The sequence below is a fragment of the Camellia sinensis genome, chromosome 9 (assembly GCF_055761805.1).
Source record: "Camellia sinensis isolate YWXY chromosome 9, ASM5576180v1, whole genome shotgun sequence".
NCBI classification, from domain to species: domain Eukaryota; kingdom Viridiplantae; phylum Streptophyta; class Magnoliopsida; order Ericales; family Theaceae; genus Camellia; species Camellia sinensis.
In genome coordinates, this window is record NC_138969.1 from 78,310,523 (window position 1) to 78,382,611 (window position 72,089).

General features: G+C 33.4%; 3 protein-coding genes across 6 annotated transcripts; 1 reads left to right on the forward strand and 2 right to left on the reverse strand.

Moving 5' to 3' along the window:
• Positions 1-10,153: 10,153 nt before the first annotated feature.
• Positions 10,154-34,799, reverse strand: LOC114323183 (transcription initiation factor IIF subunit alpha-like). 2 transcript variants are annotated; one of them, XM_082887153.1, is made up of 10 exons: positions 34,570-34,799; positions 34,258-34,440; positions 32,821-32,979; positions 22,427-22,572; positions 20,806-21,179; positions 19,941-20,056; positions 13,550-13,687; positions 12,774-12,992; positions 12,482-12,697; positions 10,154-10,521 (listed from the first exon to the last, which is right to left on the reverse strand). In XM_082887153.1, the coding sequence occupies exons 2-10, from the start codon at positions 34,426-34,428 to the stop codon at positions 10,429-10,431; spliced, it is 1,632 nt and encodes a 543-aa protein (XP_082743279.1). In that variant the 5' UTR covers positions 34,429-34,440; positions 34,570-34,799; the 3' UTR covers positions 10,154-10,428. The 2 variants fall into 2 exon arrangements, with proteins under 2 accessions (XP_082743279.1, XP_082743280.1); XM_082887154.1 differs by having other exon boundaries at positions 34,258-34,439; positions 34,583-34,697.
• A 9,760-nt stretch (positions 34,800-44,559) lies between these two features.
• Positions 44,560-50,103, reverse strand: LOC114323186 (serine/threonine-protein phosphatase 5-like). 3 transcript variants are annotated; one of them, XM_082888672.1, is made up of 6 exons: positions 49,877-50,103; positions 48,839-48,932; positions 48,666-48,690; positions 48,314-48,424; positions 48,049-48,119; positions 44,560-45,715 (listed from the first exon to the last, which is right to left on the reverse strand). In XM_082888672.1, the coding sequence occupies exons 2-5, from the start codon at positions 48,921-48,923 to the stop codon at positions 48,104-48,106; spliced, it is 237 nt and encodes a 78-aa protein (XP_082744798.1). In that variant the 5' UTR covers positions 48,924-48,932; positions 49,877-50,103; the 3' UTR covers positions 44,560-45,715; positions 48,049-48,103. The 3 variants fall into 3 exon arrangements, with proteins under 3 accessions (XP_082744798.1, XP_082744800.1, XP_082744799.1); XM_082888674.1 differs by having other exon boundaries at positions 48,049-48,166; XM_082888673.1 differs by having other exon boundaries at positions 48,839-49,418.
• Positions 50,104-57,929: 7,826 nt separating this feature from the next.
• BAG5 (BCL-2-associated athanogene 5) lies at positions 57,930-58,950 on the forward strand. The gene has a single exon (XM_028270721.2). The coding sequence runs from the start codon at positions 58,118-58,120 to the stop codon at positions 58,751-58,753; it is 636 nt and encodes a 211-aa protein (XP_028126522.2). The 5' UTR covers positions 57,930-58,117; the 3' UTR covers positions 58,754-58,950.
• Positions 58,951-72,089: the final 13,139 nt, after the last annotated feature.

Sequence of the window (72,089 nt, forward strand, 5' to 3'; positions counted from 1 at the left end):
ATAGAATTGGTAGTACAAGTTAGCCATATCATCTCAACTAATACTAAAAATATTCATTTCTCTCATATGTCATATTATATCTTATCTTGTTAAATATAGTATAATTATTCTCATTTTTCCCTTGGTGACTTATATTTTACTTTTCTCATTTTGCCCTTCTGTTTTGCATTATTTACTAATGATAGATTAATGTATTTTATAGTTCGCATCATGCCTTTCTTTTTTGTAATATTTATCAATATTAGTGGTAATACTTTAGTTGAAGAATTTTTTGTAATTATGAAAAGATTTTTGTTAGTTATGAAACATGATTCTTTTATTTTTGAAAAATTAAAAATACACCACGAAATTTGTTTAAAATATAAATTGTCCCTATAATATTGGAAATTATAACTCCCTTTGTTTGAATTTTAAATTTAACAAAATAATCAAGAAAAATAATTCCAACTACTCTCATATTCAACAATAAAATTATCACAATTATTCATTGAAAGATAGTTCTCATATCATTTAAACTGCTAATTGACTTAATGATTTATTTAATAACATGAATAATCATTTTGTTATGGATTCATGATTTATTTAAGAACAAAAAAAATAACTAAAATATGAAAAAGATCATTAAAAATAAATAAAAATTCGAACAAAATGCACACAGATTTTTATTCAGATTTTAGTTTTTTTTTTTTTTTTGGAATTTAACCACCTATTTGGCCTGTCATCTTACTCTTTTGTAATAAAAAAGAAAACCGCCGCATACGGTATAATAATCTATTAAATATTAATGAATTTGTAGAAAAAATTATTAAATATTCTTCAAAAATATTATATGACACTATTTCTATGGTACTCTCGATTAATAAGAATTGTAAAACACACTAATTGAGTCATCTTCATATCTTAATTACCTAATAAAAGTGAGTTTAGTGTATCTCACCCATAAAAAATTTGGTTACATAATTAGTTTGGAACACCATGTAATTTGTCACGTTATGATTGTAAATGTGTGCAAAATATATTAAATACGGTATAAAATGATCATGCATATTTGGCAAATGACTAAAATAACTAAAAATTAAAAACACAAAACACCTTAAAAATCAAAAAAGTATGACAGAATTTTGAAAAAAAAAATAACAATAAAGATAAAATTTTGGGAAAAAGGTGATATTTTTAGCCAATTAATTAATTTTCCAACACCCATTCAATTTTGGGGAATTTTTTTTAACTTTCCTCATATTAAGATTTTATATCATAAAGGACATGAAATATTTTCATAATAGTTGGGCTCCCTCAAATTTTTACAGAGAAATTTTGAAATAGAGAAATTTCAATATAGAGAAATTTCAAAACGCAGAGAAATTTCTCTGTGTTTTGAAAAAAATTTGGTTTGAAATTTCTCTGTGTTTTCAAATTTTCTTTGTATTTTTAAATTTCTCTAGTTTGTTTACAAATTTCTTTGTATTTTGACCAATTTTGTCTAATTTACTCATAATTTTCTCTATGTTTTGAACAAATCAGAGAGAATTAAGCTACTCATAAATCAATTTTTCTATAATTTTTATAAGAAAACACCATGCTAAATTCATCAAAGAAATTAAAATATAAAATCTAATTACAGTTTAAAAAATAACAAATACTACACATCCCAAAAGATCAAAAATAAAATCAATCAAGGTAGAGAAAATTCAAATGCCAGAGAAAATCAATCAAGGCACTAATGGCAAAGAAATTGTAGAGAAATCCATCTCAACCAAACTACTAGCTTCAACAAGATCAAGCAAGAACATAAAGTAAAGTGAATTCAATGTGTTCAGAGAAAATTGTAATGCTAAAGAAAATTTGTCTCAAGGGGAAAATTACACACAAGGAGATAACTAACCACTAAAAATCAAACAAGCAACATAATTTAATAGGTTAGGAAAAATTCAGATGCTAGAGAAAATTAATCAAGGCGCATAAGTTAATGTGATTATAATTGTGGTCAGAGAAAATTCGGATTCCAAAGAAAATTCATCACATGAAGAAAACTAAATAGTGAAAATCAAACAAGCAATATAAATTGAAATGCTAGAGAAAAATCATCTCAACCAAACTACTAGCTTCAACAAGATCAAGTAAGCACATAAAGTAAAGTCAATCTAATGTCATCAGAGAAAATTCAGATGCAAGAGAAAATTAATCTGGATAACAAAATCAAAATCACAGACAAATTATTCAGATGCAAGACAAAATCACAGTCAAAATCACATAACAAGTTTCAAGAAGATACAAAATGCAATCAAAACCCTAATTAATCTGGATATGATTACGAAATAGAAACCCTAATTAATTGAAGAATATTATAAAATGCAATGAATTGTTTACAAAGAAAAACTAGTTCTGGAATAGAAACACGCACCAGAGTGATATGGTGATGATGAAACCCTAATTATGAATGGAGACGAACCGAGATGAAGATGAATAGACTCAATGATGAAAGTAAAATGCGTCAGAGAAATTTCCAAGAAGAAATCTCAAAGATTTTCGCGGAGATAAAACCCTAGCTTTGCTAAACATGATTGACAGAGCTACCATGGCTTTGAAGATGAAGGGACCCAAGTGGAAAGCTTGAAGAAAGAGAAGAAGGGATGTGAGATTTGAATAAGCAAATTGAATTCAGAGAGGAAAATCCTAAGATTGAAGAAGCCATTGTTGTTTGCTTTAATTTTGTTATCGTTCTCAATTTAGAGAGAGTCACGGTGGCGGAAAAGGCGGCAGCGGCGTGGAAGGCAGAGGAGGAGGCTACAACGAGAAAGAGAGAGAGAGAGTAGGTGTGAGATCTTAGGCTACAAAAAAAAAAATATTGTGGATTCCATTACTAAAAGTAGGAGAAAGATTTTAGACCAATTTTTCTCTTAATTTATAGTATTTATATAATCTTTTCATTTTATTATTCAACCCCGCCTTGCACGGCCCTTTTCTACCTAATATATATATATATATATATATATATATATATATTCATATTTCTATTATGTCTGATTAATTTCAATATTAATTCCATAGTAATCTTAAACCATGTCAAAAAAATTAAAAAAAAAAATTCTAATTTGAATATGGCGAATGATCAACGACTTCATCTAATTTATTAATAAAATATAATTTAAGTGGATGTTTGGGATTGAATTTTTTAATCACTTTTTCGTTTTATTTTTTTTCTTTTTATTGAATCTTTTTTTTTTATTATTTTTAAAAATGCTTTAAACTTTTAGAATATACTCAATTAAACAAATTAGAAAAGTAAAAAAAAAAATTATTAAATGAGATAAATTTTTGGAGAAATAACAGCACAGTGTTAACAGGAAAAAAAATTACAAATCAATAATAAAATTTATACATTTTATTAAAATGTTATACTTTTTTATTATATATATATATATATATATATATTTTTTTTTTTTCCTGTTATCACTTTTGTTGTTTCTCCCAAATTTTTGTTACTTAATGCCAAACGAACAAGTTGGGTGGCGAATGACCTCACAAGTAACTGTAACCCCCCAAAGTTGAAAGTCTTGTGAGAAAAGCTAAGCCGAAAGGTACCCCAGTTCTATTTATTATTAAATGATATATAAATGGATCACACACCTTGCGTTTCTTCGAAAGCGAAATTCACTAAAAAAAAATTCACAAATCTTACCACCTCTTTATGTTCGGTGATTTGTCTCTTTCAAAATCATCACTATCAAGGACGGACACAAGATTCTAACTTAGGGGCGAAGATTCTAACTTAAGGGCGAAGGTAGACATATATTTAATAAAAAATCCTTATGAGTTTTTTATTGATAAATCCAATTTAGAGTTGTTCTATCCCAATAAGTTCACAAAGGAAAGTGATAACCTAGTTAGTCCCATGTTTTTATACTTTTGTTCCATAAGGTCCTCTTTTCCTGATTTATAATTTTTGTTAGACTATTATACCCTTATATCTATTATTGATATATATTATATACAACAATGATATATATATTTTCCTCTATTTTTTGTTGTGGTAGGGTTTTGTTCCTATAGAAGAGAAGACGACGACACAGAGTTTGCGGTAAAGTTCCATTCCTATAGGAGAGAAGATAATGATTCAGAGTTTGTGCTCTGTTTTTTTTTTTTTTTCCTGTCATAGTTACGATTTCAGCCGAAAATCAAAGGAAAAGAGGAGGATTTGAATCGAAGAAACAGATGAGATGGCTTACAAATTTGTTCAATCGATTAATTGAAACTCACATTCGACTGGATTAAATCAAAGGAAAAGAGGAGATAGAGGAGTTTGTGCTACGTTTCTAATTTTTCTGTCAATTAGTCTGATTGCTCACATTTCATATTGTTCTTCTTTCGAATGATGTTCTTCTTTTTCACAATTGTTAAAATTGTCGCCCACCAAGTGTTTGATTATATGTTCAGATGAGAAATTCAGCAGAAAAAGTTGTTTCCATTGGAAACTTTGTGGCTAATAGTTGCTATTCCCTTGTTTGTGTAATGATTTTGGGTTTCTTTCCAAGTATTACAAAGGAAATTTGTTCATACTTATATTTTTTGTTTTTTTTCCATCCTTGTGCTCAGTATGTGTTTGGCAAAATATTCAAACGAAATTGGAACATGCTCATGTCTTGTCTTGGACCAAGAACACAGCAGATATAGTGAAGTATAGGATAGCTCCATTGACTTTAGTCTATTTTTGATTGAGTGAAAAATATTTTTACATGGAATAAGATATTACAAAGAATAGATCATCACAATTAGTGTGAATGTTCACATTTCATATTGTTTAGAAGTTTGAGAAATGGGTGTTAGAATTGTGAAGAGTGACGTCTCTGACACAATAATGGGGATTTCTTTGTAAAGAGATGAGGTGGGTTTGGTTTGATTTGGATTGCTATAATGGTGGAATTGTAGGAGGTGTTAATAATAGTGATAATAATGAAGATGAAGACGAAAATTATGAAGACACAGAGGAGGATGTGTGTGATGGTTTTTTTATTTTTTGAGATATTGAGATTTTTGAATTTATGATTCTATTATTGTCATTGATTTTGATTCTTTGTTATTGGATTTCAATGTAACAATGATTTTTAAGATTGGTAATGTGTCTGATATAAAAATGATGTAAATGTTTATATTATTAATCAGTGTTAATATTTACATTAATTTGAATTGAAAATTTGTCGTTGTGTTGTTAATTGGTGTTAATATTAGCCACACATCCATATAATATTAAATGGTGAATATGTTTTCACTCTGTTCATTACTACTGTGACAAGGTGATATTAAGGTTCACATCAGTATTGTATCAAATTACACAATCACAAGCCTCAACTCTCATTTTGAATACAAACATGATGTGAATATTCACACTAAAACATGCAAATGTGAAGGTTCACATGAATTATGAAATATAGATAAAGGCACTATGGTTTCAAAGTATTAATTACTAATATGGAATGATGATATTAAAGTTCATATCAAAATTGCATTGCCCACATATCACTTAAGCCAATGATTATGCATACACAATTGTAAAGCAACTGACAACAATGTGAAGGTTCACATCGATTTTTTAATCTCTAAAAATAATATAATTCACTAACCCAAGCAAATATCATTGCATATTGACGCTATGCAAGCCAACTTGATTTTAACATAATGGTCTTGTCTTGCTGTAATTGTGGCTCAATTAGAGTTTTTTGAAGTTATGACATTATTCACAGTATGACTCATGTAAATATTAGTATGAACATTCACATTATACTTATTGCTAAAATAATAGTCACGTGGGTTTGGTCAATGTGGTTATGTTAATATTGATACTGAGATAATATGCAAATATTTCCTTTATGTTGTGAAATTTTGTTCCTGTCAATATGAGAAATCAACATATGTTGGTACTATCTCCGTGGCCTATGTGAATATTCACACCTTGATTAATTCCACTATTACTTTTGTTTTCATATCCACATTCATTTGAATATTCACATCTCCAGTGATATTTGCTTGGGTTAGTGAATATGATTTTGTTATTGTCATTGATTTTGATTCTTTGTTATTGGGTTTCAATGTAGTAATATTTTTTGAGATTGGTAATGTGTCTGATATGAAAATGATGTAAATGTTCATATTATTAATCAGTGTTAATATTCACATTAATTTGAATTGAAAATTTGTCGTTGTGTTGTTAATTGGTGGTAATATTAGTCACACATCCATATAATATTGAATGGTGAATATGCTTTCACTATGTTCATTACCACTATGACGAGGTGATGTTAAGGTTCACATCGGTATTGCATCAAATTACACAACCACAAGCCTCAACTCTCATTTTAAATACAAACATGATGTGAATATTCACACTAAAACATGCAAATGTGAAGGTTCACATGAATTATGGTATATAGATAAATGCACTATGATTTCAAAGTGTTAATTACTAATACGAAATGATGATATTAAATTTCATATCAAAATTGCATTGCTCACATATCACATTAAGCTATTGATTATGTGTACACAACTGTAAAGCAGCTGACAACAATGTAAAGGTTCACATCGATTTTTTAATCTCTAAAAATATGACTACATCAACATTGCATTAACCACAAACCATCATTTATGTGTGTACATAAACATGAAGTATTGTACATTTATGCACAATTAGATTATTGATGTGAATGTTAATATCACGAATAAAACATCAAATAAATTAATTTAGTTGCATTAAGCCAATGGTTATGTGTACATAATTATAAGACAACATAAACTAATATGAATATTAACATTGACTTTCTAGTAGCAAATATTATGACAACATATCATTGTATCTTATTAAGCACAATCAAAATAACTAGTTATGATTCTTTTGTCCAATGTATTCTAATATTTACAAAATCGCAAATGATGTAAAATTCATATTCATATTTTTCTCGCCGATATAAAATGTGTCTTTTGATGCCTTGTACGTCTCTAGCACCCATACGATGATATCGTTGAACTTCATGCATTTGTTTAGGTCAACTTTACCGATCCTCAACACATCAAACAACTGCCAAAATGGCATTTCCTTCAAATAATCCAACTGAGGATCCAAGAACTTGGTGCTCGTCATCAGTTTCACTAATCCAATGATGTTAGATCAGTAGTTGACCTTTTTCATGTTCACTTTCAGGGGGCTAGCTATTTGTTCAAGTTTGTTTTTGACGTGGAACTGTTCTCTTTTTATTTTGCCATGAAATCTATGAGCAACATCTGTTTGTTCAATTAGAAACAAATTTATTGTTAACGGTCACAAATGGAAAATCAAAACAAGTGCAAACTATATGTGCTATGAATAGTTAAATGATGTGACCATAGTTGCATTGAGCAAAATCATGATATCAATATTAGTTCAACATAGGATAAAACAATAAAAATCAAATAACTGATGTGAACATTCACATGGATCATATATCATGAAATTAGTTCATGTGTCTGAAAAATAAACAAAATTTTGAGAGTTCAAATCATTTGATCATAATCAACAACACTAACAAGGATAACGGCCAAAAAATAGCTGGAAAATAACAGATGAAATATGGAATAATAAAATATTATAACTATTAAACTAACACGATGTATACATGATGCTAATCTTCACATCATTACATTATATATTTGACTGTGAATGTTCACAACCAAATATATGGTGTGAATATTCACATTGACCGTATTTTATGCCACTTTTCATTTTTTATGAAAAAAAAAAAATAGGAATTCAAATTATTTGATCACCATCTACAATCAACAACATCAATAAGGCTAACATTCACAAAATGGGAAAAAATAACTACAATATTATGAAATAATAGCACATTACAACCAATCAACAAGAATAATGGCCATATGATGTAAATGTTCACATCAGTTCATTACAATCAAACATAAAGAGGAAACACAACAACGATAATATCAAAGAGATGTTTTGGAATTCACATTGAACCAAAAAGAGGGGGGAAGGATAGTGTGAATATTCACATGGACCATATTTCATGTCACTTTCATGGAAAATAATCAAAAATTGGAGGTTCAAATTATTGGATCACCATTAACAATCAACTACACCAACAAGGCAAACATTTACAAAAGAGGAAAAAATAACTACATTATTGCAAAATAATGTCATATTACAACCAATTAACAAGAATGATGACCACATGATGTAAATGTTCACATCAGTTCATTATAATCAAACGTAAAAAGGGGAACACAACAATGATATTTACCAAATAGCTGTTTGGAATTCAAATTGAACCAAAAAGCAAGAGGAATGATGGGTGCTTACGTTTGTTCCTCATTTTGGTCGATTGTATACATTGACCGATGTGAACTTTCGTAGAGCTGTCTTCAAATCATTGACAATGAATGAACAACGGTTAGATGATGAGACGTTGGTGAGATCGAATCAATGTAAACTTTTGTAGCAGTGAATCATCACTTTGCCTATGTTTCCAGTTGTTGACAATGACTCAGCTACAATGGAATGACGGTAGGATGGTGGACGGCACGATGTAAAACTTAGGGTTTGGAAAAAAAATGACCAACCTTAGGGTTTGGGAAGGAGAGATTTTCTGCGTGAAATATGGAATGATGAAGGTGGAGTGTTTTGATGGGGTTTGATATCAAGAATGGAAATATGTATATGAGAGCTTGGGACTATTTGGTCTTATAATATCGAATAGGACCTAATGGAATACTGAAAAAAAAATTAGGTTAGATGGAATAAAACTCTTAGAAAATAGATTTACTAAAAAAGCTCCCATAGTGTTTTGATGGGGTTTGATTTCAAGAATGAAAATATGTATATGAGGGCTTGGGACTATTTGGTCATATTATATCGAATAGGACCTAATGGAATACTGAAAAAAAATTTGGATTAGATGGAATAGAACTCTTAGAAAATGGATTTATATATATATATATATATTTGTGCAGTTTAACCTTAATAATTTTCATTGTTGAAAATGTACATTTTATTGTCATCTTAATTTGAGCTTGCTTGTTTTCATTTTTCAAAAAATTCTACTTTCTTATTTTCCGTGTTTTTTTGTTTTTACTTAATTTTTTTAAGGAAAATTTACCCACAAGTCCTAGTTTCTGAAAAGTTTTCTTATGCTCCATTTAGTCCCATTTGCGCAGCAATCTTATGTTCGAAACATTAATCTGATGTTCGAAATCTAATGTTCGAAACATTAATCTGATGTTTGAAACATTGTAATGGGACCTTTCAATCTATAAGAAAACTTTTAGGACTAAACAGTGTATAAGTTATTAATTTGGGATTTATTGGTGCATTTCCCTTTTTTTAATATTTTAAGTAAGTTTTTTACTTTTTAAACACACCTAACATAAATATACCTAAAAAATAAAAAAATTGTAAAAAAAACCTTTTAAAAATTCAATAAATACCAAAAATAAAAAAAAATAAAAAAATACAAGAATTCAATATATTTTTTATATTTTTATTATTTATTAATTTTTTAAAATATTTTTTCACAAATTTTTTATTTTTTAGATACATCTAAGTAAAGTGCATCTAAAAAAGTAAAAAAATGTTTAAAATTTTAAAAATATTCACTAAAAACAAAAAAACACAAAAACCAAAAAATTCAATTTTTAAAAAACTTAATCCAGAAAACTCAAACCAAACACACTAAATAATTTTCATCGTTGAAAATGTACATTTTATTGTCACTGTTTATATATATATATATATATATATATATTTGTGCAGTTTAATCTCAATAATTTTCATCGTTGAAAATGTACATTTTATTGTCACTATAAAAGAAGTAAAGACAAAACAAGATAAATTAATTTATCAATAAGAGGATAAATTATCAACTTTCTTATCTCCACAAATACTTGACACAACCAAAAACAATTATTAACTTTTGAAAGAATGCTTAGGATGTCAATCTCATAGTTTTCCAACTAAAATTTCAAATGCAAATCTAATTTATTTGCAAGCTTTGTAAATATCTTCAATTTTTAAAAACCTATAACTATCCCTAAGATCCAAAGCATAGCTTGTAAGATTTCAATAGAAATCTAAACTCAAAGAAATGAACATGGTGCTGCACAACACAAGGACTAATCAAAAGATCAACATGACACAACTAATGAAAAACAAAAGTTATACAACAGTATCCTCATTCACTATATAGTATGAAACAATACAGCAAATTCGCAAAGTTCAAACAGTTAATGTGTAGGCCTCAAAATATTTTCTTTATTTCCTCTTTCTATTTATTTTTAATCTTCTTGCTCTGTTTCCCTTGGAGGGAGGTTCTGTTTATGCCATTGTTGAGAAAACAGAAAGTTGGGTCAGTTTCCAAATGTGCAGCAGAGGAGCAGAGCAGATAGAATTCATTTCTCTCTCAACACAACATAGTTACTAGGTCCATTGGTTTTTTGTATTTTGGAAATTCTCCTCAGTATAGCTGCGAAAGCATCCTTATCCTGCATTAAAAGATCAAATGAACTCCATCAGTTTCCAATCTTTCTCTACCAAAAACAAAAATGACCCATACCAAAATCATTTCTTGCCATAATTCTGTTTACCATATGATGTGACACATACACAACCATTAACACCTTTCAAATATTATTATTTGTGATGTTAAATTTAAATATAAAAAATAAGAAGATAGATTACATAAACCCCAATATTTGACCCTTGTAACAAATTAAACCTCAGAGTTTTTACAACAGCGCTACCGACCCCCAGTGAGCTGTCCAGCTCTCATTCGCTGAAAACATTAAAAAAAAAAAAAAAAAAAAAAAAACTGTTTTTTTCGCCCAATCACAGGGCGCCACCTCACTGGGGGTCGACCCCCAGTGGGTGTATGAGGCATTTCTGCAGTTTTTATTTATTTATTTTTTCTATTTAATCCTTGAATTTTTAAAATATATATTTAGTTACACTCATCCAACTATCTCCGTTAAAAAGATTATAACAGAATAGAAACAATTTTTTCCATTCCCTCTCTCTTCACCTTCATCCTAAACATATACACATCTACAAACAATACATATAATACATATACGAACTCCATAACTGCCTTCTCCACTGCCTCACCCCAACCCTTACCAGGAAAAAAGAATAGTTCCTTGTGCTGTCTGAGGGAACTGTGAATGTCTCAAATTAAATTCTCCCATCAGAAAAACCACGAACTCTTTTAAAAAGTCCCAGCCCATTGTTTCTTGAAGCCCTCTCTCTCTCTCTCTCTCTCTCTCTATATATATATATATATATTTATGTATAGCCACTAGAACCAGTTGTGAAAATGGGCAATCATTGATCTTCATAAAATCATATTAAATCTGAATTTATATTTGACAAATCCAAATATTGGCAAAATCTAACATCAATCAAATAGTTTACATCCTATCCACTACAATCTGACAATTGAAATAAACAAATTATGATTCATAGTGCACTCTTTAAATAAACACTCTATATATGTATATGGATGTATATAGACCCATATAAAACGCTCCTCTGCTTTTGTATTTCAGCATTTGAAGAAACTAAAAAAAGAGGGATGGGTGACAGAGAGGGTGGAGGGAAAGGAAAAAAATGGGTGGTGAAGGGGGAAGGGAGGGGAAGGAAAAGGGACTAATGGCGGTTGGGGAGGTGAGGGATCAGTGGCGGTGAAGGAGATAGAAGCAAAGGGAAGGTGAGGGATGGGTGGCCCAGCGACGGGGGAGGGGAAGGCGAGGAGGATCTGTCGCGGTCAGTGTGAAAGGGGAGGAGGAGAAGCAGTGGTAGGTCTGGAGATGGGGATGAAAGAAAGTGGTCCAGAGGGATACAATAGGTTTGATCCCAAGTGACGAAGATGATGATAGTCTGTATGATGAGTGGCTCAGATATGGTTGATGATCAATAAAGGATCTAATGATAAAGTTAAATGTGGTGATCTGGTATGGTAAAGTTTAAAGTTAAATTAACATCAACTTTAAAGATCTAATGACTTATTGTCACATATGCTACAAAGGTTTTGCTCTTTTAGTCAAAGTAATGGAAGTGAATGGAGGGTTAGAATTATATCTAATTAAATGATTGGGATTAAATTTGAAAAAATTAAGAGCTTACGATTTAATTAGCTACAATGATCAAACTTATTTTATTTTTTTAGGGTAATTTCCTCTCTCCCCCCCCCCCCCCCCAAAACAAAAAAAATAAAAATAAAAATAAAAATAAATAAAGTGATGCTAATTTTTTCAATTATAGAAAATTAAATTCCAGGAAGAATTTGACAACAATCAACAAGCTGTGAAGACAGATAGGAGGTATTTAATTATCTCTACCCAAAATGACCATGATTGTCCAGGCTATTATTGTTCTCATAAAAATAGACAGAATTTGTAACATAAGCATGGATGAAGACCCAGATAAAACATGAAAGAAAGTGCATACCTCTTTGCATTTTAATCTGGATTTAAACTTAGCAACAAGATCTTGTGTGGTCACAGGAGTCTTTTGCATTAAAACAGCTCGGATTTCTTCTTCCGTGACAGGTCCAGCAGAAGCGGTTGATGTCGATGCTGCTTTTGAAGAAGATGGAGGTGGACCTTTTGTGGGTACACTACTTTTTGAACTAGTCACAATTTCCTCTTTCACAGATTTCACCTCCTGCTCCAAAACAATTACAAGTCAGAAAAAATTTCATCTAGAGTGAGCTCAGGAAGATCAAAGATACTATATGTACATTTTCTGTCTTCACTTTTTTTGGAGGTGCACCGTTACTAGCTTTTGCATCATCACCATTTATTTTTCTCTTTGCCTTTGTTGACTTGGAAGTGGTTGGGGTTCCCCGAGCAGATCCCGAGGAAGCTGGTTTTAGAGGACTGTTATCAACAGGTTCTTCTTTTGGAGCATCCTTCTGCTTGGGAGCCAGCACAGGTGATGAGCCAATATCATCCTCTATCTGGAGGACAAACCCAAAAAACGTGCCTCTGGTTAATTGGCAAGGAAAAAAATGGATAAACACAAGAAATCTTGGGAAGGTCCCAAAATCTGCGAAAAAGCATATCACATATTCTTCCCAACTAGCAGTGGGTTAAAGCGCGATGCATTTGAAATTTTAAATTTAAATTTTTCGCTGATCAAAAAAAAAATGATGATGGAGGAAAACTGATTAGCAGTTTTGAAAAGTTGATGAAGGAGAAATTATTCTAACAATCATTGAATGTGACAGTTTCTACTTTCTAGGTAGGAAGGGGCGACAGTTACTGCTGGGAAGCAAGGGCATCTTCGGAAAAGTGAAAAAATGTGACAGCATCCACACCAACTCAGGTATATGCTTTATACAATAGAATAAATATGCAGTAATTATTATGAGGAAAAGAACACAGCAGTGAACGTCTCTTGTTTTTTATTCCTATTTTCACTTGCACGAGCATTTCATAAAAGCAGATCAAATAAAATTCTTTGTTAATAGAGCATTCAAAAATAGTTAGGCATCAGAGATTCACAGAAACTTACATCATCATCGTCGTCATCATCCTCCACATCTGAATCATTCAAACCACCAGTTCGCCCCAGCAGCTTCTTCAACTCTTTTCCCGATTTGCTCAGACCTCCCTCCTCTTCTTCATTAGTTTCATCCTCATCCTCTTCATCCTGCAAGCAAGTGTTCGGGACATCACATCACCATTATATCAAATTGCAGTATTCAAGTTGAAGGAAAGAAATCACAACTATAGTAATCCACGCAGTATACAAGCAAGAGAAATCATGAAATCTCATTTGTACTTGGTGTGGCTTGGCAAAAGCTAGCTAGTGTCTCCTTCCTGCTACAAGCATTAGAAAAGACTAGGAGGCAACAAGGGCCTCCCATCAAACCACATACTGCAGTAGAGTTTATCTTCTATTTGGATTTCACCAGCAGGTTTACATCACAGGAGTTAAAACAGATTTCAGCAAGTCACAGACATCTTCGAAAGGTGCCTATTGAGAGAGAGAGAGAGAGAGCGAGATCTTCTGAAATTTCACATTTTCTGAGCTAAAGCCCAACCATCTTGCATCATTTATATTTAGAAAAAAACAACCATTGACTATACACATGCTTAACAACCAATAAAGATAGAGACTGCAGGGTTCACGTAGACACAGCAAAACAAGTAACATGACCCATATGCAAAGCTCAAGAGCTTACTAATTGGAAACTCTTAAAATGCAAATTCGCTATTCACTGATTTAAAAACCCTAAACCCCAAACCCAAAATGCTATTATGTTATTTGGGTTGGGGAACACATTCAATATCAAGAGTATCATATACAATTATATATACATATATGTGTGTTATTATAGCATCCTTACAGCTGATGGGGCCAGCACAGCATCTATGTGCCAAAGATTGAAAACTTCAATACTCCCTTCGTCCCAAAATATTAGTCTCTTATTGTTAGAATTTACTATCACCTACCACCACTACCACCTCACCTACTCCACTAAACCTAACCCACTACACCACTACCACCTCACCTACTCCACTAAACCTAACCCACTACACCACTACCACCTCCACTTCACCTACTCCTTACCTACTACACACTCACCCTCTTCTATATATAGGAATCATGAATCATTGTAATAGAAATCAATAACATTATATCAATCAACAATACAATTCTCTATTTCTCTTTATACATTAAATTTCTACATGGTATCAGAGCCATAAGATTTAGGCCCGTATTTTGTTTTCTCACCGGCGGGCAGCCGGCCGGCAACCTTGCCTTCGCTGCCCGCTGGAATTTTGTACACATACCTTCACTTTCCTGCATCTTCCAACTTTCTTACAACTGTTGTCCCATAGATGGGCTTCATATCTACCAGTCCATCTATGCCTTGTGACACCTCTATACTGTGAAGTCCTCTGTCCAAATGTATCAATGGACTTCCTATGGCCAACCTGCTTCTGATCAAGCTTCTCAGCCCTCTTTTCTTCCCCTCCTTGAATGGTGTTTGGTACACCTCATGGCCTCTAAATGCATAGTAATCTGAGTATTGCTGGGCTTGAATCTGCTGTTGTTGACTATTGTTGGTCTCATGATCTGGGTTGTGGTGGTAGTACATGCTCTCTTCTTACATGAGAAGGCGCGTCACTGTCGGAATACAGGCTGCCGCCTCTGGCCCCTTAAGCTTCCGCTGCTTCCGCCCTACTCTTGCTGGCGGCGCCGCACCTGCGCTGAAGGTTGCCCAATTTAGGCGGAAAGTTTGCTCGGTATTTGGCATTGTAGTACCATTGGTTGTCGATGGCATCATCTTCACAGCCTCAATCTCTCTCCTCGAAATCACAGTGAATTGAAATTCGGCAACAAATGGTATACAGAGTGGTAGTAGTACTGTTTTTGTGCGAAGGGACAGAAATCATCACATTTCTCACCTTTTTTCTTTTATTTTGTCCTCCACTTTACACCTCACATGCCTTCTCTCTGTCTAAACAATAATTTTCCACCACCCAACTTTCTTTTTATTTTATTTTCTTTTCTTTTATCACCAACTCACTTCTTATGATGAAAACACATGCCTTAATTTATTTTAATAACATGAGTGGCCTCCCTTTTCCACCATCTCCCTCTTTTTCTACACAATATTTTTTGTACCACCGCCCACTCCATGATACCCATATTAATATTATTATTATTTTCACAAAAAAAAAAAAATAAATAAATAAATAAATAAATTCATTCCAGTTGATTTTTCTGCATTACCACACCTACCATTCGAGTTTGCCAAACACACTTATTTTATTCATGTCAGGATCAACCCCGATCACAAAAAAAAAAAAAAAAAAAAACAAACAAACAAACAAACAAACCACCACAACACACCCAACACCCACAGTGGGATTTTTCTTCTCTACTCTGCTGCAGGTCTCTTCTTCTTGCCTCCGTCCTGGACGGCCCTTGCCGGTGTTGCCTCCGTGTTTCCCACACCACCGAGCACATTCACTCCACCCTGCTCCTCCACTACAGCATATGGCGGCCCTCCAAATCGGAACATAAAACTGGCCTTCCGCTTCAGCTCCTTGTTTTCCGCCTTTAGCACACTTATCTCTGCTCGCGCATCCTTATACATGCGTTGGAGCAGAGCCAGTTGGGCGTTTAACTGCTGCACCTCATTTGTCCTACTCTGCAGCCGGTGCGACAAATTTGTGACCGCCGTCATGGACTCCACACATGCCTTCAAAGTATACTGATTAGCCTCCACATCCGTTTGCACTGCCATTTTTTGCTCCACCGACCGCATCGGAAAGTTCAACGGAGCAAACTCCGGGGCGCTTGGTTGAGGTTCCAGTGCCACCGCACCAGTTATTTCTCTTGTGGGCTCGTTCAGTTCTGGAAAGAGCGTGAGCAGGTTCTGGGTAGCTGGACGGGAAGAAGAGGCCATGTTTTTGGGTTGCTAAGTGTTTCGGAAGGGTTGGTGACAGAATGGCAACAAAGTGTTCCACAGTTTCTCTCTCCGCAGAGGCAGAGTTTTTTTCAGCGAAGGGTTGGTTTCAGAGGTTTCAGAATGGTATGCCTCAGCCTCAGCCTTCGTCTTGGATAAATAGCCGAGGCAGCCACGCGTATCGCGCGCCTCTTGCCGCCCGACAAACTGGCACGCCTTTTCATGGCACATCTTTTGACAAAGTGGACACGCCTTTTGATGGCACGCCTTTTGATGGCACGCCTTTTGATGAATTGGGCACGCCTTTTGATGGCACGCCTTTTGACAAAATTGGGCACACCTTTTGAGGGTGCCACTTTTACAAGGGTCCGACAAGACTCTATAAACTGTCCCGACATTTGATACCGGTTAGCTTTTTCAAGGGTCCGACAAGACTCTGTAAACTGTCCCGACATTGATTCCGGTTAGCTCCTTTATGGGTCCGACAAGACTCTGTAAACTGTCCCGACATTGATTCCGGTTAGCTCCTTTATGGGTCCGACAAGACTCTGTAAACTGTCCCGACATAGATTCCGGTTAGCTCCTTTATGGGTCCGACAAGACTCTGTAAACTGTCCCGACATTAATTTCGGTTAGCTCCTTTATGGGTCCGACAAGACTCTGTAAACTGTCCCGACATTGATTCCGGTTAGTTTCTACAAGGGTCCAGCAAGACTCCGTAAACTGTCACAACATTGTCTTCTACAACGGTCCGACATGACCCCATAAACTGTCTTCTACAACGGTCCGACATGACCCCATAAACTGTCTTCTCCAAACGGTCCGACATGACCCCGTAAACTGTCCTGCTACATCGGTCCGACATGACCCCATAAACTGTCTTCACCAACGGTCCGACATGACCCCATAAACTGTCTTCTACATCGGTCTGACACCACCATACAGTGTCCTCTACCACGTTATGACACCCCCATACAGTGTCATCTTCACCGTTATGACACCACCATACAGTGTCCTCTACAACGTTATGACACCACCATACAGTGTCTTCACCAACGGTCTGACACGACCATACAGTGTCTCCTCTCCTTTTTATGTATTTTCTTGTTTTGTTCCTCTCTTCAAACTCAAGTTGGTTAGATTCTATCCTCCTTGAGTTTGCGGGGGGCTGTTAGAATTTACTATCACCTACCACCACTACCACCTCACCTACTCCACTAAACCTAACCCACTACACCACTACCACCTCACCTACTCCACTAAACCTAACCCACTACACCACTACCACCTCCACTTCACCTACTCCTTACCTACTACACACTCACCCTCTTCTATATATAGGAATCATGAATCATTGTAATAGAAATCAATAACATTATATCAATCAACAATACAATTCTCTATTTCTCTTTATACATTAAATTTCTACACTTATTCCATTTTTCATTGTCCCAAAATATTAGTCCCTTTTAAAAAATCAAGGACTAAAATAATATTAATTTCCTATTTTGCCCTTCTTTTAAATTCATTAACACCACAAAAAGTACAATTATGACAATTGATATTCCTCAAAAAATGTACTATCAAAGGGTAACTTTGAAAAATCAATTTTTTTAAAGTGCAATAATTATACTATCAAAAAAAGTTCGATTTCCCAAAATGTACTATTATTTTGGGACGGAGGGAGTACATAACATATGAGGCCAAAAAATGATTTTTTGAATGATAGTTGGAACCTCACATAATAGATATAGGACTGGTGTTCAACAAGATTGGGGGGAAAATGTATACAAGATAAGAAAAAATCATATTTCCATACACACGTGAATGAATATGTAGACATCTATTAAAAGTATCCATCTAATTGTTGAGTCCACAGAGAGATGCCCATAGAGCAAAAAGATTGATTACCACTACGCAAAACATATGAGGTATAGTAACCATTGATTGACCTCTAAGAAGCACGGACACGGACAGGGATAGGGACATGTGTCACAACACTGACACACATGGACACAAAAATTGTCAAAAAATGTAAGACACGACACGCAGGGCATGTGTAAAACATATAATTTTATATATTTATTATATGTCATTAACAAGGACAAATAATTATATGTCATATATATGAATATTTTAGTCAAATATAATAATTTTTAACATATGAAGGAGGAGAGTAGATATAAATTTGCATTGTTTTTGTTTTATCATTAGATTCCAAGTTATTTTATTCAATCTTATAATGTATTTCATGTGTGTCCAAGTGTTGAGAAGTGTTCGGCGATTGTTGTGTCGTGTTGTGTTGGTGTCAGACACAATACATTACATTCTTAGAAGTGTTTGTGCTTCTTAGATTGGCCTTTAAAAAGTAGTGAAGGCCTCACAAAGGTTAAAGGTTTGGTGGCTATAAAAATTTAGCAGTCTACACATGATTTTTAACGTATGAAGGAGAGAATAGATATAAGTTTGCATTGTTTTTGTTTTATCATTAGATTCCAAGTTATTTTATTCAATCTTATAATGTATTTCATGTGTGTCTAAAGTGTTGAGAAGTGTTCGGCGATTGTTGTGTTGTGTTGTATTGGTGTCAGACACAATACATTACATTCTTAGAAGTGTTTGTACTTCTTACATTGACCTTTAAAAAGTAGTGCAGGCCTCACAAAGGTTAAAGGTTTGGTGGCTATAAAAATTTAGCAGTCTCTCTTGCGAGAGATCAAATAAAGCATAACAAGATCAATAAATTCGCCGAAGTATTTCTTAACAAAAAATAATTGCTCTAGAATAAAAGGAGCACATCATTATAGATGATATGCCTCACTAGTGGTTTATTTATGGTCTTTTCCTTCACTGTTATCTTTAATTATTCCTTAAAAGGGTTTTCATTCTCTAACCCTCTCACCTATAGATTGTACTCTTGGTCTTCACAAAAATTACACTGAACAAAAAATCATATAGCCAATCTAAAAAAAATTAGTCAAGTATACAGCCACCATTAAGATAAGGAAGTATATCAAAACATGTCCACAAACTTCCACAACATTTACCACTGATATCTAAGCAGCATGGACAAGGCTATACAACATGACATTGATGTGTTGACACGATAATTTTCAAAAAATGTAGATTACAACAAGTGGAGAACACGCACAAAATACATAGTTTTATATATTTATTATATGTCATATATACAAATATATCATTAAAAGACAATTAAAAAATGCAACATAGAACTAATTTCTATAATAATAATATGACACGTTTGGACGAGTGTCCGACATGCATCGGGAAGTGCCTGACGAGTGCTTGACATGTGTCGCGAAGTGTCTAACAGTGTTGGTGTCCAACACAGACACAACACCTTCTCAAAAGTGTTTAAGCTTTAAGTTTGGCAAAGCAATTGCAAGTGAGAACAGATTATGATGTAATGCGCTAGTACAACTATCTACGAGCGAGTTACAAAATGCAAAAATATTACACCTGTTTAATTTCTGGAGGTGCCGGAATTTCAGGGGCTAAATCTTCTCGTTCCTCAGGATCATTACCCACAGCTTCATCATCATCAGTGAAGATTTCTTCATGCTCCCAATCATCACCTAGCAAAAACCAACAGCAAACCATCTCAACCGTCCAGCTCAATCAGAAATGAAAAGGTCCCTACATTAATAAAGCAGTGCAAAGGAGAAATTTCAATGAATGCTGCAAATTCATGATATAGAAAAAGCATGATGGAAATAGCCACATCAAATTAGCCAGTGAAAAAATGCAAAACAACTATGCTACTTGTATCTAAAAATCTCTTCTCTTTTTCATTCTTGCATTCCAATTTACTTTTTATTATCAAATGCCAGGAATTTGAAAACAAAGATTCACATCAGAAGAGAGCATATTGTAAATCATAAAGCAATTTCTATCCATCTACTATCTTTAAAAACATATATTTATTTATTGTTCTAAGTATATCGGGAAACATAACATCAATATTATCTTCTATTAGTCTAAACAAGAACTTAATCCACTAAGAAGCACGGGCAATTCTAATAAGGTGCCGTGTCCATGTCAGAGATTCCCCAACAACATTTATCTAATTTTTTTTTTTTTTTGTAACAAGACAAGCTTCATACACTTGGGGGACACATGTGACCATGGCTTAAACACATGTGAAATACATTGGAAGTTTGAAGAAAACATTCATTGACCAAATAAAAATAATGCAAGTAAAAAATATATATTAATTTATTGCCATGTTCAGTGTCCATAACTACGTTTCTTAGTTAAATTAAAACAATATTGAGGAATCTTCTCTATTGGATACGCATTACAAGTTAGAAACAATAATGCTCACCCTTCTCAATATCATCATCATCCAAATCAAGGTCACCTCCTCTTGGACCTTCTTCGTCGTCGTCGTCACCGCCTCTTTTGTTGAGTCCAAGTCTATTTTTCCTTGCACCCTCTTCGTCTTCATCTTCCTCTCCCTTGTCTGAAACATTAGCTTCGTCATCATCACCGCTAGTTTTTCTACGTCCCTTTCCACCACCAGCTCCACTTTCCTTATCGTCAAACTTTTCAACTTCACCAAATGCAGCAGGTCCATTGTTTGCTGCTTTCATCATCCATCTTTGGTACCCATCTGCAGTTTTCCTTCTATTCTTCATTTTCTCTTCTGCTTCCTCCAATGTAAGTTGCTTATATTGTGCAACCTTGTTAAAGTTGTACCTAAAAATAGAAGGAATAAAAAAAAGTTCTAAATCAAGAATAAGATAGCATTGAGCTTGATATGTAATCAATATCTATTCCACATAAAGTTGTACCTAAAAATAGAAGGAATAAAAAAAAGTTCTAAATCAAGAATAAGATAGCATTGAGCTTGATATGTAATCAATATCTATTCCACATACTTGCAACATATGTTATCAGAACTTACGATTCATGATTTGATTCGCAAATCATACATAGATCGATATGAATCTATGGGTGAATCTATTTCAAGATAGAACTATGGTAAAAATCACACGATTACACAATCCATTCATGATTCTCTATGTGAAAATGACATAATACAACTTCTAAGAGTTTTTAGAACAAAAATACTGAATATCTATGCATGATTTGTTGTTATTTTGATGATCCGAAGGTATTTAATAGGATCCAATCAGACCCAACATGCTCTTATTTTTTTCTTAAAAAAATTCATAATACATCTACCAAGGATGCTTAAGGTTGAAGTAACTTGCACCCATAAATTATCTACAGCTATTTTAGGGAAATAAATATAGTTCCATATTACATGGGTTAAGCCAGTTAAACACAATAGTTCCACAACTATTTTTTTAGAACTTTTTTAAGCATACCTTTAAAAGTGTTTGAGGTTATAAAATAAAATATTCTACTTAATTCTTTCTTATTATTATACTCTATATAGGACTCCTAGATTCATTTTTTGGATGTCAAGAGAGATTATATTATGATTTATAAATAAATTTACGGTTGGTTGGATTTGGATCCACATCTCTTGCTATGAAGGCCATTTCCAATTACATGGTGTAATCATATCCTTATATAAGAAATATTTTATAACATGGCCGAAAATCAATATTTCATTTTTCTATATATACGGTTGTTCAACGCTTTTTATAATTTGTATTGAATCTTAACAATTCTCGATTTGATTCGGTGCATGATTCACTAAATTAGGAATTCACAACATGATTCTCCATTCGACAACCATGCTTGCAACACAAGATTAACATCTAGCCAATTAGGACCCTCCAAAAAATTATATATATTTTTTCTTCTTCCTTCCTTTCTTTCTTTCTTTCGCACAAAAGGAGCAAACCTAGTTAGTTTGACAATTCACCCAAAAAAAAATGCTTATATTGCTCCCTTGCAGACAAGATGGCTATTGACCGGAGAGATGGTGACAATGTGATGTATCAGTACGTTACACAAACATATAGGCATACCAAGAACCTGCAGGAATAGCAACAAACTCCTTCCCCTGCAGCATTAATAGGTAGTATGTTGCTGATTGTGCACCCTCAAGCTGACCCTGGTACTGAAATTGGCCCGTTTCATCCTCCAAAAGCCAAGGCTTATTCTTGTACTTTTCCTATAAAATGGAATTACACAATGATGGAGCTAGTAAATAGGGGAATCAATAATCGAATTAGAAAGGAATGCAAAATAGCAAATTAACAAAATTCAAAATAAATCAATTTTATACTAAACCATAAACCAATGAAAGACTAGGAGAATCAAAACCTGTGAGCCAACCAATGAATGTTTTGCATATGCCCACTAAAACTAAAGTACAGCTAGCAATTAAATACACGGGTCAATATTAAACATTTCCTCAAAAATAAGTTCATTTGAAGAAACAATGTGATACAGAATTGAAAACATATCGGATCAACAGCCAAAAACTGTGATTTGTCTTACATGGTGAATAAAAATATGCTTGAGAAAATAAAAAAAGGAACACTTTAATTGAGGTAAGTTGAAGAAAATTGCTTGGTTAGGTTTTTCAAAAAACATTTTTCAAAAAATTCTACTTTCTTGTTTTCCGTGTTTTTTGTTTTTACTGAATTTTTTTAATATTTTAAGCAATTTTTTTTACTTTTTAGACATAGCTAACATAAATATACCTAAAAAGTAAAAAATGTGTGAAAAAAACCTTTTAAAAATTCACTAAATACCAAAAATACAAAAAAAATATGAGAATTTAGTACATTTTTTGTATTTTTATGTATTTTTTAATTTTTTAAAATATTTTTCACAAAATTTTTACTTTTTAGATACATCTAAGTAAAGTGCATCTAAAAAAGTAAAAAAAATGTATAAAATTTTAAAACTATTCACTAAAAACAAAATAACACGAAAACCAAAAAACTCAGTTTTCGAAAAACTTAATCCAAAAAACTCAAACCAAACACACTGTAAAACTGTGAAATTACTAAACCCCTATGGAATTGTGCTTATGGGGAAAGCATATGCCAACTTTTACAAATTAATGCCAAATCGCCAATTATGAAATTATCCAAGTGACTAATTGATATCATGCCAATTCAAAACACAATTAATTAACCAATCTATTAATTTTCAATTAATCAATCTAATCTATCAATCTCATCAAATTACGAGCAAGCAACAACGAGACAATAGATTTAACATACAAACCCCTTAGAAACCCCCTTCAATACTGAGAAAATCATGATCCCGACACAGTGACACCCACAATCAATCAACTATTGAATCAAATAGTTACAAAGACACAATTGAAGGAATTCCAACTTCCTACCCAAGATTATCTACAATCTAAGAAGTATGGACACTTCTAAGAATATGACGTATCCATGTCGTGTCCGTATCGGACACCGACACTCTCAGGACACATGTCCAACACTCTTCAAAACGTGTCCTATTTTTTCAATTTTTTTAAATACCCAAACACTCTTTGGACACTTAGAGGACATACGTGTCAATTGTTTAAACACACGTGTCTATCAATTAAACACGTGTAAAATTAATTATAAGTTTGAACAAAACAACTTAAGATAGAATAATAAAACAAAAACCATATAAATTTACAAGAATTATTGTCATATTACATTTTTTATTATCTCTGAATGATATATCATATATATATAACATATAATAAATATATAAAATTATATATTTCATGCTTGTTCCCCACGTGTCGTGTCCTCCATTTTTTGAAAATTAACGTGTTGGCGTATCCGTGTCCATGTCCGTGTCCATGCTTCTTAATCTATAATTGAATCCAACTGTCAAGTGGGAACCAAGAACTATGAAAAACTTTATAAAATTTTACCTGAAACTCAAATAAGCAAAGTCCTATAAAATAGGCTAGTCCCTAGATGTAAGTGAAATACAAAACTGTGACGTACAAAGGTCCAAATGGGTCATATTATATGCATGTTAGCAACGGAACCGATGACGGCATCACTTGCCAACTATTTTTTATTTACTTCTTGTTAATTTTTTAGGTAAACTCAATCTCACTAAATCAGCTACTACCAACCCAAAGCCCCAAAATTACGAACACAGATTTTGATCATCAAAAATAACAAACCTAACTAAATGTATCCTTACAAACTGATTTGTCGTTAAAGATGATGGTCAATATCATTGCTCTTAAAAATGCATTTGGTTTTCACTAGAATGAAATCTCATTTTGAGAAAATAGATTTGAAAACTTTTCATACCAGACACAATTGATGGGAAACATTTTGTACTTCAAACTCCTCAACGATGAGGAAGAATACAAGAATAATCTTATAAGTTAGTGTGGGTACTTGTATCAAGCCTAATACGTGGCAAGCCCTACAAATGCCACATCACCAAAACCCCACCCACGTGACAGACCAATAAGGCACCACGCAGGCATGTCGTATGTTTGATACATGGCAAGCCCTATGGGTGCCATGTGCCAAGGCACTACGTAAAACCAAGACTATATGCTTAGCCTAAGAGGGAGCATACATATAAGCCCAAATATATCCAAATATGAAGAGCCCTGCAACAGGCCTTCATACCTCGCTCCAAGACCAAAACAACAATACAATCAGCCCCCGGTTCACTTGGACTTGGATTGATAAACACTGGTTCTCCTAAATATTAAAATAGGCCTGCAGCCCATTCTCCTACTTGGTCGCTTAGAAGCGAACCCCTCTCCTAAACATTGAGATATGCCCGCGGCCCATTCTCCTACTTGATCGCTTGGAAGCGAGCCCCTGGCTCTCCTAAACATTAAGGTGGGCCCTAGCCCATTCACCTACTTGGATGCTTGGGTTGGGAGCAAGACCCAGGCACTACTGCTCGGGATCATCAGAGGATACTGGACTGGCGGCTGCGGTCATGGGATCGTCGAGATGGTTGTCTTCTTGCTAAGACAACTCCATCTCGACCAAGCTTGGAGAAGAGGCAACAATGACCTTACATTTATGTCATCCGATGCATATACGAAACGTTACTTTCCACCTGCCATGAAACGTTGCTCTTTGCCTGCCGTCAAGCCAAAGACGGCAGAAGAGCTTATATCACTTCTGGCAGAGTTGAGGAGAACGAACCGCTTGTTCAACAGTTTGCTTGGGCTCCAATACTCATGTTGCCTATATAACGTATCCTATATGCAGTGAGACACAACAACAATACAACTAAGTCTCATGCTTAAACACCCCTCTCATACTCTATATCAGTGTTCAAGATCCATCACTGCCAACCTCTCCCTCTCCAAGCTTGCCTTGACCTCCTCCTCTCTACCTCTGGTGATCTCAGGCCATTGAAGTGCCCGCCATCTTCCCGAACTACCTCTAATCACACCTCACACCCACATTATACTCTACTGGGGAATAGTGGTGCTCACTTCACATGGCACCCAAAAAGAACAACAGAACTGGAGCGGCGACATCCCAAGGTGGCGGTAGGAAAACCCTGGCAGAGACCTCGAAACACAACTCCGGCAGCTCTCCAGAAGAACAATCCTCTCAACCAGCCATATCGGATCAGCTATGTGTATTAACTGAGAGCGTCACCTCTCTTCAACAGAACCAGCAACTCTTAATGGATGCCTTACTAGCCTTACAAAGGGCACCTACACTTCCATCATCATCTAACCTTCTTTCATCATCACAAAATGGCACTTCGCCATTAGCCCAGAATGGCTCAGAAGCCAACCCCGCTCCACAAAACAACTTGCAAACCCAAGTGGGAGGACAAACAGTCACCTCGCTCCCCCTATTAGTTCCCAGCCAAATACCTCCACCACAAGTTGGATCCATTAGCGGAGCTCCCACCGCAGTGGCTTCGACTGGCTCTCCAGCTCTTCCGCCAGATCAAACCCCTTCTCAGCCATTAACACTGGATGTAGTAAAAGAGCACATACACAGCCTACTCCAGACGAACAAAGGTCAATCCCTGCCTCTCCAGAAAATTCCCCTCCCTCGCCTTCCAAGTATATTTTTATCCCTCGCTAATTTTCTAACCCTTTCCACCGAAGTACCCAAAAAAAAAAAAAAAAAAAAAGGCCTCTTCCATTGCTAAGGCACTATTTTGAGTTAGGCCTCTTTCCCTCGCATAAAGTACAAACCAAAAAAAAAAAAACCAGAATAAAAAAAAAGCCCTCTTCTCTCGCTAAGGCACTATTTTGAGTTTGGCCTCTCTCCCTCGCATGAAGTACCCCTTCCCTCTCAATTCCCCTCTCCCTCGCCTTCCAGGTATGTTTCTATCCCTCGCTAATTTTCTAACCCTTTTCACCGAAATAGAAAATCCACCGAAGTACAAAAAAAAAAAAAAAAAAAAGCCCTCTTTCCCTCGCAAAGGCCCTATTTTGAGTTAGGCCTCTTTCCCTCGCATGAAGTACACCTCCCCTCGCAATTCCCCTCTCCCTCGCCTTCCAGGTATGTTTCTATCCCTTGCTAATTTTCTAATCCTTTCCACTGAAGTAAAAAAAAAAAAAAAAAAAAAACCCTCTTCCCCTTGCTAAGGCACTATTTTGAGCTAGGCCTCTTTCCCTCACAATTCCCCCTCTCCCTCGCCTTCTAGGTATGTTTCTATTCCTCACCAATTTTCTAACCCTTTCCACCGAAGTCCCAAAAAAAAAAAAAAGGCACTATTTTGAGTTAGGCCTCTTTCCCTCGCATGAAGTAAACCCATCCCTTGCAACTCCCTCACCCCTTGCACTAATCTTCACTTCCCTCGCAACTCCTCACCCCTCGCACTAATCTTCACTTCCCTTGCAACTTCCCCTCAACCCTCCCCTCGCACCAATCCTCACTTTCAAAAAAAAAAAAAAACATTGGTTCTGGCCCCTCACCCCAAATTTTTTTACGTACTTCATGAAATCCTTTTGTGGGCTTCCCTCGCTTCAACTTTTTTGTTATATAACCTACAAAATTTTTCTTGAGCCTCCCTCGCCTCATTTTTTTTAATATAATTTATGAAATTCTTTTTTAGGCTTCCCTCGCTTCAATTTTTCTTTTTTTTTTGGTAACCTACAAAAAAGTTTTATTGAACCTCCCTTGCCTCATTTTTTTTATTCACGAACATTTTTTGGTCCCACTTCAACGTTAAGTACAGGTCTCCAACTCCACAGCTCTCTAACACTTTATTCTAACAATTTATCATTATTTTCTAACCTTACACCTCTCCAATATTTGTTATTAATTTCACAACTTTCTAACCTTTTGACTCTTTACCAAAATAACATTTTATTATAGACCTCTCCAATTCTCCGAAACACAGCCCTCTATTATCGTATTACCTCATCAATTTTACCAAAAAAAAAAAAAAAAAAACTGTGGCTCATTTATTTTTAGACTCTCCAACAGTTTTTTTTTTTTGTTTTTTTTTTAATTTTTATCGCAAACCCATACCTTATCTATATATATATATATATATATATATCAATATATAAAAATATATACAAATCAACTGAGAAGAACACATACCTTTACAACCTACGGCAGCCCCAACCGCGACGAGCTCCGAGAGTATCCGCACCTCTTCTTTCTTTCCCTTCCTAGTTCGTTACTCCTCACAAGCTTCACCCATGGCCATAGCGCTTAGAAACCCAACTTCACTGAGTCAACAAGATCGAAACCCTAGCCCCACTCTGATGATGGCTCACACACCGATTCTTCAATCACGACCCTAGCGATCGATAATAACCCAAATCCAGCAACCTAGAATCAAACCTCCAAGCAACTATTTCGCAGCGACTCCGCAGCACCCCTCTTCTCCCTTCGTGACTTTAGAGCTCGATTGTCGTGGCTCTTTCGCACCACACAGCACCCTTCTTCTCCCTTCATGATTTTGGAGCTTGACTGCTGTGGCTCCTTTGCACCACACTGCCCCTTGACGGCAACTTTTTCTTTCTAATCTAAGAAACCCAGCTACAGGTAACCACGTCAATAAAACACCCTTCTGTACAATGGGTAAATGAAGCAGACAAAACAACCAACCAAAAAATACAGAGCTCTTATCTGATCAAAAAAAATATATATATATATATATATATTTATAAATAAATAAAACAAGTTCAAACTATACCCAGAATCTACACAAGTTCTTTTAAAATTCATATGGAGTATAGGTTCTTTGTGCCTGTTTGGTGCAGCTTAAAAGCTGCTTATTTCAGCTTTCAGCTTAATTTAAGCTATTTTGATGTGTTTGGTTTAACTTATAGCTTATAGCTTTTTGGAAGTCAGAAATCAGCTTATGTTCATAATTATAAGTTATAAGCTGTTTAGGCATAAGCTATAAGCACTTTCCCACAGCTCTACCAAACAGGGCCTTTGTGGCAAAAATGCAATGTTCAAGCAGAAGAGGAGTTCCAAAAAAAATAAATAATAATTATTATCATTATCATATATTTATAAATATATATACATACTGAGATTGTACCTTCCCCAGGAAAAATCCTTAAACCAATCAAAAATTCTCTTTGCTTATTACAAACACTAAAAACAGACTGCAATAACCTTATTGCACGCTACCATGGCAACTCCAAATCAGCAGCTATTAATGGTCTGCTCTAAACCTATAACTCCAATTGATGAGTTGTCCTCTCCATAGATCGCTCTTTCCCAACAAAAAGCTGCAAAAGTCAATAAACTCACCCCCTTTTCCCGATGCAACCCCGTCTTTATAAGAGAGCAAATATAGGACAACAACACAAAAAAACGCAAGCAAATTCATATCCACTCGCTAACACTCTCCTCTCAACTTCAACAACCCATTCTCTCTAAATAGCTTCCGGAGGAGAGGGGCATTGAGATAACACTGTTTGGCGGCCGGTGAACAAGGCTCCAAACCAAAGAGGTTCAAAATATAGAGCTTCAAGCTCCTCTCCCACTCACCGCCGCCGCCGCCGCCCGATGTGAGTTCTTTCGAAAGATGCTCTCCATGCCTCCATGGCAATTCCAAGATCTGCTATTCGAATCCCTTGGATCCAACACCCAATATCCACTTATACAGTCGTAGAGGTGCCGGAAGAATTCTAGGGTAAAATAAGAGGATGGTACAAGGCACTAACCATTCCAGAACTCTACACAATACCACCGTCCCACACGTGGTTTTTGCTAAACCAAGAAATCAACCTCACTCTCTAAGGATCCACCTGCCAGGCAAATCAAATATTAATCCCACATTTCGAGAGGATCCGCATCAACATCCTCTCGCAAAGACCGACAGAGAGAGATCTAGACCACCACATCTCCATCATGTCAACATCGTTGGAAAACCCAAATGAAGATTTGGGACTTGGGTAAGACATAGAGAACTTTGCAGATCTCAACATGGGAGGACAACGCTTCCCGCAACGCTCAGCCAAGCATCCCCCACAACATTCCGCTCAACATCCTCTTCTTCAACACTGAGGGCGTCACTTGCCCTAACTTCCTCCAACACTACATGCACCTACATTCTAGCAGACGCTTCCACCTCCTCATCATCACAAACACGAAAAAAAGGAGAAGCGAGGCCTAATTCATGAGCCAAATCATAGGCTATCCTAACACCAAGACCATAGCCCCCCCTCCTAGCAGCATGAAAAGGGTGATAGGCGGAATTTGGTGTCTATGGAACGAAGCTGAAATCTCCTGTGAAGTGGTGGAGATTCCATGGAATCAAGTCATCGCCAACAAGCCCATATCTTCATCCGGCCAGCTTGCACCAGATGAAACTTAAAATGTAAACTGTCCATGAGCAATCCAAATCCCCCCATTGTATCAAAAGCCTAATTTTAGACGACTCTATCTGAATACTTGTCTACATGAGCTAATATTTTCAAAACTTTTTAACACAGTCATGTACAAATACTCTCATTAGCTATAAGAGCATCTGTATAGGAAGGCATTATTGTGGGTACTTGTATCAAGCCCAATACGTGGCAAGCTCTACAGGTGCTACGTCACCAAAACCCCACCCACGTGGCAGACCAATAAGGCACCACGCGGGCATGTCGTATGTTTGATACATGGTGAGCCCTACGGGCGCCATGTGCCAAGGCACTACGTAAAACTAAAACTATATGCTTAGCTTAAGCAGAAGCATACATATAAGCCCAAATATATCCAAATATGAAGAACCCCGCAACAGGCAGCACCATGGCCCCGCAGGGCCCATGGTCCTTCATACCCAGCTCCAAGACCAAAACAACAATACAATCAGTCCCCAGTTCACTTGGACTTGGATTGATAAACACTGGCTCTCCTAAATATTGAGATAGGCCTACGGCCAAGGTTTTAAAAAGCAGCCGCAACCGTTACGTAACGCCATTACATAACTGTTGTGGTAGGTACCGCGACCCGTTACGGCCGCTTTTGCAGTGTAATTGAGATTCACAGGCGTATCAGCCGTAGTTGCTGCTATAGCGGTCATAACGGTGTCGTAACGGCTGTAACGACCTGTTACGCACCGTTACGTAACGGTTCCGAATTGCTTCTTTCGAAAAAACACAAAAAAAAAAAAAAAAAAAGTTGAAAATGGGAGAAGAGAGATAGAGAGAGAAGAGGGAAGATGGAGGAACAAGAGATAGAGAAAGAGAATAGGGAAGATGATGAACATGTTATTAATTTGTTGAAGTTGTAAAACCTATGCTATTCTATTTAGCTGCTATCACTCAACCATTTTGTTTGTATGTGTCTATCTATATATTATTTGAAAATAATAATAATAATAATAATAAGTGTGGTCATTATCTATTTGGCTTGATTAATATATATACATATATATTTAGGCTTTTATTTATTCTCTTACTTTTGTCATTATTTATCTTATGTATAATAGTTAGTGATTGATTTTTTGTATAATATAAAGTCATTAATTATTAAAATAAAATGTAAAAAACTCAGTTTATAGTGATTTAAAAATATGAAATATATTGAATCAAACTTAAAAATTTATAAAAATTGATCAATATTTATTTTAAAACCCAATAAATATGATCATGGAAAAAAAAATATGCGTATCGGTAAGTTTTATTCAAATTGTGCGAAAAATAAAAATATTCATGGTTCCAGTTACCGCAACCATTACGCTACGGCCTTTACATTCCACAACCGCAACCGCGTCACCACCATCGTTACGGCGACCACAACCACTTTTCAGAACCTTGCCTGCGGCCCATTCTCCTACTTGGTCGCTTAGAAGCGAGCCCCTCTCCTAAACATTGAGATATGCCCGCCCATTCTCCTACTTGATCGCTTGGAAGCGAGCCCCTGGCTCTCCTAAACATTAAGGTGGGCCCTAGCCCATTCACCTACTTGGATGCTTAGGTTGGGAGCAAGACCCAAGCACTACTGCTCGGGATCATCAGAGGATACTGGACTGGCGGCTGAGGTCATGGGATCGTTGAGATGGTTGTCTTCTTGCTAAGACAACTCCATCTCGACCAGGCTCACAGAAGAGGCAACAATGACCTTACGTTCGTGTCATCCGATGCATATACGAAACGTTACTTTCTGCCTGCAATGAAATGTTGCTCTTCATCTGCCGTCAAGCCACAGACGGCAGAAGAGCTTATATCACTTCTGGCAGAGTTGAGAAGGACGAACCGCCTGTTCAACAGTTTGCTTGGACTCCAACACAACACTCCTATGGCCTATATAACGTATCGTATATGCAGCAAGACACAACAACAATACAACTAAGTCTCACGCTTAAACACCCCTCTCATACTCTATATCAGTGTTCAAGATCCATCACTGCCAACCTCTCTCTCTCCATGCTTGCCTTGACCTCCTCCTCTCTACCTCCAGTGATCTCAGGTCATTGAAGTGCCGCCATCTTCCCGGACTACCTCTAACCACACCTCTCACCCACAGTTAGAAAACCACCTCAATGATGAATGACCTGTTGCAGTTAACAAGGCAGCACAGAGGTTGCCCAGTAAATGGATACACAACATGCTAAGTACGGAAATACATCAATGTTGTATTCCATAACACAGACTGCTTGTGATGAAAAAACTGAAAATAAAATATTTACCAGGGGGCATATGAATGGAGCGGAGGGAGGAACTCTTCAACAGTACATCAAAAGTCAGAAAGAAAGAAAGAACGAACGTAATGATTTTGATAATTGAACACGAATCTTCTTTTTTTACAAGCCTCAAGTAATTGTAGCATTATCTGCAAACCATCAGCACATGTATACGGATAGACAGAATCATTTTTTCCTTTTCCTTATATTTTACGACTCACCATTGGTTTTCACTTGTAGTCAAGTTAAAGCACTAGAAAATTCATCCAGTATTTCAGCAGCTATTAAAAATATTTAAAAAATTGAAGCAACAAGCAAACTGATAAACTGTAAAAATAAGTTACAAAATCACTACCCGCAAAGCGTCAGTTGGTTGGCGACCTTGTAATGCTTCTTTCTGGAGAGACCATTTATTCTCAGCATTTTGCTTCCTTGAAAAACTTGGTAAACCTGTCACAAACCTACCAATGAAGTAGTTCTTGTCGCTGCTAGAACATGGCCGGACATTATATTCCTGAGTTTGGCAGAAACAGAATGTACAATAGCACTTCAGCCTTCAGCATTTCACTAAGCACTTAGAATACTCGACACCCAGCATTTTATAACAGCGAACAACATGCATATGTTAATACCCCCAAATTCGAAAAGCTGAAAAATCAAATTAGTCTGACAAATAAATGACGGACAACAGCATGCATCGCTCTGCAGTTAGAGCACCAAATCCCCGACCCCGAAGATATAATTAACATAAAATTCAACACAATTCTCAGATAGGAACTTGGCAGATTTCTTCTTCTAAAAAAAACCTTTAAAAAAATCTTGTAAGATGTAGTTGCATTTGATTAGAATTAGCAAGGGTTTTTTCTATGGGGAAAAAATACGTGTTAGAAGTTTTTTTTTTTTTTTTTTTTTTGGATAAAAAAAATTGTTAAAAGGGGTATCAATGGGGTGCAAAACCCGTGTAACAAGAGCAAAACTACAACATTGAAGTTTCAATTTCTCACTTCAGTATCTGAGCTCATATTCCTCAACCTCCAATCAATTCAGCTCATACTCCAACTGCCTTATGTAAAATTCTGGAAGCTTGCAAATGAAGCTTGCAAATGTATGTAAAATTCTGGAAGCTTGCAAATGAAGCTTTTTGTTTATTCCAAATTTTACAACTATAACACCCCAGGCAATAAAAACGACCACACAATGCAAGGAGGAAATGAAGCATTTAAAATTATAAAACAGAGAAACAGACATGCGCACACAGCCCCACATAACATGGCGCACACACACACACACAAACAATATGGTACCACAAAATTCATTTCATTTTCTCCTTCCCAGTTTTTCTCATCAACCAAACAGTGCATTCATTTCCTGCTATACATTTAACAGGAGTAACTATAGAATTTTCTCAGATAATGATGTTTTTTTAAAAAAATTAAACCACCTTGTACTATAAAAAATAATAACTTGTTGGTTTCTTTTCTCTCCCAATCTCTTCCCTTTTGGAGAGTTTCAAAATGAAGATCATAGGAGAAATGGGTTACTCTCCACTTGTTCCCATTTCTCTCCTCTTTGCTAATCAAAACAGGTGATATGAATCAAGGTTTCTTTTATTTCTTCCCAAATCACCTAATCCAAAAACAGGCTGTTAATTTTGGAAGATGAATATAATTAAATCATAAAACTATAGCAGCAGCTCCACAAAGGGTATGTGAATCCCAATTTCAAACAGTAATAACTACTCAAAACAAAGTGATTATATACACAGAAAGTGAGAGGATGAAAGAAAACGAACCCGAATCAAGCGAGTGATGGGGGTGCCACACTCGTAGCATTTATTATGCTTCTCGGCCATGGATTTTCCACAGGACAAACAGAGAGTCAAGTGCTTGCAATTGCTTCCATAAAGATCCTTGGAAGTTCCACAGCCGCTACACGACGCCTTCAATATCAAATCAAAAGACATTTCTCTTCGTCTCTACAACACATATCACACACATAAGCAAGAATAAAAACACCACAAATTATTAAGGCAGATACAGATAGCAAAATTTAGGGTTTGAATGATAAAATTCCCCAATGACCTTCAATTGGGGAAATTCAGCACCTTTTTTATCTTATCAGATTCAGACTTTGATCGATTCAAAGGTGTGCTTTTTTTTAAAAGGATCGATTCGGAGTTTGAGCAGTGCTTTGATTGATCGATTGTTTGGTTTCTAGAGTTTCAATCTGTTTGGGGAAACAAAAAGCAGAGCCAAGAGACTCTGGGCAATGGCCATGGAGTGCGAAGGTTAGCGTAGGGTTATTTTGAGAAATGAAAATAAATAAATAAATAATAAAAAAAATTCACTATTTTCTGAATTTAATTTTTTTTTAGAATCGAATGTTTTTTTTAAATGTATCTTCCTTATTTAAAAAGTAAATTATATATAAAAATATATTTTAAAAAATTAATATAAGAATATAAAAAAATATTAAATTCTCGTATTTTTATATTTTGTTATTTAGTGAATTTTTTTATAAAAAAAAATCACAACTATTATACTTTTTAAGTATATTTATATTAAGTGTATTTAAAAAATTAAAAAAATTACTTAAAATATTAAAAAGGTTCAATGAAAACAAAAAAACACAAAAAATAAAAAAAAATTCAATTTTGTGAGAAGTGAATCCTGAGACCAAACAAGCTAATTGACTTTTTTACTTATTACAGAAGACTCGCTAAAAACTCCAACCATTCTACTTTAGACCCCTGCTTCTTTGGTCCCCACCACCAAAATTGCTTCCTTCTTTATTTCTCTTTAGACCTCTACCATAATCCCAAATATACATTTTGAATCCCATCCCTACACATTCCACATACAACTCCTCATTTCCTTCCATAGTAGTCTCCATCCCACTCCGACAACCCTGCTCCTCCGTTCCTCTCTTGCCAACGACCCCCTACTCCTCTTTTCGATCTCCACCCTCACACTTTTGGGACCTCTCTCACATTCTGGTAGGCACCTCAATCCCAATTTTTGCCTTGCGACCACTCTCGCCACCATTCAAAAAACCAATTCCAAACAAAAGTCTGATGGTCAGTAGAATATAGCCAAACAAAAGGCATATGTTCAATTGTGAAGCACTGAACATATTCAACATGTTTGGTTGTGTGTAACCAAATGAAAAGAAATTGGCCAAACTTCAAAGTAGAGAGAAAAATCGATGGAGGGAGAAAAAAAAAGTCGTGCATGAAAGATTACAAAAAGAGTCAATCTGCAATGGGAGATTGTCGATTTGGTTTCGTTAATATGGGTTACTCATCAATCTGGTTTTGTATCTGGATTGTAGTGAGAATAAAGATTGTGATGGTCTGGGTCATAAGGGGTGGGCATCATGATGGTGGAAAGTGGAAGTGGTGGTTCCGGAGGTTGTTGGCAGGAGTGGATGTGGTGGTGGTTGGTCGTTGGAGGGTGGGTTGGTCATCAAAGAGTGTCAGCAGGAACGGAAGTGGTGGTGGGATTAGGATTAAGGTTAGACTTAAGAGAATAGGGATGGAGATAAATTTGGAATTTAGTATTAGGACAAATTGTAATAAGAAAAAATAAAAAATATGGGGTCCTAAGTAAAAAAGTAGGGACATTTAGCAACCCTCTTACGAAAAGATATGCAAAAAGTAGAGCAATGATATGATCTAAATAAGCTAAAATATCAATAAACTAACTATTTTTATGCTTTCCAAAAGAGACCTTAGTTACGTGAACCAAATCAAATCAATCGACATAGCTTGAAAATTAAGGTTGAAGATTCTTTTTGACCCTAGAATACTGCTTATCAAGCTTAGAGAAAAAAAAATTTAATACCAAAAAGGATGTTCCGTGAGGCATCATAATATTCATGGGCCTTGCTCCCAGGGTAATTACTTGCCGGCTAAATTTAACCCAATCCAAAGGAATGACCTACTACAGGGGCATATAACAGACCTCATCCACTCGCCATAGCAAAAGGCTGGGCATTGATCGGAGTACAGTGCACAAATTTGAAGATAAATTGCGCCCCCAAAAGTCAACCCCTGCACGCCCCTATGGAAAGCACATGCATAATGCACTGGGCCACCACCCCGATGGTTTAAGTTCAAACAAATTGGATTTGGCAAAACTTGAAAGGCCTAGGCTTCATTTGGCATAAGCTATTTTGGTTAAATTAGTCAATAAAGACAAAATAGTCTAATGTAGCTAATAAGACAAAATGCCATATCTAAATCATTATCATTTCATTTTTTCTCTCACAATTATCCAATTAATTCAAAAAAAAATCAAAATTTATCTCAAACATAACTTTTTTAGTTAGGCTAAATTAGCTCATCCCAAATGAGGGTTATGTATATGTTTGGTTTGAACTATTTATTTTAGAATAAATTACAAACAGGTCTTAATAGTTTGATTTAATTCTTATTAAGGCGATTCCTGGGATGATGGTTTTGGACTAAAATAGCCAATAAAGACCAAAAAAAAAAAAATACTTAAAAAGCTAATAAGACAAAATCTTACATTCTACACATCAATCAATTACTTTTTCTCTCACAACCGTCTATTCCTATAAATAAATAATCACAAATTATCCTAAACACAACTTTTTTTTTCATCTCATAAAATAGCCAAAAATTTTAAAAAACAACTAAAATAGTCAAGTTCCCAAATGAGGCATAAATCCTATTAATTCGTCGCTAAAACTAATAATTAGTGACTTTTTTTATGACGTTTTTCTAAATCTGTCACTAAAAATAAACAATTAGCGATATTGTTCAATGATGAATTTTTCAAAATGTTGCTAAACGTTAACAATTAAGGTTGGTTTGGGGTGTACTAAAAAAGTGCACTTTTTGTCTTTTTACGAAAAGATGTGCAGAAAAGTAGAGAGGTGATGTGATGGAAAAAAGATAAAAAGATAAAAAGATGGATTATATAGTAGATGACAAACAAGGCCTTAGTCACACTTTCTTATAAAAACACCGTTGGGCAATAAATCCACCTATTAAGATCTGCAAGTCCCTCTTTATATTTATTGTGTTTGATTTTAAAATTAAGTCAATTAGATAATTATAGGCTTTTCATTTTTTTGTGTTTGAGAGACCTGTTAAGTCCACTGATCTATTCCGATGATTTGAAATTTTATTTTATTGTGTTTGATTTTGAAATTAAGTTCAATTTGATAATCATAGGCTTTTCATTTGATTGTGTTTATGAGACTTGTGGACAACATTATGGACATGTTTCGATGATTTAAACTGTTTATGTTATTGTGTTTGATTACACACTTCCATATGCCCTAGTTATGATTTTTTGCGATTGGTTATGACCTATTTGTTAGGTACACCTCCTCAGTAAAGTATGTGATCCAATTAATTTATTAAAATATTTAATTTGGTTTGGTGTTAGTTTTAATATATTTTTTATTATTATATATCTAACTTTTGGAGGCCCCGCCCAATGGGTATTTTAAAATATGTTTGATGATGGTTAGGATTTTGTGAAGCCCGTGAAATTCACTACAGCAAAAAAGGTTTTTGGTAACAAACTCATTCTATCTCTAAACATCAAATTTTCGTCACCAAAGTGATCTACAACGAAATAATTTTGTCACCATATTCGTTGCTTATACGTTGTCACTGAAAGTAGATGGTGACAAAAAATCATTTCGTCACCTATTTTTCATTTTTGGCAACGAAATTTTTCATCTCTAAATGTTGCATTTTTCGTCCTCTGTAACATTAATTTCGTCGCTAGAATTAGATAATATTTTATTTTAATTGTTTTGGCCACAAAATATTTCGTCACCAAATATGAAGATAGAGGTTTTAGTGATGAAATTTATTCTCACCAATGAGCACAAAACAATTCGTCACTAAAATGAGCACAAAACAAAATTCTTTAGCGATAAAAAAAAATTTTGTCGCCAAATATTTCAATTTAGCAACGAAATATTCAACAAATGTGACAAAATTATTTGTTTGGAACTATATTATCATTAGTGACAAAATTATTCGTCACGTTGTTTGAAAACTAATAGTGATGATTTTTTATTTCGTCGCTAATAATAATTAATTTTTTTAAAAATGAGGACAATATTTTTAATTTTGAATTATTCTTTTCACTAAAAATTCCCTATGCATTTTAATGACCTGTTCAATAAAATATCTATTACAGATCAATACAAAAATCTGTTCATTTTCATAAACACCACAGTTGAAATGTCTCATAATATCCACAAAAATACAATATCAATTGCGGATTACCAAACACGTCTCCTAATATCCACAAAAAACATGTCTCCTAATATCCACAAAAATATAATATCAAGTGTTGATTACTAAACACGTCCCCTAATACCCACAAAAATATAAAATTTACAACGCAACCAAAATACATGTAAGGTAATATTAACAAAAACACAAAATGAGCAAGCTTCTACTCTCCAAATTACCAAACACGTTCATTTCGAATCTCCAATCTGCAACAAAACAAAACAAAAAGAAAAAAAAAAAAAAAGGAAGACAATTATTATCTTATCAATCAAATATACAATTTAACATTTTTCAAGTCTAAGTGTTAGAAAAGTATATTTTTTGACTTAATTTTCAAACTGGGAGTCCCTTGCTAATTTTGTAAATTTTCAAAACTTACATTGATTCCTCCCGAGGTATTCGGGGTGTTTCCCGAGCCTTCTCGTGGCTGTATCACGATATTGGCCCCCGATGGCTTATTTTCAAGCCTAAGTGTTGAAAAAGTGCATTTTTCAAACCGAGAGTCCCGTGCTAGTTCCGTTAGTTTCCACAACTTACATTGGTCCCTCCCGAGGTGTTCAGGGTGTTCCCCGGGCCTTTTCGTGACTGTTACATGATTTTGGCTCCTGATAGCCTATTTTTAAGCCTAAGTGTTGGAAAAGAGCATTTTTTGACTTAGTTTTCAAACCAAGAGTCCCGTGCTAATTTTGTAAGCTTTTACAAGTTACAATGGTCCCTTTTGAGGTGTTAGGGATGTTCCCTAGGCCTTCTGTCACGCCCTCAAAATAAACCCATTATATATATATCATTGACATGCAATATTAAAAGAAAACAATTCATTATCTCATTCATCAGAATACTACTAAATGAAAACATTACATGTAACATCAAATTAAATGCCCTATGGGCTTACATCTTTCCAAGCCAACACTTGGACACAAAAATATGAGTTCTAACTCAAATATAAATAAAGCCTAGGCTTGAATGTTTATCAAATAAAAACAAATAACTAAAGATAGTCTTCAAAATCCAAATCCTTCCAAGCTAAGTCCTTGGAGGTAGCTTATCACCTGGACCTGAAAATGATGTTCTCATAAAGGGTGAGCCACAGCCCAGTAGAAAAATACTAAACCAAATATAAGTATTGAATAAAGCTATAGCATTCGATAGATGGTTAACCAAGATAATCAATTACATCATTATACAGTTTCATGACACTAATGTCTATGACACGTTTCACTTTTCTTTATTATCAATATGGCTCAGAACCTGGCCAAACTTACAACAGTGAACTATATATGTTATATTCACATTACTTCCAATATCAAACAAACAAATGAGACTCAGGCTCATATCAAAACACTTCATACTTCCCGTTTGATACACATTTTAGTGCTGTATCAATGACATGTAAAAACACTTCAATATAATAAGCACACATAATAGTGATGCTAATGGAGTCCATCCCCTATCTCCTCCCAAACAAAATCCGGTTTAGAGGTCCATCCCCTATCTTCCCCTAAACCGTGGAGTACATCCCCTATCTCCTCCCAAACAATATGCATATGCAATGCTCAATCAATACATGTATTTTCTGTATTAAGTCAATAGTCTAAATTTATAACTTAAACAAATTGATTAGTTTCAATTTTTCCCAATCCACATGCAATGTCTACAACAAACACGACTATCCTCCACCGATAGCCCAAAACAGTTATTTCTAGACTGGAAATAAATATATCAACAATTCAATAGGCGAGTGATTTAAATTATCCAACTACACCATTTAATCAGTGAATTTCTCAATTTCATGAATTTAACTAAATTCCCCAATTTCCTTAAATTAATTATACAAATTAATTTATTAATACAACTAGGGTTTTTCCCAAAATTACCAAAGTAACCCCAACATATCAATATACCAAAACTTAGAACAAAACTTATAAAATGGAGTAGGAAATCCCTACCTCGAAGAAAATAACCCGAATGGAGAAGACGGAGATGAAGACCCAAATTCCAAAGTGCTCCAAACCACCAAACGTTCAGATTAAATGGAAGCCCTCGACTCACTCTATCTTTTTAATAAAGCAACTAGGGTAGAAACACCCTAAAAGGTGATGAAACCTAAGGGAGAAGGTGAGTAGAGGGAGAGAGAACTCGGAACTAGGGTTTTAGGATCAAAATGATGTAAAAAAAACGTTTTAAAAACCGCTGCTGCGTATATAAACCCGACAGGCTCGCTCGAGCGAACACTTGGTCGCTCGAGCGATCAGACACACGAAAACCTCGCTCGAGCGAAGAAAATCTTGCTCGAGCCAAGAATGCAATGCTTCAGGTCTGCAACCCAGGAGCACGCTCGAGCGACAAAATTCTCGCTCGAGCGAGGAACTCGAAAAACAAACACCTCGCTCACTCGAGCGAAGAAAATCTCGCTTAAGCGAAGAAACACTACCCTCAGGTCTATACTAGACGAAATCGCTCGCTCGAGCGAAGAAAAGCTGGATCGAGCCACCAAACACAAAATACAACCCTCGCTCGAGCGACCAAGCCCTCGCTCGAGCGACCAACCCAAAAACTGGACAGCAACACTTGGTTTACGAACCCAACCAACCTGAAACAAACCTGCCCAACACATCCTATAACTCCAAATGAGAAAATAAAGGACGACAACAACAATTATACAATGACAGAATATACGGAACCTAAGTCCGGATACAATAATCAAATGGGAAAAGACCGGGGTCGCTATACCTTCTCTCATGATTTTAGCCATCGATGGCCTATTTTCAAGCCTAAGTGTTGAAAAAATACATTTTTCGACTTAATTTTCAAACCGGGAGTCTCATGCTAGTTCTATAAGTTTTCAAAACTTACATTGGCCCCTTCCAAGGTGTTCGGAGTGTTCCCCGGGCCTTCTCATTGTTGTATCACGATTTTGGCCCCGATGGCCTATTTTTAAGCCAAAGTGTTGGAAAAGTGCATTTTTTAAACCGGGAGTCTCATGCTAGTTTCATAACTTTCCACAACTTACATTGGTCACTCCTGAGGTGTTCAGGATGTTTCCCGGGCCTTCTCGTGGCTTTTACATGATTTTGGCCCCCGATAGCCTATTTTCAAGTCTAAGTGTTGAAAAAGTACATTTTTTGACTTAGTTTTCAAACCGGGAGTCCCGTGCTAGTTTTGTAAGTTTTCACAAGTTACAATGGTCTCTTCCAAGGTGTTAAGGGTGTTCCTTAGGCCTTCTTGTAGTTGTTTCACGATTTTGGCTTTCGATGGCCTATTTTCAAGCCTAAGTGTTGGAAAAATGCATTTTTCAATTTCGTTTTCAAAATGAGAGCCCCATGCTAGCTCCATAAGTTTCCAAAACTTACATTGGTCCCTCCCAAGGTGTTGAAGATGTTTCCCATGCCTTCTCAAGGTTGTTTCACAATTTTAGCCCCTGGTGGCCTATTTTCAAACCTAAGTATTGGAAAAGTACATTTTTAAACTTAGTTTTTAAATCAGGAGTTCCGTGTTAGTTCTGTAAGTTTTCACAATTTACATTGGTCCCTTCCGAGGTGTTTGGAGTGTTCCTCGAGCCTTCTTGTGGCTATTTCATAATTTTGGTCCCTGGTGGCCTATTTTCAAACGTAAGTGTTGAAAAAGTGCATTTTTCAAGCCCAGAGTCCCGTGCTAGTTTCATAAGTTTCCACATCTTACATTGGTCTCTCCTGAGGTGTTCGAAGTATTCCCCAGACCTTCTTGTGACTGTTACACGATTTTGGCCCTCGATGGCTAATTTTCAAACTTAAATGTTAGAAAAGTGTATTTTTTGACTTAGTTTTCAAACCGGGAGTTCCGTGCTAGTTCCGTAAGTTTTCATAACTTACATTGGTCTATCCTGAGGTGTTAGTGGTGTTCCCAGGCCTTCTCATGGCTTTTTCGTGATTTTAGCCCCCAATGGCCTATTTTCAAGCCTAAGTATTGGAAAAGTGCATTTTTAGACTTAATTTGAAAAAGTATGGTAACGTTTGGTAGAATTTTAAATATGATTTAAGAATAAAGTTGTATTGTGAGTTTGTGAGTCTTAGAATTATGATTTGAGTATAGAGAATTTGTTTGGTTAGGAATTTTGAAAAGAGTTTTGAATTGAGTTTTGAATTGGGTGTTAAATTGAGTTTTGAATGTTTGATGTGACATGTGAAATAAGAAAGTTTATTTGATTATGAGTTTGGAAAAGAATTTTTAAAATTTAATTCAAAAAGTTATAACTCATAACCACATACACAATTCAAAACTTTATTAAAAATTCTGTTCAAAATTCATAACCAAACTTTTTTAAAATTCAATTCAAAAAAATAATTATTAAAAAAAATAACATAAAATTGTTTAAATTGAAAATATTACAAACAAAATAAATTTTTTTTTTCAAAATAAATATTCAATTACTACTTTAAAATAACTTTGGGTTGTATATTTGGTGAAAATTATTTTTTTAAAAATATTTTTGATTATAAATTGCAATTACCTTTTTTTTTTTTAAATTTTGATTTAATCTTCTCTATTATAACTTGTGATTTCGATTCTTCTCTCACTTTTAGCTTCTAGCATAAGCTTCGCGTAAGAGAATTCAATTGGGTGTTTGTGTAATTTGGTATCGGACGATGATGATCAATTGAAGTTGTTCATTGCTAGAGAATGTGGAATTGAGAGCCTGAAGAATTTCTAGGACTCTGCTCCGACTCCTCAGAGTCTTGAAGTCGCTGTAGAACTATTGAGAAACTTAGTCTCATGTCCATTGATCTCCGAAGTTCTTGTTTCAAATGGCTTTATAAACCGAATCGTACCGGTCCTGAATTGTGGGGTTTGGGGAGTGAGAATTCCAGCTACTAATGCTATTTGCAAGCTTAGTTTCAACACGAAAACCCGAAAAGAATTAGGCAAAAATTGCAAAAATAAAAATAAAAATAAAAATACACACTGCTCTTTGATCAATCGACCGGGCGTCCAAAAGGATGACCAAGTTGACCCAAGTCGCGCTTTTTAAAATTCAAAATCCAAAATTCAAAAAAACAAACTCGTTTCTCCAAACAAAAGCTTAAATGAGTTTTGAAATGTTGTATTGGAATTAATTTTTAAAATTTTAACCAAACAATAACATTGAAAACAGCTCTAGAATCATGTTTCCAGAGCTGCTCCAAACATAGCCTGTATTTTTCTACATAGTTTTCAAACCGAGAGTCCTATCCTATATCTTGAAAGTTTGTGGAAAAATAATTTATTTTGAAAAACAATTTTTCAAAGAAATACCACCTGATTACACAATCTAAAATACCTCAATCCAAGCGTTTGATAATACCTCACAAAGTGATCCAAGTGTCTCGCCTCCAAAGTAATTCACCTTGCACTCTCTTGCTTTTATTTTTGTGTATTTTTTTACAGACCTTAAAAATTCTAATGGCCAATTTTTGTATCAAATACATCACATATATATACACAACACATGATAGAGTTTGCGTGTAGATGGAATCCTTAGGGATCTCTATCTTTTACTTGTAGGGATAAAAAAAAAGATGTATCTTTTATCTTAAATATACAAGATACAACTTATCCAATTTCTTATTAATTATCTTTTAAATAGATAATATAGAACTTCCACTAATTGCAATAATGTCCATCAACGCATTACAATTAAACTCCTAAAAGTAGAGAATTACAAGTGAAACCCTTTCTCACAATTAGTCACAAACTTCCTTCCACCAAAATATATTTCACATGAGCTACTAGGTATGAACAAATTTATCATCATAAAAAACCCTAACTCATGTAACCGAATTTTAAATTTTTCCTTCTGCTAATTGGACCCCAAAAGCATTTTTAAAAATAGTATTTTTGTAATTATATATGTATAAAAATATTTTTATGAAAAAGTAACCGGCTGGTTTTCTTTTGGTCCAACGTTAACAGGAAAAATTGCTTAAATATACTTTCTTACTTTGAGAATAATGGATTCCATGTTAAGCACCCATATAAATCAATTACCACTCATATAACCCAACATGTCCGTGTATAGCCTTTAGTTCGGCGTCACCGATTAACAATATCAAAGTTAAATGAATAGTTAATTAATTTATACAAGCCCCTCAGGTCAAAGGAAAATAAGTGTATTGTAATGAAACTACTTTTTAAACTGACAGTGATCATTCCATAGGTGTTCTCAAAACCGATCATGTTCAATGCATGTACTTATTGCATAACACCTACCTATTTGCCTAAGGTCACTACCTCAATGATGGAGTTAATCATTCTATCATATAGCAGCAAAACAGGTGTAGGCCATAGTAATGCGACGCCCAAATCAACACCCATAGCCTAGAACATTAATTGGGTCTACAAGACACCGAAAAATCATAACTCCCAACTTTTGGTTCATTAACCATTAGCATGTTTTTCTACAATGTTATCCAAGGGACCTTATGTTCACATCATATGTAACATTAAATATAACATTACGAATAACGACATACAAAATGTAAAATAAAATACCAAGTAATTTATATAATCAATTAATAAAGTCAATAAATTGGTTTTTAAGGGCAAATACTAACATATCCATGCATATATTATTAGATATTTAATTGGTTATGTTTCTTTTTCTTTTTTCTTGATGTTGCATTTCCATTTAACATAGATGGGTTTTCAATAACGCTACAATAAATAAAACAATATACATGGGTTTTCAGTAGGTTCACCCGCAACCTCCACCAACAACCCATACAACAAATATAACATATCTAAGTTTTCCAATAGGTTCACTCTCAATCTTTTAAGACCATTATGGGTTTTCAGTAGGCTCACCCTTAACCTTATTCACATGTGTGATTGTGTACATGTGTGTATCTATCTATATATATATATATATATATGTCAATGTGTAGAAGATACCTGCTCGTCAATTCCTTGAGAAAAGTCACCTTAAGATCAAATTCGATTACAAGATACACAAAACCTGAGGCCAAAACACTCAAAGAAAAACACAGTATAACTAATAAATGTTCAAAGAAAAGCATTCACCTAAATTTAATTATATTTAACATGAAGATTATACAAAAGTTATAGCTGTAACAGATCATACTCAAGCAATAGAAGGAAAAACCCCAAAAATTTAGTTCCATACATAATAGAGGATTAACCAAATTTAATATCCAAAAGGAAATCTGTACCACACCAAAAAGATAATCTATGCCACCCCAAAACTAATTTCTACTAATTTCTAATTTGTACCATACTAAATTTTAGATATTTACCACGCCAAAAAAATAATTTGTACAAACCATTATAAGGACGGAGGTATAAAAACAATGTCCTTCTGTATTTGTCAAAAAAAGTCATATCCACAATTCTACGTAAAAAATCATTTGCAAAAATAAAATTAATCATTAGTATTGACTAAATATTGGCATTTTAAAATTATATATATAAAAAAAAAACATATAAAACTCGAACTTAATTAATCTTTTCAAATTAATCATTAGTTTTGCATACTCAAATATATACGAAATAAAAATTTGGAAAACTTGAATGCATATATTAGGCAACCAGTAATATTTTACATATAATCATTCTACATAATTATAAGTATTTTTCCATTTATGGCAACTACAAGACCGTGTCCTATTTACATACCGTTTATCCTATTTACGTATACCCTACAACGCCATGTCCTATTTACAACACCATTTTTTGACTAAGTCGGATTATTTTTAACTTTTTTTCAATTAACTTAAATGAATGTATGTAGTTCCTAGTCTCAAAATAGGTTGGAAGGAAATTTAATTGCATTAGTAATCTAGTTAGGCTTCATAAAATTTACACAATCTTGCTGTGCTAATTTACTCTAACCAGCAAGCATATGGAGACCAGAATGGATATTCATTTGAAATATTCATTTAAAAGAGTGAATGCAGATTTAAATTAGGTGGAATATCCTTGGTTATTTGTTTTTGAAATTCTTGACAGGAAAATGTAAGGAAAAGCATTTGGGTTGATTAAGCTTAATATGGCATGTTTTGAGAGTTAAAAATGATTGTCAAGGGGCTGCAACTAGTAACTTGTGAAAAGTAAAGTTGCATATTATTTTTGTCATTATTATTGAGGTATGTGTTGCTAGGTTTCAATACTCTATTGTCATTTAAGTATATGCATAAAAAACTGAAGAAGAAAATAAAAAAAGAAAATGTTAAGTAGATTTCCCATGCTTCACCCTGGGCTAATACATCACATGACAGAATCTCAAATTTCCTAAAGGCCAACGCTTTGAGTTAAATGAGTAAATAAATATTTATTGGTCTATTCCCATTTCTATGAGAAATAGATTTCCAAAATAAGAATCATTGACAATTCAACCATTTCATACTTAGAAACACATACAACAACCTAATAACATGAATATACCTAAAATAAGAACCATATACCACTGTTACCACACCCATGTCCGATAAATCCAGAAATTACCATTATACCTTTGACAACTAAGATATAAAACATGACCAGAGTCAACCTAAAATGACAGCAAAACAGAACTTGAATCAACCTAACACCTTATTACCCAAGGACTCGAGTAAACCCTATGTAAAATTCCAAAAATTCTCACTTTCCCACCCGGTGCATGCTTTGCATCAACAAGCCAATCTGCTCTCGCATGTCCATAAAAGACATGTACCTTTGGCCCCCGTTTGTTTTGAGAGATAGAATGGAGGGAATTAATAGTGAAGGGATTGTTAGTGAGGGGATTAATAATGAGAAATTGTTAAATTATTTTTATATAAAATAATAAAAAAAATAAAAATATATAAAAAAGTAAACATTATATTTAAAAAAAAATTCCCAATATATAAAAAATAAAAAAATTTCTAATCCCCTCACTATTTTTTAATACCATCTCTACCTCCTCCTTATCAATCCCCCTTCCAAAGGTATTAGTAATACCAAGGGACTAATAGTCCCAAGGCTATCTCTGCAAACAAACAAGGGCATTAGTAATACCTTGGTATTACTAGTCCCAATACCCTCCTTATAACCTAAAACAAACGAGGCCTCGGTTTCATCCGTCTAAAATAATTTTGATTGTCAATGTACATGTTTAACTTGCTATCATAAGCACATATCTTCAACGCCACAAACTAAATGGCAAGCCGCTATTACACAGCCACAACAAAGAAAAATTATAATGAAACCATAAATGAGGACCTAATATGGGTCAAGAGCTAACAAAAGTTACATTGAAAAGCTATATTTTGCACTTAATCTACCACTATAAGGACATCAGAGTAAAATAATTACCTGACCATGTACATCACCACAAACAGTGAAATGCTTTCCATTTGGAATATTTATATCAACAAGAGACAGCACTGCGCACAGCATTTCTCTTGTTTGTAAGACAATCTAGAAGGCATATCTATCACATGAACACAAATATTTACAGAGAAAACAACAAAATAGTAAAAAGTCAATAAATTTATTTTTATTTTTTATTTTTGATAAATTACAGTAACAAGTCAATAATCAGAACAATAACACCATTACTGTTGAATTTTATACATACCGTTTGTGTAAGAACTTCTGATTCTTAAAGTCATCCATCATTTTCTTCACAAAATTTAAAGTTACAACATCTCTCTCTATTCTTGCACCATCATACTGTGGCTCCACCTCTCTAGTTACAAAGAACATAATTAATTTCAAGGCAATAAAAGTAACTACTTATATTATCATGTTTTATTTTCTCCTTTCCTTTTCCTTTTTCCTAAAATACAGGCAGCTTTTTTAATCAGCAACAAAAGTTTATCTATACTAATCTATAAAGGGAGAACACCAATTTGTGTTTCCCTTTTTTTTTGACATTATGTAAACTTTTTCCAATGACAAGTTTAGCCCAACAACACAAATTTGTTTACCTGATTTGCTGGAGTTCTAGCTTTGCTGATTTTGAAGGGGGGAAAAAGGAAAAACTCAATGTCCATGTTGTACACAAAATGTACAAATAAAGTAAACAAAATACAAGGGTTAAATATATATATATATATATATATTTTATAAAGTTGAGGAAAAATCACAAGACAAACAATACCTATAGAATGGAAATCAAAAGAATCAACTATTGAACGCCTTTTAGACTCAGGTACAGCAATTGCTTCTTCAAATTTGAGCTTCATTACAGCTTTCTGCAATTCCTTCAATTTGTTAGTAGCATTAGGATCATTTAGACAGATTTTCTTGACCTAGGTTAATGAGTGAAATATCCATTAGTACACTGCAAAAGGAATTTACGAGTACTTGCATATATTTATTCCAAAAAGACAAAAGATGGACATCAGCAAATACATAAAGTGTCCATTTGTCAAAAAGCAGAAAAACAAGTGACAAAAAGATAAGAAGGATACTAAGGTTTGTTTTAGTTTCAAATTGCTGGGTGGCTAATGATTGGATTAAAATGAAAGGTTTTTCATTAACCGTGGCAACATGCAGACAGAATTAAGGGTTTCAAATAAGGACAATTATTGTTGAAAACATCACTCACAATCACCATAGAAAAGGTCTCTTGCTATAATAAGAGGAAATTTATTAATGTTTCCTTTTCTTTTTCCGTTACACCAAGTGTTTTCGGCCTATTTTGAGTCCAAAGTAATCCCATCAGATGCAACAATCACCTGCAAGCATTGCATTCCTTGCATTATTACTTATTACTCCTAGTCGTTTTAATAATTTTGATAATTCATGATGGTGAAAAAGATGAACAAAAAATTTACATGTCCTATCTAAGATCCCATTCAGATGTATGATTTCACATTGCCACAGAATCATGTACAAGGCAAAATCATTTTTGACAAGTCCAAACACGAGAACAAAAAATAGTCAGATATTGACAAAAATAAAAATAAAAAAATCAGATATTGAGCAATTGCACGATTTGCCCAGTACACTGCATTTTCACTATTGTGACTTCAGAATACAACAGAAGAAGTAAAAGAAGAAGATGAGCAAAGACAGAGATAATTTTTTGATTCGGCCATTGCATCAAACAGTTGGAAGGCGAAACATGTAATAGGAAGAAATACTTAAATCAAAATGGGGAAATACAAGAAGGGAGGGAGACGGAGAGAGAGACCTAAATCAAAATCAATGGGCTTGAGACGGTGAGCGACGGTGAGTGACGGTGGCGATGAGACAGTGTACTAACGGAGAGCGATGGGCAGTACGATAGGAGTGAGAGCAAATAGTGGCGATGGCAGAGGAGGATGAGGTGCTCCAGTTATTGGCGAACGCGAGGAGGACCGGTAGTGAGAGAAGGAGGGGAAAGGAGCAGCGGAGACGCGGAGGGGGGTGGGGGCCTGCAAAATAGGAACTAATTCGGAAAAACAAAAGCTTCTCACTTACAGCATGAAACAACGTTGTTTTGCATAATAAAATTGCACCGGATAATTATAAATATTTATATTTATTTTAAATGTTTTTTAATATATAAATTATATTTTTTAAAATTATTTATAAAAATAATTTAATAATTTTATCACTAATTATAATGTATGTGAGAAGTTGAAAAGGTTACTATATGGATTGTATCTATAATTATTTGTATGAGAGGGATTTTATTGTTTTTCCTAATTCAACCTCAACATTTATTAACTTCTCCCAAACCATAATCCCTTTTAACTTCTCTCATAATTACTGCAGCACTCTTTTCAATTTCTCTCATAGACTATGGTTACACACAAAAATAAAGAAGATAAGAATTTAGTTATAGATCTCAAAAAAATATAACATCTAAATTTGAATTATGATTTAGTAATATAATTATGTATTTTATATATATATATATATATATATATATATATATATCAAAATTTTAAATCACTTAATGGGACAAATTAATCAATTTTATAAAATTATTAATTTTTTAATTTACAAAATAGATTAAAAAAAATATTAACTGATTTATTTGTTTAATAACAAAAATATTTCATAATCTCTCTCTCCTAATCTCTTTCACCGATTTCAAAAAAAAAATTAAAACTTGCACTCGTTTTTTCTTTCCCAAAAAATCAGATAATATTTTTTATTAAAGTTGTAGATATCTACCTATATCTTATATATTATATTATAACATAAAAAAAAAAACTAGAGAAAAAATCTTTAAAACTTATCTAATAATTATAATATTTTTTTAACGGGTTACCACTATTTATATATTTATTTTTATATATATATATATATCTATACTACATATTAAGTAAAAGAGAGTTTTTAATCCCCAAGGCCCGTGGGAGTTTTAATATCCCAATATGAATTTTTTATATTTTATATTTTTTATTTATAAAAAAAAACCCAGCATTTATTGATTTGGTCAAAATCTCCTGATCAATATTTATTAATTTTTTTCAATTCACATGTCTTTCCACATACCTGCATTTATTGATTTGGTCAAAATTTCCTAATCAGCATTTGAATGAGTTAAAAACTCCCATTTTGCTTAATATATAGTATAGATAGGAGATAAAATTATTTCATTGCAGAAAATTTTGTAAAATGGTGACGAAAATTTTCGTCTCTAAAATGGCGTCTAAATATTTCGCGAAATTTTTCAAGGGCGGGAATTTTTTTTTTGCGACGAAAAATAAAATATAGAGATGAAAAAATTTTCGTCACCTATTGTTTTATTGATTTTAAGCATTTAATGACGAAATTTGAATTTTCTCTCTAATTTTTTTTTTCATCATGCATTTGTTGGAAAAATGGTTTAATATAGGCATATTTTAAAACCCTAATTTGAGTGGCCTCAAACGTTGTTTGGGGTGGGTTCGAAGAGGTGAAGGCAGAACGTCAAAACCATTTATGAGGTGAAGACAGAACGTCAAAACCATTTATGAGTGAATGGGAAGTTGACGTCGTTTTCGAATCTAACATTAATTTTTTAGATAAAATTCATTTGAATTTTTTCAATTAAAAATTATTGTGGGAATTTAATTTAATTCTAAATTCAAATTTTGGATTCCTAAGTGGTTTCCTAAAGTTTGTAATTGTGGGAACTTAATTTAATTCTAAATTCAAATTTTGATTCCTAAGTGGTTTCCTAAAGTTTGTAATTGTGGGAATTTAATTTAATTCTAAATTCAAATTTTGACTTTCTTAGTGGTTTCCTAAAATTTTGTACCTCTTACTTTATTTATTAAACTATTCAATTTGTTTAATATATATATATTCAATAGTTTAATATATATATATATATATATATATTTTAAATAGTTTAATTAATATATAAAAGTTCCATCAGTTTGTTGCAGTTGCACTAACGGACGGAATTTTTTCCAAGTTATTTGAATTGTTTGCAACGGTCAAATCTTGTGTGATTTAGTGGTGCACCTTTTCATTCAATTTATGGAACCTGTTCGGGCTGTATTTTTGCCTATTTATATCCTTTTTTCCCAGCAATTCGGATCGAGATGAAAAAATATATGTCTTTGTGATCCGAATTTTCCATCCAGAATAAATCAGTTTGCAGATTGTTTCTTGTTGCTGTCTAATTCTTTTATTTTGTGCATTTTCCTACATTCTAGTTTTTAGGAAAATTATAAAGAGAGTATAGAACACAGGTTTGGTTCGCCGAACAAATTTATTTGAAGTGCTTCTATAAATTTGTGAAGATCATTGTATCCTGGGAGATAGACGCCATTCAACCGTAAGCACCGTAGCGGGGCGAATCTGTCTTAAGGACAGAGTGTCTCACACTCGACTTGGTCTTAATTTTATTTCGTTTCGATAAATAAATCTGGTATGTTATTTATTTATTTTATTTAAATTTATTTCAAGTTTTTTTATATACACAGAAGATTGTTCCAACAGTATTTTCAACACCAAAGACCTTTTTTATGAAGTGATTTATTGTGTGTTGCTAATATTGATATATTTTATATATATCAATTTTGGTGAGTAGCAACGTGGGTGTGAAAAAACTTCTTGTGTAGGTGGCTTCATGTAGCTCTCTTCTCTGCTTTTGAAGACTTGATTGCTCAATCAATCTGTGAGTTGGTCTAGTGCTTGGGTGAGATTTTTGTGTCACGTGGTGTGTGCTTCAAAGATTGTTTGGGTCACAGATTTGATAAAGTTTTGCTTGTCTTCTACAATCTATTTGGAAAATAATTTATTTGTTTATTTGGTGAGATCTTTTTTTTTTGATTATTTGTGATTATTTGAAATTCATCTAAAGGTGATTTATGAGATCATTCGTGTCTCGTTTGTAATCATTTGAAAACTCTTGGTTGATAGTGGAATCGGATTTCGGTATTTTAGATGTACCTCATATTGAGGGAACCACGTAAAAATTCTTGTGTCGTTATTGATCTAATTTTTTCGTATTAGTTTTATTTCCTTGATTGATTTACTTGTGGGATATCATTTATTTCCCTAATACTATTGTGGTATTAGTTATGATTCATTAGAGTATTGATTATGATATTATTTTAGTTATGATTCAAAAGGCTTTTGATTATACCTTATTTGATATTTGATTATGACTCATTTGTTTTTTTAGTTAGGACTTAAGAGGATCTTGTTATGACATTTGTGGTAATCACACAAATATCACAACTTGCATATGATACGCACCATAGAATAATGTCGATCCGATAATCATAAATTTTTCATTTTGTTGTGTTTAACTCTAAAAAAATAAATAGTTTATTTTTAAAAATATATTTTTCATTTATTTTTTCGAATACAAACACCATAAAATGAAAATATTACAATTATTGAATCAATATAATCTTTTCCATAGATGATATATACTAAGGGCTCTATAAAATGAATGGTTTGAATAATTGAAATGAGACTCATTGTAGATCGTATAGGCCCCTCAAGTTCTCTCAAACTTATATTTGAATTTGAGAGAAACCTAACCCTATATGAAATTAGTAGATTAGGATTGATCATTTTTTGATACACAACTTAGTAATATAAATATTAAATAAAAATAAAGAAAAAATTGGTGAAAAGTCCATTCTAAAGGGGGTATAAAATATTAGATCCAAGGTAAAATCTTATTTGGTGATAAGAACACGCCGAAAAAGTTGCGTTAGAAAAGTCACTGACGAAGACAGCAACTAGTGGCAGCAGGTGATGATGGGGAGATAGAGAAATGTGTAATATTTAATAGATAAGTTGTTGAATGAGTGACATCATGTTACATTTTAACAAATAGTTAGTTTGGTGAATTTTAACAGATAGTTGTCCTTTTTGGATAAATTGTGTCCTTTCGGCCCAAAGGAATTAGAGCTTAGACCTAATGACCCAAAAAATTCAAAAATTGACTTATGACCTGAGTGCCCTTAAATAAATTAAGTTAGTGATCTGGTAAAAAATTAATTAAATATTTTAATATTATTTTTACTAAATAGTGTTATGATATTTTTTTAATCATTTATGCGATTCAGATGATTCAAAAAGTATGCAAAATAGACTTGGATAAATTACACGTAGAGCTGGAAAATTCAACATGAACCTACAAATTAGCTTAATTATATTCATTTAACACTCATTCAAGTCTATAAATGGGCTTAAATGAGTTACTCGTTGAGAACTCAATTAAAGTTGGTTTACATAAGTTAGACATGCGTATTCAGTTAAACCCATTTAAAATGCTATCATTTTTACCACCAATCCACCTTTACTAGGGGTGGACATCGACTTGTTAGCCTGTCTAACCTTATATTTTTAGGGTTTGGGAATGTTGTTTCATTCCATAGAGACAAGCTAGGCTAAATTTTTAGTCTCGTTGAAGTAGCTCGGTCGCTAGTCTCGTCAGAATAGTTAGAGTCAGCCACCATTAGGAAGAGAGAAAGTCGGTCGATGAGAGAAAAGATAGGGAGTCGGGTGGCAAGAGAAGAAAAAGAGAGTCAGGTCAACGAGAGAAGGAGATCTATCAGTCGTCGTCGTTGAGTCGGCAAGAGAAGGGAGATCTCTCAGTCATTGTCGTTGTTGGAGTGAAAATAAAGAGAGACAAAGAGAGGGTGAAGAGAGAAAGACAAGGCAAAAAAAGCCTCAAATAAAAGTTTGTAAATGAAAGAGAACAATAAGAGAGAGAGAGAGAGGAGGGAGAGCGGACGACGTGGCTCTGTTATCTCACGTGGTCTACCTCCACTTCATTAAGGATGTATTAGAGCTCCCAAATTAGAGCTCTCACACATTATTGTTTATTTAATGTGAATGTTCATATCATCAAGTTGCTAATGGTTCAAAAAATATTTGCTTGGATAAAATTGTCCATAAAATATCTTAAATATGAGAATTGAGATTTGGTAGATCAAATGTCTAAAATAATAGGACTTATTAAAATATAAGAATATCTTATGGACTAATTAGGATTCAAGTATTTGAAAAAGGATCTTCTAATAAATTCATAATTCTTAATAAAAAAATTATATAATTAGTGTTACTGTTTATTCTTTATGTTTATCTCCAATATTTTTATAGGATTAGGTTTGTTTTATATTCATATCTTAACATGAGAGAATTTGAAAAGCTCGTGGAGCTCATCACGAGTCTTGTTTCAATGATCTAAACCGTTCATGTTGCAGAGTTTTTAATGTATATCATTCGTGCAAAAAATTATGTCGATTTAATAATTGTAACATTTTCATTTTATCATATTTATCTCTAAAATAGATGGCTTATTTTCAAAAATATAATTGTTGTCTATTTTTTGAAGACAAATGTGATAAAAATGGAAATGTTACAATTGTCGGATTAAACTAATTTTTTCATAGATGATATGTATTGATGGCCCTATAAAATGAACAGTTTAGTTCATTGAAACGGGACCATGATAAGTCTCACTAAACTCTCAAGCTCCCTTAAATTGAGATGTAAACATGAGAGAAATTAAATGCTTTTTATATAATTCAACATCAAATCCCTTAATTTAAAATTCACATTTATCCAAACGTATCTTAAATCTCATTTAATCATTTTTTAATTATGTATTCAATTAAATTAAATAAATTCACATATATTTTTAGGGTAAATTACATTTTATCCTATCAACTATTGTCTCATATCACTTTATCCCATTAAACTAAAAATTGTAACCCTAAGCCTCCTCTTCATCTATTAATTTTTTTCAATGTAGACCTTAATGACGAAAATACCCTTCAACTATAAGGCTAAATTACACTTTTCCCCCTTTGAATTACCACTCAATATTACTCTAACCCCTCAACTAAAAAAATTTGGTTGACTTTTAAGCTAAAATACAAATTTTCAGTTTTTTTTTCATATATTTTTTTTCATTTAAGTGATTTTGTTTTTCATATTTTAGTCAAAATTAAATATTTGTACAAATTAAAAATAAAAAATATTATATTTTTGTATTTTTTTGCCTTTAGTAAACTCTTTTTTAGTTTTCTTTATAAATATTTATTTTTTAGATGTATCTAGAATAGATCGACCTAGAAAGTTTAAAAAAAAAAAAAAAACTAAAAAATGAAAGAAGCTCACTAAAAACTAAAAAAATAAGAAAAAAAAAAATCTCAAAAAAGTTTAAAACTAAATCAAACAAACTGATAATGTCATTTTAAATATTTCATTCGAAACGTCACATATAAGTCACCTGTTAATTTTTCACCTATTAAAAGAGATAGATCCTTATAAAATTATTTACATTCATAATATAAATTTATAATTTTAAAGTGGCAAATATATAGATGGCGAAATGTATAAATTTTTTAATTGAGGGATAAAGTGATATTGGGTGATAATTTAAATAGATAAATTGTAATTTTTCATATTGATAATAGGGTATTTTCATGATAAAGTTCTAAATTGAAAAAAATAATAATAATAATAATAAAGTAAAATAAGAAGACTAGGCCTCCGTTTGGGAAGTGGGTCAGTTTTTTGACTTTTTAACTTTTTTTTGACTATTTGAGCCTGGGCTCAAAAGTTTGGTTTGGAAATGATTTTTTGACTTTTTGGTTTTTTTGACTTTTTTTTGTGAAAGAAGAGTGTAATGATTATAGGTTGAATGTGATGTTTTGTCTGCTGTGGCTCAAATAGCCTATTCTGTCTTTTGTGGCTCAAAGAGCCAAAAGAGCCCAAATGAACCCTTCTTACAATTTTTAGTTAAAAGATGTAAAGTGATGCGAGACAATAATTAAATTGGATAAAATATAATTCATCCATATTTTTAATATTGCCTTCAATGTCAGTCAAAATTTTCCACTCCTATAACATTTCAATTTCGTAAATATGAAAGAAAGAAAAAAGCAAATTACAAATATATATGTTAAGATTTTCTTAAATACAAATTGTCCCTTATTAAAAATTACAAATATTCCGTTATTAGAATATTTTATTTAACAAAATTAATTAAAAAATAAAATTTCTAATTTCTCTTTTATACAATAATAAAATTATTTCAATTATTAATTGAAATATATTTCTAAAATCATTAAAAAAAAGTAAATTATTATAAAATAAAAATTTTAAGAAACAAAATGTAATTTATAAAATGACATCGAACAAATATTTAAAATAAACTTTTATTTGTAATCTAACTAAAAAAAATAGTAACGTTAATATTCAAATTATGATTATTAATTTTGTCTGAATATTCAAATTAAAGTTAGCAGACCTCCTATGGCCACATCAAGCCCGTTCATGACCGGACCCACTAAACTGTGAAAACAGGCAAGCCCATTGGTGTCGGTCCCACAAGAAAAATATTTACTAGTCATAACTTTTTTTTACTAAATAAATAAGAAAAATGAATCAGATCCCCTTTGTGGAGAACTCCCACAACCCCTTACTGATCTACACTATTCATGATGTGTGGGGCCTACTCATGTATGTGTGAGGTTCACATCATGAATGGTGTGGATCACAAAGGGAGTTATGAGAATCCTCCATAAAAGGAGTCTCTATCATTACTGAATAAATAATTAAACATTTCATATAAATATAAAATTTGTAAAAATAAAAACCTCATATAACATTTAATTATTTATTTAACAAATAATTTGATATTTAAATCTTATTTATTTCACAAAAATAATATTAAAAATTTCAAAAAAATCTATCAAATATCTTATATAAATATAATACTAACATCATGTAAATCTCGTATAAATATTATATTCATGTAAAATATTTAACAAAATATTTAATAAAAATCACTAACATTTTTATTCCACAATTAACCGACTCTAACGCTCTCTAGAAACTCTATCCCAATCTCTACTTCTTCACTGTTCCAATTAACCGACTCTAATGCTCTCTAGAAACTCTATCCCAATCTTCACTTCTTAACTGTCCCTTTCCTTTCCCTTTCCTCGCTCACTCACACACTCTCTCTAGAGACATGAAATCCTCTCGCAAACCTCGATTCTTCTCATCATGTACCACCACCACCACAGTCACATACACTTTCCAAAACGACCACCCAAATCCTCAACCCCAAACCCTAGCCACCGAAATCCCACTCCAATCGTCCACCTCCGCTGCCGCCGCCACCGCCACCGCCGCCGCCGTTAAGATACAGTCGGTGTACCGATCCTACATAACCCGGACCCTCGTGAAGAAGATCTCGGCCGTCAATTCCGAAGCGACAAACCTCGAGCGCCTCATCCAACGGCAGGAGACGGTCGACGCGATCAGGGGGGACCCACGGGAGAGGATCAGGATGAACGAGGCACTGATGGGGCTGTTGCTGAGGCTGGATTCGGTGCCAGGGTTTGATCAGACGGTGAGGGAGCTGAGGAGGCACGTGAGCCGCCGGATCGTGGGGATGCAGGAGATCTTGGACGCCATATCAGACGCGAGACTAGAGGATTCTCACTGGGATGGGAATTGGTGTGGGTTTATGAGGTATTGGGACGACGTCGTTGGGAAGATGGAAGAAGAGGTATGTAGAGAGAGAGGTGGGCATGAAATGGAGAGGTTTTGTGCTGAGCATCTGGGATTTCGGTGCTTGCAAAGATTTCTTCGTGACCAATGATACTCTATTTTTATGTTTTTTTAAAATGTAAAATAATTATAGGTTGAATGTATTATTTTATTTTATTTTATCTTTTTATGTTTTTGTTAAGTCACCATTCACTCCTACTTGCCAAACGACAGCTCTGTGTAGCTAAAAAAATCTATATTGCACCGGTTGAATGACGTTTACTCTCAAGATATCAATTCTCCAAGAAATTGTATGCAGCTATTGCACTGGTTGAATGACGTTCTACTCTCAGGCCCCGTTTGTTTGGGGTTACAGGGGATTGAGATTATCAATCTCTTAGTATTATTAATGAGGTTGATTGTTTTGAGAGATGGGGAGGGGTTATAAGTCCTTAGGATTAGTAGTCTTTTTGGAAGGGGGATCGGTAAGGAGGAGGTAGAGATGGTATTAGAAAAATAGTGAGGGGATTAGAATTTTTTTTATTTTTTATATGTTGGGAATTTTTTTTAAATATAATGTTTAATTTTTTATATTTATTTTTTTATTTGTTTTATTATTTTATATAAAATTAATTTAACAATTTCTCACTATTAATCCTCTCACTATTAATCTCCTCACTAACAATCTCTTCACTAACAATCTCATCACTATTAATCTCCTCACTATCAATTCCTTCTATTCTATCTCCCAAAACAAACGGAGTCTCAAGATATCAATTCTTAATGCTGTGTTTGGTTGGAGATTTAGAAAAGAATTTAAAAATAGAAAAGAAAAAGATAGATAGAATAAGAATAAAATATACTTAAATTTTATCTAATTTTACATATATATTTTTTTTTTCTTTTACAAATCTCTTCTCAAAATTTTCAACTAAACACAACATAAAATGAATTGTGTGCAGCTAAAAATTCTATATTGCACTGGATGAATGATGATCTACTCTCAAGATATCAATCCTCCAAGAAATTGTGTAGGAAAAATTTTATATTGCACTGGCTCTAATGACGTTCTACTCTCAAGATATCAATCCTCCAAGAATTGTGTGCAACTAAAATTTTTTACACGATTCAATAATTGTTTGTATGCTTAGATTACTCAAATAGAACTTAAGATATTGAAATTATATGAATTTTTTTTTAAGAGAATGATGCACCACCAACGAACTGAGGGCTTAGGTTCTCCAAGAAGTCAATTTATTTAATTCTATTTCAAAAATGTTTGAGAATTCTAAATGAGCAGTTTTAGAAGGAGCTCTAGAGGTGAGTCCTATATTATAATTTGATGTTTTGGCTTGTGATGTTATATCATTTTATTTATTTTTATTTTTTTACGTATTGCCACATCACTAGAGTTGGTATTAGGGTTCTAATTTTACTGCGCTCTATCGTTACTCATTTCATTTTCACAATTGATTTTTTTGAATAGAAAGTAGTTTAAAAAAAATAATGAATACTAAAAAGATATTTTTCATTTTTTTAAAAAATTGTTCCACTCTCAAAAAAAAAAAAAGTATAAAAGCATATGAAAATTATTACTACTTATTTATTTATTTTTAAAAAAAATTCATGAAATTAATTTTAATTTTTTTTGATTATTTTATTTTATTTTTAAATGAGAAAATTGGTGATAAATCCAATCTACTGAGAGTATAAGGCATTAAGTCCAATGGATATTTTTTGTTGGTAAAAGGTTCACACTTTGTGAAATAATTTGGTAAGAAATCTTGAAGGATATTTTGTTTATAATTTTATCCCTAGACTTTTTTTTTCCTCTGTTTGACTTTTAGTTGACTATTTGTTCAAATTTATATCTATCAGTTCAATTTTTTTTTTCTATCTGTTCAAATATTTTGTCTATCTATTCAAATTTATATCTATCTATTCAATTTTCCCCCCTAAATTCTATCTCTCTGTTCAATTTTTTTCTAAATTCTATCTATGTGTTCAATTTTTCTTATTTGTTAAAATAACAATTTCTTATTTGTTACTCAAATTTGAAAGCCCATTTTTTTTATAGGTTTGAAATTCACAAACTAATTTTTCTATCTATTGAACTTATCTACCACCAACACTCAAATATTACACAAAAATGCATAAACTATTATTATTTGTTCAAATTTTGAATAGCTATGTCTTATATATGTTCAAAATTTGAACCAAATCTCACTTACCTATTCAAAATTTATCCTATATCTGTTTTATCATCATCATCATCGTCATCATCAACAAATAAAAAAATAAAAAATAGTAAAGATCTGCTCAATTGAACAAATTGGTGGCCTTATCCACAGATCCAGATCTACCACAATAACAGACCCTATCTGTTCAAAGCATTTCAACATAAAACCACATACACATATAGAGATATAACCACAGATAATCACACACACACACACACACACACACACACACACACAAAAATTCAACAGATTTGGATTTCAACAGATAGCAAATCAACTTATTTCGAATAGCAGATTTGGAGTTCAACATATCCAAATCTGGAATCCAACAAAGCCAAAATTAACACACAGATATACATAGAAATAGAGAAGAGAGAGAGAGAGAGATGTTCTATCTATACCTATTAACATAACTAATACAACTCTAGATACTCCGATCGATCTCAAAGCCTAATGGCAGATCCCAAGGCCAATTCTGAGATCTAATTCACCAGAACCTCCACTAGATGTATTCGGTAGATCGGGTTTTGAGAGGAGAGAGAGAAGATGAAGAGCGAGAAGGAAATCAAGCCAGATCTACCTCATCGTGTTCGCCGGTAAGGTTTTTCAATCATGGCAAGACCGATTGGGCTTTCGTAGCTGATGGATCTCAAGCGGTGGTTAGGGTTTGATTTGGAAGATATTAAGAGAATGAGAGAGAGAGAGAGAGAGAGAGAGAGAGAGAGAGAGATCTGAGGAGAGAGAGTCGTTATCTTTGTGTGATTTGAGACTGTGAATATGACATATCGAAGAAGGTAGCTAGAGATCACTAGGGATTCGACATTCAAAGAGGAGAGAAGATGAACAAAAAGAGAGGAGAAGCCGAGGCGACGACGATGACGACGACCTTTCTGATTGGATTTGAAGAGATTGATGGTGGAGAAGTTGGAGGGGTTTCTGTAGCGGTGAGAGAGACAATGATGTCGACGACCTCTTCGATTAGATTTGGAGAGATTGATGGTGGAAGAAGTGGGAGGGGTTTCTGCAGCGGAGAGAGAGAGAGAGAGAGAGAGAGAGAGAGAGAGAGAGAGCCGATGTAGCAACGGTGGCGGTAAGGACCTCTCCGTTCGGATCTGGAGAGGTCGATGGCGGAGGAAGTCGGAGGGGTGTCGGCGGTGGTGAGAGAGAGAGAGAGAGAGCGAGCGAGCGAAATCATTGGTTGAACTGTTTGGTTAGGGAATGGAGAAATTCTATTTCCACACACTTACCAACCTCTGTGCACACACTTAATGATTTATTTTTTTATTACAGTTTTCTCCTAAATTAAAATTACTAAAGTGTCCTTATCTTCTCCACCAAAACCCTAATTTCTTCCTTCCTTCTAATAGCCAGCTGCAGATGCCTCAGTGTGATTCTCTTCACTTTCAGATCTTTGCTTGCGTTTCCAGCTAGATTACAGTTTAATATCATGGCCTATACTTCTTTTTCCTAATGTGCTATACAAGTATCTCACACTTAAATGAATGGAAGTTGGAAGTACCAATTGCTTGGGCAATTCATCACTTGGTGACTATTGGTAGCCGTAGGACATATTTTGATAAATTATTGACAGCATGACTTCTTCTATTAGTTGTAGTCAACAAAATGGAATTGAAGTCCCATACAAGTATCTTATGTCCTTAGGAAGCATTGTCGTGGTCTTTTCATGGGAATAGGCACTAAGTTTAATTAGATCCCTTTTAGTGTCCACATAGTCTCCATACGACGAATGAAAATCTCAGGCTGATCATAAGATCATGGCATCAGAAAACTCTTTGTCCATAGTTGTCGTAGAAAGGAAGAGAAGATATTGTCCATTAACAAAGATATGACTTTGCTTGTGTGAAAATCCAATTTCTAATGGAAGAGTTGCAATTCAAATGGGTGTTGGTTTAGGGTTTCAATGTTAAAAAAAGGGATATTTTTGGGTAAAACCACAAAATTTAAAATTAGTTGATATGTGTATTGAGAGAGAATGTGGAATGAGATATTTTGGTGTGTGGAAATAGAATTACCCTAGGGAATGGGAATATATATAATGGGTAGTTTGGTCATTTTGTAGAAACTGGCATTTCAGCACCTAAATGTTTAGCCAAATAAAATCTAAATTTGAATTTATATCAGCACCTAAATTTTTGGCAAAACAAAATTCAAATTTGAATTTACAGACCAAGTACCCTTTTTAAAATTGATTTTGAAAATTAAATCAAACAATCATCTGTGTTACAAAACAACTTATAATATATAGATGTATTACAATCAATTAAATATAGGTTAATTAAAAGGACCTTCCTGGAGATATTTAACAATTACATGAGACCTTTGTTTTGGTTTTGAAATTACATTTAACAACTATGTTAAAAGAGTTCTCTAATTTTTCCAAAACACTATAATCAAACAACCTTAAATGTGAAAAATTATGTAGAGACAGAGTATCAAGAGAAGTGCCTTTTAGCCTTGAGAGTAGGATAAGCTTGTGGGTGGATTTATATGCTAGAAAATTACGCAGCAAAACTGAATCAAAATGCTAGGAACAAATTAAAATTTCATGGAAATTTAAACACACATTCACAGGGTTGCTCGTGAACCCGTCAGTTGTTATGTGCCCCACACACTACTTTTTTGAGTGTACGACTAATTTTACATGGAGTATTAAAAAATTACTTTATTCAGATAACTCCACACTGAAAGGCAACCACCTAAGAGTGGTAGTGTGATAGTTGTAGACCTGCTTTCATGTGATCTGATAATTAGGAGCTCTGTAGGGCAATGTTTGGGGGCGAGACTCATGTTTTTAATTTTAGATTATCAACTTCATATACCATTATGTTCTTGTTGGGGTTGCGCCACACCGATAGAATAATGGCAAAAGGATTGAATCTTGGGATAAATTGTAAATTTAAGGCTCCGTTTGGTAGAGCTTTGTAATTATGATTTGAGAATATGAGTTGTATTTTGAGTTTGTGTGTTTTAGAATTATGATTTGAGTGTAGAAAATTTGTTTGGTTATAGTTTTTGAATAAAGTGTTGAATTGAGTGTGGAATTAAGTTTTGAATTGAGTGTAGAATTGAGTTTTGAAAGTTTGATTTGACATGTGAAGTAAGAAAATTTGTTTGGTTATGAGTTTTGAAAAGAGTTTTCAAAACTTAATTCAAATTGCTATAACTCATAACAAAACACATTACTTTCATATTATTGAAAATTTTGATCAACACTCATAACCAAACTCTTTTTAAAATTCAATTAAAAAAATTTGTTATTAACAAAAAATAACATTAATCAATTTTTTAATTGAAAATACTACAAAGGAAATAATTTTTTTTCAAAATAAATATTCAAAAAATTTAAATCATAAATATTTAAATAATTTAAATAATCTAAAAAATTTAATAAGTAAAAAGTTAAAATAAATATTTAAAAATTTTAAATCGTAAAAATTTAAATAATTTAAATATTCAAAAAATTAAAATAATTTAAAATTTTAATATTTTAAATTTAAAAACAACTCTACACTCAAATCGTAACCAAACACATAAAACAAAACTCAATTTAAAAATTATTTTTAAAACTCATAACCAAACACATAACTCGAAACTCCATACTACTTTCACAACTCTACACTCAAATCGTAACCAAATACATAACAAAAAAATTAAAATATTCAAAAATATTTTTATAAAATAGAGTTTGAATTTATTTTTATAAAATATTTTAAAATTTAAAAAATTAAAATCGTAATATTTAAAAATTAAAATATTTAAAAATATTCAAAAAATAAAAAAAATTAAAAAATTAAAAAATTCGTAACATATTTAAATATTAAAATATTTAAAATCTTAACAAAATTAAAATATTTTTAAAATATTGATTTGAATGGAGTTTTGAAAAGAGTTTTGAATTATGTGTTTGGTTATGAGTTTTGAAAAGTAATGATTATGTTTTGAATTGAGTTTTGAAAAATGAGTGTAGAATTATGATTTGAAAACCCTAAACAAACACCATACTCAAAAATGAGTGTGGAACTAGATTTTAAAAACTCCACCAAACGGAGCCTAAGTTTCTTGTGTTTGATTCTTACTAGTTTTTATTAGTGGGTGATTTACATGTATCTGGGATTGAATTAGTCTAATGTCACTCCGTTAGGAATATTCTTCATCACAAAAAAGAAAAAAAAATAAAAATAAAAGAAGGGGTTAGGCTACTATGATCACACTTGAAGAAAAATTGCTGTGATGGTCCCCTCCACTCCTACCCTTCTTGTTTATTTGGGGAAAAATTCCAAAAATCAATACTAAAACTTAAAAGGCAATGCAATGCCAACATGGAAGAATAGCAGACATGTGAACCACCTACTCCTCTCCCTCTCTCTCTCTCTCTCTCTCTCTCTGTCTCACACACACACAGAGGCAGACCAAAGAACTGCAAACAAGAGAAGAAGAAGATATAGAAACATGGTGGAAATTCTTTAAAACAACTGAAAGTGTTTGTACATACAATAAGTGATCGATTTTATTCAATCATAACAGATGATAAGTAGTAGTAGTAGTAGTAGTAGTACTCATCGATAGCTCGATCTATGTGGTCATACAGCTGCATTTGCATCGGGACATGCATTTCTTGCAATCAGCTAGCCTCGGGTACCCGCCGTCACTGCTGCAGTCACATTTCTTCATACACTTGGACCGTGATGTCCCGCCCCACAAGCACCTTGCCATGCACCTCAAAATCAGCACACAGGGTGGACAACCGTTCTTCAACCGATCAACGATGCAGTTACTGCATTCACTACCATCCGATGGGCAGGCTAGAACTGGACATGACTTCAGCACCAATATCAGTAGCACCATATACACAGCAGCTATGGTGGTGGTGGACAACCTCCTTTTCTTCATTTTTCACTGCTGAAGGGTCTTTAGCAATGGTTTCTATTAGCTTGTCAAGCTATATATAAGCCAAATTGGAGGGATGGGCTTCTCTCGATCCACGTGGAGGTGTTGTTGGGCCTAGTGGATCCACCATAGTAGGCTCCACTTCGACGATTTAATATGTTGATTTTGCTCGGCAATGTATTTAGATTGTTTATTTAAAAAATTAAATTGATGTGATAATTATAACTTATGAACTTATTGGACTTTTTTTGACAAAAAAATGGACTGTATTTTTTTTAATTATCTTTGTGGCCTATTTTTCGTAAATAAATATTATCAAATTTTATGATTATGATTATCTGATTATTTTTTTTTCCATCAATAATCTATATGTATAATTAAAGAAAATGCACGATTCTGATTATTAGCATAAGACTAGTGATAAGCTCCACAAGATCCAATCCAACAACAACCTCTCCCTAAGTGAAAACACTTTGTGTAGGTTCACTACCTTTTCAAAGAGGTGGGACTACATGCCCACTTCTGTTGATTTGCCCAATTATAACTGTTTAAAATTAAATTTGACATGATAATTTTGAAAATTTTCATGGATGGCTCTCACTATGTGTGATAGAAAAATGAAAAATGAAGAGACTTTTGGTCATTTGGGCTGGCATTCTGCTCGGGGTCATCAACCATGAAGTTGTCTCATTAATTGTCCATTTACTCTCTGTTTCTTCACAGTTGGCCATGTCTTGGGTTGCACAATGTTTTATCTATACCCTTTGGGAGCTCAAATATTTCCCATTTCTTATTATTTTACTGCAAATGCAACCTCAAGATCAAAACATGGTTGAATTCGTTAAAATTGCACAATCCGTACTGATTCATATCGATCAATTCGCTAATTGCATATTAAAATTTAAAATTTATTTTGAAATTATTTCGCACCACTATAGTTAAAACATATTTTTTTTAAACCTCTACTGAAATATTAATGTAAAAATAAGTGTGATAAAAATTTAAGATGTGAAATTTGTTATAAATTAGTAATTATATATATGAAAAATTAATTTGTATCATATATATATATATAAAATATTATGTAAATTAGTATTATATATTATGTAAATACTTAATAATTGTTGAAAAATAGTTTTCAATCAGCTAGTAATTGAAACTTCTCCAAACCGCTCAAATCGCTATTTGATTATTTGTCAATTCGACATTTACGATTTGATTTATAATTCTATTCTCAAATAACCTGAATTGCACCATGTACACCCTTGCACACTTTTAAGATTATACTGTAGGAAAAGCTTATGTGTGTATCTTTAAGAGTGCATACCATATGCACCTTATCATAAATTAATATAATTTTATTATAAAATTTTATAACATCATAAAATGCATAATCTCATCACAAATTAACATAATAAAAAATATTGTAATAAAGTCATAAACTTTTGTAATACCAATTATAAAATTTTGAACATTTTGTTTGAGTTTGCATTTCAACAAAAATTATCACATAGCTCACGAGCACCACGTGGCTGTCCATCCAATGAGACATTATTATTTCGTTATTTTATTTATTTTTTCCGTATTTAGAGTCATGTAATTATTAAGTCGAATGTGAAAATTTTTAAAGTCAACTTATGTTGGGAAAGCTAGTGTGGTGCATATATAAATTAACCTAATTTTATTATAAAATTTTATAATATTAATTATAAAATATATATTTTTTTCATAAATTAACATAACAAAAAACATCATAATTAAGTCATAAATTTTTACAAAATTAACTGCAAAATTTTAAACATTTTATTTGAGTTTGCATTTCAACAAAAATTATCACATCAAAAATATTAGAATTTTTAAAAATCCTATTAAAATTTTACTAAATGTGATAAGACCCACATAACATAAGACTCATATTGCATAAATCTCAAACCTAACGCTGTGTTTGGTTGAAAATTTAAAGAGGGATTTGAAAAAGGAAAGGGAAAAGTTAGGTGAAATGTGAATAAAATATACCTACATTTCACCTAGTTTCACACACTTTTTCCTTTTCGCTTTCCAAATCTCTCTCCAAATCCCTCAACCAAACACAACATAAATGAAATATTTAATAAAAACTTTGAATTTTTTTTTAAAATATCTAATATTACTCGCATAGCTCACGAACCCCGCCTGGCTGTCCGTCATCATTCCTCTACTATTTTTTTGTATTTGGATCATGTAATTATTAGACTCTCTGCTATTAATTGCACATAACGTGAAATTTTTAAAAGCGAAAATAATTACACGCATTCCAGCTTCAGTCATGGGCTCCATTTCACCGAACTTTCAATTTAAAAGGATAAAGTTTTTTTTTTTTTTTTTTTTTTAAATTTAAATTTTAATTCTTTTTTGTTTGTGTGTTATAAAATTGTTAACTATCCGTCCATTTAAATATTTATCTTGAGAAACAACTATACTATAATATTCTCAACATGTCCTCTGCCAAGTTATCATTCTCCTTTTCATAAAGTAGTCAAACAGGTATAAATATTGTAATTATTAGGTGGGCAAGCACCAAAGTTCGAATACAAAATTTATGAGTAATGTTAAAATTTTAAAAGTTTATTAAAGTTTTTACCAAATGTTTTATATGGGTATAGGACCCACACAATGTAAATCCCACATCCATGAGAGACATTTATTATGTGAATTCACACTCATGTGAGACATTTAATAAATTTTTAATAAAATTTTTAAGATCTTTAATATTTTTAAAAATTTATTGACCATTGTAATATTACATTAAATTGTTATTGATAACCATCAATTTATTTAAAAACTAAAGGTAACCATAAGCCTTATGGTTTGCCCAAACAGTTTAGCTCAACTCACTGTCTCCAGGTTCAATAATATTTGAGAGCTCTAATTTGAGAGTTCTAATGTAATTCTAATAATGTGGAGAGTACCCATGTGAATGTGGGACCCACACTCCTCTCTCTATCTCTCTCTATTCTCTCACTTCCATCTCGCTAGAGGTCTATTTAGAGCTCTCAAATTAGAGGTATGTATCATTATCCTTCTAGGTTATGAAGAAAATGTTTAACCCATAGAGCAAAGTTTAGTAGAGATTTTAAACCCATTTAATTTTCAAATTGAACTTGCCGCTGATTTATAAACTAATAATTTGATTTTTGTATTATTTAATTACAAAATAAACTTGAAAAATAATAAAAGATAAGAAAAGTGTATATATATCTTTATAGGGCTTAAATTAAAACATTTTATTGGAACACCATGCCCAATTTAAATAATTATTAAAATGATCCAAATAATTTAAGGAAGATTGATCAATAATCTTAAATGTTGAACTTATGATCCATTTGGTTCTAAATGTTTTCTAATGTTCTGTTTGATCCTTTTGTTTGTAAAAGGACGCATTTGTCATTTAATTTGATTGTTTGTGTTAGCGTTATAACTGGACGCGAGAGGTGTTTTTAATGCGCATGAGCCACACAACTTGATTGTGCGGTTTCCAATATGAAGAAAGTTGCGTGAGGAAAGTCACATGCCACGTAATTGGGTGTCACATTCCAAAAGAGCTCACTAAGGGCGTTTTATGGTTTACACATGAGGACTGGCACATGTCACGTTAATGGTGTGCCATACAACACTGAAGCATACTAATGTTGTGTTTGGTTAGAAGATTTGGAGAGGATTTTAGAAAAGAGAAATGAAAAAGGTAGGTGAAATGTGAATAAAATATGCCTATATTTCATCTAGTTTCACACGCTTTTTTCCTTTTCCTTTCCAAATCTCTCCTCAAATCTTTCAACCAAACACAGTATAAGGATTTCTGGTAACTAATAGTAAGTGAGATGAGTGCCACGTGGCACACAATCCAAAGAAAAAAACCCATACCCATTGTTAACACATTTGACATAAAAAACACAAACCACAACTGATATGCAACACCTAGACACACACCTCTCCCACACATCGCTGACGGGAAAATGCACACACTGCAACCCCATACGTCCCACATCAAACACACCAACAAAAAAGGGCATAACTGTCAACCCCATACGCTAAATATGAAAAATAAAATCATAAACGATCAAAATATCTCATTAGTAGGACTTATCGGATCAAAAGTTTAAAATTGAGACTAATTGATATAACGGTTTGTAGGATGAGATTTATTAGTAAATAATCCATAATTTAATAACCCTTCACAAAAAAAATGTTAATAATAATAATTAATAACTAAAATCTATTGGGATAAATATGTGGGCTCTTGGAGTTTTGAAGTTTATTTTCGAGACAGGATTTGGGATGGTTAGGTTAGGTCCAATGTTGAGTCGAGCTTGGTTTGGGATGACACATATATGATCTTACCATACAGTAAAAGCTTGGTTCGATTTCGGCTATGCTATTTGCTCACAGAAATGCCTCATACACCCACTGGGGGTCGACCCCAGTGAGGTGACACTCCATCATTTGACAAAAAAAAAAACAGTTTTTTTTTTTTTGTTTTTGGATTTGAGCCAGTGGGGGTGTGACACCTCACTGGGGGTGCGACCCCCACTGGGGGTATGCATCACTGTTGTATTTGCTCACGCCTAGCAAAAATTGTTAGAGAAATATAACTTTATTATTTATATTCTCAGCAATCATTAGTAGTGTTTTTTTTATTTTTTAATTTAGTCCCATTTTTTTTTTGTTCCTTGCTCTAGAATCACCTTTAAAAAAGGGAAAGAAGAAAAACAACTTACAAAAATTCACTGGAAAAAAGGGCAAAAAAAAAAAAAAAAAAAAAAGAGAGTAAAAAAATGTAAAAAAATCATTTGGTGAACTCTCAAGTCACTAGAACGATTTACTCATGTTGACAGCTTCAAAATCATCTTAAAAAGTAGAAAACAAGTTCTAAAATCTAAATTAACCCAAATTTGCAAGGCAAATTAAGAAAACTCAATATAAATAACACAGATAAACCAACCATTAAAAACGTAGCAACAGAGGTCAAAAAGATTATCTTTACACGAACACACCATTTTATAAATGAGCCTATTAGTCCATGTTTGATTCACAAGATTAATAGTGAAGTATTAATAATTCTATTAAATTAGTGTGGTATTCACTATCCAATCGGATTAATAGGATAAATTATCCATTGAATTAATAATTCCACCCTTACCCCATTATTAATAATCCTACAAATTTGTTAGATTAATTATCTATTGAATTAATAATCCTAAACCAAAATGTTAAAACAAACATAGAATAATTGAGCCAACGGATTAATAATCTCAATCCCATATTATAATCCATCCAATCAACAAAATACAGGAATATGGGATGAATTCAACAAGAATTACGTGCATGATAGCATAGCCTATTCTCCATGATCACCATCATTCCACTTCCGGTATGCTATGTAGGGTCGGCCTCCACGACCGTTGATGCTGAATCTCCAACTGATAACTAACATTTATCAACGAAGACAAGACTTGGTCCATGGGAATATCATGGACTTCCACTCTTCCTAGCAATTCCTCTAGCTGCTTCTCGGTAATCTTGATCTTTGCCTCTCTTGTACTACCAGATGATGAGAATGCTGTATTTTGATGATCACCCAATAATAAGTTTTGTTTATCTGTGTTGGGTCTCTTTGATGCTGCCATAGACTCCCACTCATCATCATCATCACCTACACATACCACACATGATTTACATCCAACACAATTACCCATCATTAATTATATGTTCCTTTATGTCTGAGTTAGTGTGTATGAGTATGAGCTATATATGTATATATATGGGAGAGAGAGAGACAGAGAGAGAGAGAGAGAGAGAGAGGGGTTGGTCAGTTGGTTAGCTAATTACTAGTAGCCTACATTCCGTGTAGGTTCCCCAGGGGTTCGCATGAAGAAGAATTCAGCTCATCCAGCTTAAGCTGGTGGTGAATTAAATAGGCTCGGCTTGTTCATGGCGGGCAATTCATGGTTTAATTTAATTTAATTAATTAATTCATTTATTGGGAGAGTTTTTTTTTTTTTAAAGTCACTGATATTAAAATTTTATAAGATAAAGAATATACAATATTTTTATAGTAATTAGAGTCCTTCAACATTTTCACAGAGAAAATTCGACTAAGAGAAATTTGTGTCCGATTCAGAGAAATTTCAACTTGACTCAGAGAAATTTTGGCCATGACACAAAGAAATTTCAATTTTCATAGAGAAATTTCATCGATGGACCTTATCTAATAAAGAAAAAAACATTTTAGACCTCTCCCATTAAACAAAGTTAGAGAGGACT

Excerpts from the sequence above, each read along its gene's own strand:
- LOC114323183 (XM_082887153.1), bottom strand. The coding sequence starts at position 34,428 with ATGTCTTTTGATTTGATATTGAAGGCGTCGTGTAGCGGCTGTGGAACT. Across the intron at positions 32,980-34,257 it reads CCATCACTCGCTTGATTCGG|GAATATAATGTCCGGCCATG; the intron begins GTTCGTTTTCTT and ends TGCCAAACTCAG. Across the intron at positions 13,688-19,940 it reads CACCTCCAGAAATTAAACAG|GATGAAGAGGATGAGGATGA; the intron begins GTGTAATATTTT and ends ACTTGCTTGCAG.
- LOC114323186 (XM_082888672.1), bottom strand. The coding sequence starts at position 48,923 with ATGAAGCTCAAATTTGAAGAAGCAATTGCTGTACCTGAGTCTAAAAGG. Across the intron at positions 48,691-48,838 it reads TTTTGATTTCCATTCTATAG|CAAAGCTAGAACTCCAGCAA; the intron begins GTATTGTTTGTC and ends CTTCAAAATCAG. Across the intron at positions 48,425-48,665 it reads CTAGAACTCCAGCAAATCAG|AGAGGTGGAGCCACAGTATG; the intron begins GTAAACAAATTT and ends CTTTGTAACTAG.
- BAG5 (XM_028270721.2), top strand. The coding sequence starts at position 58,118 with ATGAAATCCTCTCGCAAACCTCGATTCTTCTCATCATGTACCACCACC.